This window comes from Hibiscus syriacus, unplaced genomic scaffold (genome assembly GCF_006381635.1).
Source record: "Hibiscus syriacus cultivar Baekdansim isolate YM2019G1 unplaced genomic scaffold, ASM638163v2 tig00117034_pilon, whole genome shotgun sequence".
In the NCBI taxonomy this organism is placed as follows: domain Eukaryota; kingdom Viridiplantae; phylum Streptophyta; class Magnoliopsida; order Malvales; family Malvaceae; genus Hibiscus; species Hibiscus syriacus.
The window spans coordinates 5,013,508-5,085,596 of NW_024063533.1; the positions used below are offsets into that span (position 1 = coordinate 5,013,508).

At 34.9% G+C, this 72,089-nt stretch overlaps 2 protein-coding genes and 1 pseudogene across 3 annotated transcripts in view; all 3 read right to left on the reverse strand.

Annotated features, from left to right (window-relative positions):
- Positions 1-9,544: 9,544 nt before the first annotated feature.
- LOC120196584 (mannan endo-1,4-beta-mannosidase 7-like) lies at positions 9,545-11,304 on the reverse strand. 2 transcript variants are annotated; one of them, XM_039198358.1, is made up of 5 exons: positions 10,884-11,304; positions 10,592-10,786; positions 10,389-10,511; positions 10,102-10,304; positions 9,545-10,004 (listed from the first exon to the last, which is right to left on the reverse strand). In XM_039198358.1, the coding sequence occupies exons 1-5, from the start codon at positions 11,205-11,207 to the stop codon at positions 9,548-9,550; spliced, it is 1,302 nt and encodes a 433-aa protein (XP_039054289.1). In that variant the 5' UTR covers positions 11,208-11,304; the 3' UTR covers positions 9,545-9,547. The 2 variants fall into 2 exon arrangements, with proteins under 2 accessions (XP_039054289.1, XP_039054288.1); XM_039198357.1 differs by having other exon boundaries at positions 9,545-10,010.
- A 2,693-nt stretch (positions 11,305-13,997) lies between these two features.
- Positions 13,998-46,411, reverse strand: LOC120196504 (annotated as a pseudogene).
- Positions 46,412-69,156: 22,745 nt separating this feature from the next.
- LOC120196505 (gamma carbonic anhydrase 1, mitochondrial-like) overlaps positions 69,157-72,089 on the reverse strand; it is a gene marked incomplete at its 5' end in the record, with an annotated part of 23,130 nt that continues 20,197 nt past the window's right edge. The window contains one exon of the mRNA XM_039198307.1: positions 69,157-69,176. The remainder of the gene's footprint in view (positions 69,177-72,089) is intronic.

Below are 72,089 nucleotides of genomic sequence, written 5' to 3' on the forward strand. Positions count from 1 at the left end.
CCAAGGTTTGCTTGATCTTTATCTTGGTACATTCTCAGAGTATGGGTTTGGAAATCTTACCTCCTTCAGCCAAAAATATGGTATTGACAAACTACACTTGTCATTATGTCTTCTTCAATATAAGAGTCATCAATGAGCAAAACGAACACTCTAGATCTTTCTCGTCTACATCAATATAAGGGTCATCAATGGTTACACTTGCCATTATGTCTTCTTCGGCATTGATGATTATAAGAGTCCTGTCAATAATAAACTTGACTTTCTGGTGGAGTGTCAATAGTACTGCCCCAACTTGATGAATCCATGACCTTCCTAAAAGGCAATTATACGAAGGAATAATGTTCATAACTAGGAACTTGATGTTGTCAGTGGCAGGCTCAATGGTTAATGATACTTCAATTTTTCCAAGCACCTCCCTTTTTGTCCATCAAACACTCAAACCACACTTTGGCATGTTCTCATATGGAAAGTATCCATTGGTAGCCTTTTAGGAGTGACCAAAGGCATCACATTAAGGGCAGAACCATTATCGATTAGTACACTCAGTAAAGCATACCCCTTGTAATGGGTAGTGATGTGTAATACTTTGGCCCGACCCCTTCCCCCGGACAGAATCTCATCATTAGAAAATGATATAAGGTTATTAGCTTGGATGTTATTAACCATTTGGTCCAGTTTATTGATTGGTATATCCTTTGGCACAAATGTTTGATTCAAAACCTTCAGTAGTGTCTTCCTATATACCCCTGAACTCAGCAGTAATCCCATCATTTAGATATGAGCTGGCACGCTATGTAGTTGTTACACAATGTTGTATTCACTGTGTTTTAAAAAACTTCAAGAACTTCACAGCTTCTTCCTCTTTTATTGGTTTGTTAACTGTCGGTTCATCTCCTTAAAATGGCTCAAGCATTCTCTGGGGTAAGATAGACTTTTGGGAGTAGCACCTCCTACTTTTAGTATAATGCCCTACTTTATTGGCATCTTCTTTTATAGAACTCAATCAGCATTCATATTTCTAGGGTACTTGCTTACTGTCTTTGTAAGGGAAAGGTCTTGGTGCTACTATTACCACTTTTTTCGGTACCACATCCACCGTATTTACCTTGGGGTGATTATCAAAGGACAGCTCGTGCCATATCCATTTTTCAATAAATCTCTTATTGCAAAAACATCCACTTCTGGAGTATCTTTGCTTTCTTTATAAAATTTCAGTTTTTTCTTGTCCACCATTGGCTGGATCAAGGCTCTAAACTTGAAACATTCTTGCACATTATGTCATTCCTTGTTGTGACATCAATTACTACCACCTTTTATTCTGATATGCTAGGATGCGTTGTAAGAAACCCCACATTTATACGCAAACCAGAGGTGACTTTACTCCAGAAATATTGGTATTGACCTTCTTACCTTTATCCTCAGTAATTGTTTTAATCACAGTCTCTTGGTGATTGGGCAAAGGATTATGTGAAATATTGGATGATTCTGAATTATTGAAATTAATCCAGTTCTTGTTGCGCATTATTTGAACAATCCTCTTAAAGGCGAGGTATTTTTCAATAGCGTGTCTTGGGACACTACCATGATATTCACAATGTGCATTTTCATCATACCACTTGGTGTATGGGGTTTTCAAAGGTTCTACTGGGTATGGTGACACCACGTGTGCGTCAAAAAGTTGCTGGTAAAGTTCATTATATGTCATGGAAATATGATCGAAATGCTCATTTTCTATTTCTTTCATTGGTTCCCTCAGATCTTGTCTAGAAGTACCTAACGGTACAATTGCAGTTGGTTTTGATTTAGAAATCGTAACAATTTTCCATTGTTTCAAGTGTTGATGTTGTTGATATATCCTTCTCTTTTCTTAATGGGAGGTCTTTTACTTGACTCGCCCCCATCTATCTTCCCTTACTTAATGGTTGTCTCCACCTTTTCTCCGACCATATCCAAATCATAAAAATTCCCATACGTAATTGCAACCAGATGCCCGAAGAAATGAGCCTTCAGTGTATGTACGAAGAGCTTCTTTGTTTCTTTTTCATCCAAAGATGGATGAACCTGCACAGCTAAATCCCTCCATCGCTCTACTTTTTCTCCATACTTTACAGCATAACACGATTTGGTCTCATGTCATTCACATGTTTATATTGTTTCAAGAATGATTTGGCAAGATCTTTCCATGTCTCTTGGAAATAGTGAATCAGAAGCTGGTCATTCCCAACATATCATGTCATCTTTCGACAGAACATGGTAATGTGAGCTGAGGGGTAACTGTTCCAATCAAACTTCTCGAAATCTGAAATTTTGAACTTGGGGGGAAGAATCAAATCAGGGACCAGACTTAACTCTAGAGCATCGACTCCATAATAGTTGTTTTCTCCTTTAATTGTTTTCATTTGGTCTTCCAAATGCTTGATCTTTTTCTCCATCTTTTTGCTTGGACTTCTTCATCAAAATCTGGAATATGATAATCATCTGGATTATTCTGACGGTTGGTTATAGAAGCCTACGTTTTTGCAGCAGATGAGTCCCTTTGAAGTCCTGGTAAGATTCCAGGTGAGATAACCAGCTGCAAAGTGGGTGGTACAGCTACCCCTTTGGATGCCCCTACCCAAGGAGCATTCATCTGATTTAATCCAAATAACCATGCAACAATCTGATCGACCAATGAATATTAGCTCCTAGTTATGGAATCCAGGGTATTTTGATGATTCTAACTTATTTTATCCTTAAGTTCTCTTTGAATTTCAGCAAGTTTTCCTCTAGTTGAGCAATCTTAGCATCCATTTTTTTCTTCTTTGAGTGGGTATTGTGAGGACGAGGTGTGTCCAATGCTTGTTCCGTTTTGTTATGAGACATTTTCTGTTAGTTGATTTTGAATGTCAAGAAATGAAAATGCAAGAAAATGTAAAAATGAAATATGCATGAAACTTTTGAGGTATTAATCCAAAACGTGTTTGTTATTATAAATAGTGTTTGTTTTTATAAATAGTATTTATTGAGATAAAAGTTTTATTACTAAGAGACCAAAAACATTTAGAGGTATATTCTAGCTAGATCTTTTAAACCCCGAACAACTTCTAGTAGGTTGATAAGTCTTCATGTTTCATCTGTCGCTGGCTGAATACCTTGTTGAACCAACCAAGCTTCTCTTGCCAAACCATACAAGTAACGGGTTGCTTTCTATACATGCTCTAAGAAATCCTGAATGACTGCATCCCTATCCTTTACACTTTGTTGAGCTTGTTCCCAACAAAAATGCCACTGGTGCCCTCCATGAGAGGGAACTATATGGAGTTCGTTTGCCTATTTTTTATACTTGTCCACAATACTCTCCAGCTCGGAAATACGTTTTTTTCATAGCTTTATTTTCATGTTCCTGCTGCCTTGGAAGGGACCTCTCCAGATCAGTTACCTTGGCCTTTAGTAGCTTGTTCTAGTGTTGACTTTCTGATAATTGTCTTTAGGAAGTCCTTAATTGATTTTTTAACATTTCTCTATCATCTTGTCCTTCAAATTTCCTCTTCAAGTTTCTAGCTTCATCTTTTCAATACTCTGAAGTTCTTTTCAAACTGGTATTTTTTCTGGACCTGTTCTTGATACCCTTTTCTTATATCTTCCAACTCATAGCAAACTTTCTTCTTTTATTTTTTAATATGTCTGCTCAGTCATTCTAAGTATCAGTGTCCAGCTTCCACTGAAACTTTTCAACCTCCAACTCTCTCAATCTTTGTCTCAGTTACTCTTTTTCATCTTTAAATTTTATTTTTTTCTATCTCTAGCTTAGATGGAACTGGTTTAAGATGCTCCTCAATGGTCCGGGTATCTTCATGCTCTTGTATGGGAATGGTATCATTTTTCCTTAACTTCCTCTATTCCATATAGTCTTGAGTAAGCATGTCCTTGGCAACCACAACATCGGCATGAAATATTCTTTTCCATGACTCAGCGACATCTTTGACCTTCTTCTTGTAATTGTCCTCAAGATATGCGAACTCAGATCCAAATATCTCATATGTGACTAGGACAAACTAACGTGCCCCATACTACCGGAGCACTAAGAGCGAAGTATATCTGATTCCTCCTCATAGCTTGAGCAACATTACTACTAATGAATCCCCTTATCGGTAAAGAATATCACTATGAGTCAACCAAGGAGCTCTCCACACGATGTCTTTATCTTGTAGGTGCGTAAATACCTTTACCCACTTTTCCTTTGAAATGCCTTCTCGCTATTTTGTGTAAGGAATTCCTCCAAATGTGAATATGTCGTACTAAACCAGCGATAAGAAATCCCGTCAATTTTCCAAAAATAACTATGAATCCAAACTTGAAGTAGTTGTGTGCATCCTATAAAATGTCCTCCACCGGTCCTTCTACAGTGATTTAATGAGCGGAAGGTCTCGGTTAGGATTGTTGGGGCAGGGTTCACTCTTTTAGGCAATTGTTCGAATAGTTTCATCATACATTCCTCAATGTATAACCAATCCATAGATACCCAGTGCAAAAAGATCGATCACCTTCCATTCATCAGGATGATTCTTCATTAACTACTTGATGTGAACCCAAACAATTCTTTATCCCTTCCCTTTGTGTTGGATTCGATCTGTTATCAACTTGTCATCAACCTCTGCGACCATTTCCAATCCATTTTTGAAGGGTTGACTTTTAATGTATTTGATGAAGACTCGGTCCATTATGATTCCCTCGCAATGCAGTAGGGTAATGTATTCTTCAATGTGGGCATCATGTCTTCTTGGTTGAAGGTAAAACAGTTGTACCCCGGATTCTATAATTACATTAGGGCTCGAATTAGATGTTCGTCTATCTTGACACAGAGCATGTGTGCAATATCGTCATATCGCTAGAAGAACCTCTACTTTCTGTCATTTTTCCAACTATCCCAAATGTTTCGTAGCTTTTGAATATCATTCTGTTTGAGGATGATGGAAGCGTAGCCATCCAATTCTGACACATAGCTACCTTGCAGACTGTCTCTCTTTTTCTTCTGAGTCTTTTCTGACCACAGTCGTACTTCTACATTTTTTACCTCTTGCATTACAACATCTTTTCCATTAATGCAAACTATTCGAGTTTAACGAACACTTTGCAGATCAAAACCTTTTAAATGATGAAAATAAAAAAAAAGGAAATAAAACAAAAACGAAAGAAAACAAGTTAGTAAAATAGAAACAATAATTAAAATAAAAAAATCATACCCCTCATGATGTTTACCCCACATGCTTTTGTTCCTACCCAGACATGATTTCTATCTCATATGTTATTTTCTCAAAAAAATCCTATCCACTTATATTTCTAATTCACATGCTTTGAACATTAAAATAAATCAGGAAATAAATCAAGCATCATATGTTTTGAATGAAGTTTTGGGATGGGCTCTAATTTCTTGTAGCATCCCGGTTTGGTTCTAAAAGAGGTACTCAAGTTCTCCTTGATGGTGTCCCTTTAGGCCTGCCAGACCCTCAGTCTTAAGCTCATCACAGGCTTATGTGGACAAAGTTAAACTCGAGAGGATACATTCCCTTATGTCTGTACGGAGAATAAATTAACACGAAGGTATAAGGTATATGAATCCCGAAGGTTACTTGCTAGGCCTATATGGAGAATAAATTCCCACGAAGGCATCGCTTTCGCCCCCATAAAAAAATGGTTTTGAGCTCGGGAATAGTGCCTTAGATGAATGATTTTTTTAAAAAAAATCTAAAATCATTAGAAAAAAGTCAGTCCAACTATTTATTTGAAAAATAATAATCAAAAGTAAATATCAAGGATCGAAAAGATAAATTATAATCCAAACTTACAACTTTCATTTAGGAAGACAACCAGGAATCATTTTTGGTTTGACTCTCTTACCTATCCCCAACAGAGTCGCCAAGTTGTCGTAACCATCCTTCGGGTGGTCCCGGAATCGGGTCTTGACTTAAATTGATGTGATGGAGCCGCCACCGATCATTTCAAATTAGGTTGATCGGACACCTTAACCTATCGTTTGTCTGATCTACAACTTACCAGAAATTAGTCGAATTCGGGAGTCGATTACAGTCAAGGAAGGATTAGCACCCTTGTACTGCCCTTTCAGTACCAATTTGATTTCCCGGTTGTCTTAATTGCGAAAATTAAAATTGAAATTTAAAAATTCGATCTGAATCACTTACCTTTGACCAATTTAAAATTGCCTAAAAAATTAAACTTAATGTTAAACAATAAAATAAAATAAAATAAAAGATCAGGGTATTAAATTAAAAAATAAATATTAAAAATGATTAAATTGAAAATAATTAAAAAATTTATGGGTCAAATTGATGCTAAATGAATGATGCAAGGAAAAATAAAAGGGTTAAGGGGCTAATTTGCAAAATAAAAGAAATATAAACAGGGATTAAATTAAATTAACTCAAAATTCAAGGGCAAAATTACAACAGGTAACCAAAATGAACTACACATCAAAACTTCAGGGACTGTAGAAATAATTTAAACTTTTGCTAATTACACAGAGGTCCCCTATAAATAGCCCAAAACTCACACATTTCACTCATTTTTAACCATTTCTCAAAATCAAACCCCCAAACTCTCTTAACTCTCTATCAACCTCCCCCAACAGGTCATAAGCAGCCAAAAGAACGTCCACGTCCCCGCCGCCCGAACAACCGTTGACCGCCGCTCCAACCACTACCACGGGTGGTCGAAAAACCCAAACTTAACCAAAATGTTCCTTTCAACCTCGTGAACCTAATATCGGGGCCCAAACACCCCATCGGCGTAGATCTAAACGCAAAGTTTCAAAATTTTACCTTTTCCCGATGTGTCTCTTTAACTTTCGGCGGTCGCTCATATCCTAAGCCACGACTGAAACTGCTCATTTGTGTTTTGTGATTTTTTTTGTGTTTTTGTGAAATGTTTTTGGTCAGTTTTGTTTCATGTTTTCGATGCTCTTTCTTATTTAGTTGCATTGTTTTTTGTTGTGTTCTTCAATGGTTTTCTTTGTGTCTTTCTTAGCTTCACCGGAAGCTAGTTATAGCCTTCAAAAAAAGAATATTTCCTTTGAATCGGGTTGTTGTAATCCCGATTTCGTTGGGATTCCCTTGCACGTTCGGTTGTGGCCGATTTTTCGGCACTTGTTACTGAAAAATAGGGACTTTTTTCTCCGATTTGCTCCTTGGTTTTCAGCTTGAGCGTTGGCTTGGTGACCTTGCTGGCGCGTGACCTCCACGCGCGCCACTACCGGCCGTTTGATATCCCTTGTGTGGCGCCCCTACTAAGCTCAAAACCCTAATTCCTTTTTGGGCTTTCTTGCTTGGTCAAACCTGCTTGCTCGGTTGGGCCTTCGAGTTTGCATGCTGGGTCAGGCTGGTATTACCCGGTTGAGCTTCATTTTGGACCCGAATGGACCTTTGGACTTAGATTGGATTTCAGACCTAAAATCAAAATAAATAAATAAATAATATAAATATAAATATAATAATATAATATAATATATAATAAATAACATATAATACTATAATATAATATATAATGTACAATACTATAATAATAATAATATATCATATAATAATATATAATATATAATATATAAGAATATACTATATACTATATAATATAATATATACTATATACTGTATAATATATAATATTATACTATAATATATAATAATATTCTATATAATATATACTATATACAACATATACTATAATAATACACCATATATTATATAATATACCATATACTACTATAATATATATTATACTATAACATAAACGGGTTTCGGACAAAAATAGGTGTCTACACTTATCACACTAACAATATATATATATATATATATATATATATATATATATATATATATATATATATTATATATATATATATATATATATATATATATATATATATATATATTTAATATTATTAATTTCATACAAATTTTTTTATTGAAATTGTAAATATAAATGATTTAATATTTGTTGCAGTTACAAATTTACTTGGAAGTTAGCACAAGTTTTTCATCAAGGGCAGAGGTGGTCGTATCCTCCGGCCACTTTCATGTCATTTTTTTTTCTTTACTCGATTTTTGTTTGATTTTATTCATTTTCAATTATATTTTAACGTATTCAAAATAATATTTTTTTTTGATCTTTCTTCTAGTAAAAGGTATTATGGCTACCAATGCTTTTGGACTCTCGATGCAGGTTTTTTTCATTGGTCTTTTTTTAGTGGTTCTTCGAGATTTCATGGTTGTTTGCTTTTCCAATGCATGTCTCCTTTGTTCATCTGTATATGACATTCTGTTGGTTCTAGGATATATGTGTCAAACAAGACTGTGGTTAAATGATGATTCGTTTTTCATTCACTCACTTAGGATTATTCTTCAGGTAGGTTTTCCTCCTATATGTCTAATGCTTTGGGACGTCGGAGTGATCCATCTTTGTATGTCGTTGCCTCAATTATTCACGCTCTTGCTCTTGCTCATCAGACTGTCACTGGTCGATCTGTATATGACATTCTGTTGGTTCTAGGATATATGTGTCAAACAAGACTGTGGTTAAAGGATGATTTGGTTTTCATTCACTCACTTAGGATTATTCTTCAAGTAGGTTTTCCTCCTATATGTCTAATGCTTTGGGACGTCGGAGTGATTCATCTTTGTATGTCGTTGCCTCAATTATTCACGCTCTTGCTCTTGCTCATCAGACTGTCACTGGTCGATCACTGTTATATTTATGATACACATTAATGTATTTATCTTGTATGCAAGTGACAAGACGTTGTTGATAATGTTTTATTTAACCGAATATATTAAAGTTTTACTTATAATATATATTATATAACATATATAAATAAGAAAAAAAACTTTTTATAAAATTTTAAAATATATAAACGAAACGTAAGCTTTAAATGTTGAAATTTAAATTTCACTCATATTTTAAATGGACTAAAATTTTTAATATGAAAACTTAATATTCTCGTTTAAACATACCCAAATAATATAAACAAGCCTCAAATTTAAGAGGGTAATCAACTCTTGAATAAGCCTATCTACTATTAAATGTTTTCTTAAATAAAAAATAGATATGTCTGAACTATTCTATATAAAACATTTTATTAATTGTTTTGTTAGTTATGAGGGCTTAAAGAGTTAATGATGTTTAAAAAAAATTGAACCCATCTAGTAGCTTGATTTGGGGAGTATTGCTTTTTCTAAAGGTCCTGGATTCGAACAATTATGTGTACAAGATGTATGAATTGTTAATAATTAAAAAAATCTTAAACAGATAATACCTTATAATCCCATCATATTATTAAAAAAATATTATTATTATTTTGAACGATGAGCACTTAACAAGAACTTAGTTTATAAAGTGAAAAAATATTACAATGCCCAAAGCTTAGCTCTACCCTCCTGGAGGAACAAAACATTCATCACTAAGAGAGCAAACCATTTTCCAAAATCACAAACTTGAACCAAACAATTGCAGTTTTCAACAGTCAAAATGCAGAGCATATAATCGTATTTTCTTTTCATTTTCAGTTGCCAATGCGTTTGCCCCTGTTTCTACGATGCCATCGACCCTTTCTCATGGCTCTTGCCCTCTTCCACCGCTGCACATTTCTCATCCTAGTGAATATCTTACGGATTTGGTCCAGTTTGTGGGATTGTTGAGCAATCACATTAGCTGTGGAGGACCTCTCACTCAAAACTACCTCGTATCCATCCCCGAAAGACTCCATTCCTTGAGCTAGAAGTTGCCAAAACAGCCCACCAGATGCTGGACCTCCTGTTTTAGCCGACGAGTATATTTTGTTGTAGACTGTGTTGAACACTTGGTCCCTCTGATAAGTGCTGAAACTGGGGTCTTTCCACGATTTCCCGAATTCCGCCACGAGTATCGGCTTTCGGAGTATGACTTTCGCGTCCCGGATGTGAGTGTCAAGCCAGTTGTTCAAGAAAGAGAGCTGGTATTGTTCATTTGAGGTGGATAACCTGCTCGTTCATGCAACAATGAGGAACTAAGATCAAGGCTTTGTTACAGTATTTTTTTTTATTGACAATTGAATTCAAGTTTCATAAATATTAGTACCATTGGTCAGGATATGAGTGGACTGTGGCGAAATCAATCCCAGGAATCTGATTATTTGCGATGAAATCTGTTCCAACATCCAAACTGGGATTGAGTCTCTTCCTCTGTGGAGTTGATTGTCCATAAAATCCTTCCAAACCAGCTTCAAGCAAGTGATTTCTGTCTATGGACTTCACATGGGAAGCCATTTCCATTATCCAAGCCTATCAAACAAAGCATCAATAACCAATTGCAAATGAAGAACATTTAAGATGAAGTCAGATTTAGCTATGGAAGATTGTTAAAACCTGAATGGTTCTGCCAGAAGGATCAGATGTGCATCTAGGCTCATTCATAAGCTCCCAGGCCATTATTGTTGGGTCATCTTTGTAGTGAATTCCAGTAAAGCTATTATATCTGTTGAGAACAGTCTGCAAAAGGAACTAGTATGTAAAACATATATTCATTATCCATAAAAAGGAGGAAAATATAAATCATTTTGAGAGTTTACCTTGACATGATTCTTATAGTAGCCCTTAACAACAGGATTTCTGAAGAAATCATCATCAGATGTAAGGTATTGGCCTTGGCTTCTTGCCCAGTTTACATATTGTTTCTTCCCACCAAAGCTTTCATAGTTATTAGCTAAGCCGAGGATGAGCTTGATTCTATACTTTCTTGCCTCGGCTATCACAAAATCTAATCCCTTTAAAACCATTCCAAAATGAAAAAAAAAAAATGACCCAAATAATCAGCTTTTGAAAAACTATTATATTTAAGGAAATCAGCAGAAAAAAAGATACCTTAAACATTTGTTCGTTGTAGGAACCTGGGGCATACTGTAAAGGTCTGTAACCACCATCGCTGAAAGCCCAAGTTCTAGCCACTGTGAGACCATGAGTGGCTGCGTCACGAAATGCGGCGGAGACTTTAAGCCTCTGAGATGGGTCAGAGGCCATATACATCAACCAGTAGGCATTGAAACCATTTGCAAAGTAAGGGTTGCCGTTTAAGTAGAAATTGACACCTCGGGTCCGTATGAAATCATCCCCTGCTTCAACATGGACGGTAAGAAGATGATGGCCGAAGAGAAGAGCTAGAAGAAAAGGCAACGCCAAATGTTTCATTGTGTGTTAGTTTCTCAGTGGAGAAGGGGATCTTTGTGGTAGAAATAGATGAAAAGGCGGCGTTTAAATGCCTGCAGAAAAACAGATGATGGTGTTAAAACCTTGTCTTCATATAACCGCAAGACTAAAAGAGGAAAGAAATCCACAGAACGGTCAGTGTCCCTGTCTAAGGTTGGTTGTCCCTTAAGGCTTGCTTAATCACATGATCATTAATTAAGTTGTTCATTGTCAACATGTAAACACATGGGAAACAAGTGGGGTTGAAAGGAAAAAGGAAAGAGAAAGGATTACAGGATATGAACAATGCCTACCAAATTCGGATGTGAGTTTATTTTTATGTGTTTTTTCTTCTCATTTTACCTGCTAACCTAATCCCATGAACCAGGACCACACACATGGGGGAACAGATCCTGTCAAAAAGACAATCAAGCCGTTTGGAGTACAAATCCAAATGAGAGAGAGCAGCGGTGGCAGTGGTTTCTCTTCTCTTCTTGAGCTTTTAGCAGAGAAAAGGAAGGGTTCCCCACTAGATTTAAACGTACAAATCTTGATAATGTCTGCATTTAACCACCATTTGATGAGAGCATGTGAAGGATGTCACCTTTTGCATGGTCCACCCATCACCACTCAATTACTTTTAAGTTCAAGGTCATTCTCAAGTTGGATATAGGTTAAATTCAGATCTAAAATTATTAAATTTAATTCGAGTTTATATTAATATTAATTTAGACTCGAATCAAATCCGAAGTATCATCACCTCAAGTCATAAACAATAATTTTAACATAAACCAATTTTAGTCAATTTTATAAATCGAACTAATTTTATACATTCCTATCGCCCATCCACCACCACCCATTTCCTTTTAGGTTAAGGTCCCTCCATATTTTATCATTTAATTCTTTGTAGATTGCATGTGTCAATGCTCCATCAATCACTCCAGCAATTTAGGCCTGCCCTTGCACTTATCAACATTTTTGTTTCTAACTTTTGCCTAAACCAGTCTTAGCTTAAGTACAATTTTTTTTTTTTTGGGGGGGGGGGGATTCAATATTTCTGCAACCATCGATGTCCATTGGATTAAATGAAAAAAAAGTTTGATGTTATTTAAAGAAATCTTTTGTTATAAATAAATATGAATATGAATATTTTATCTTCTTTTCTCTTTTTTTTAACGTTTATCACTTTGTGTATTCTTTTCTTTATCTTTTAGTTAGTCTTATAAATAATAATTTGTGAAGCTCGTAATACATTTATATGATTAATCTTTTTAACATTTAATGAAAATAGCACGACTACGAGTCACACCCGAACAAGCAAAAGAAATGTATGTATATATAATTTAATTTTGTGTGTCGGTAGTCGTAACTTGGATGAACCCACAGATTAATTGTGTTACCTTACAGAAGTAAATGAAGTTCCCATAAACCTACGGATCTATCACATTTTGCCGACATTTGGCACCAGATCTTCCTGCCACACTAGACGAATCCAACACTGCGGACGTAGATCCCAACTACATCTTTTACCAATTCTTCTTCCCCATAATATCAAAATTAAGCTCAACATTTATTAAAATAAGCATTTTAACTTTTATTTTTTTTAAATAATTTAACCTTACTATTTTATTTTAAGATTAATTTTTTATATAAATAAAAATCATTATTTAATAAATATTTAACATTTCAAAATAAAAACTTTTTAATCTAAAAATAAAACATTATAAACAAAATACTTCAGAATAAACGAATAAGAATAAAAGTGATTATTAAATTAAACGTTAAAAATAATTTTACTTTAAAATGAGATGTTATAAATCAAAATACTCTAAAAAAAATCAAGATCAATCTAATAAACGACTAATTTTAATATATTTAAATGGTCCATTTCCCCCATAAAATATATTATTTATACAGAATTATCCCTAAAATATTTTTCGAGATATTTTACATCTTAAAATTTAAATCGTTATATCATTTGTCTCAAAATGATAATTATATTAAAAAAATAATTAATAATCAATTAAAACATGACACATCACCTCTTAATTTTTATTTTCTTTATCTTAATAAATAAAAAAAGTTAAAAAGAATAAAATAATAATATACCAAAACTACCCCTCTTTCCCTTCCCCTTCCTCATCCCTTTCCTTAACCTAATACCTCTGTTTTCCCCTCTCCATTTTCCAGCATCACTCTTCAGCTTCCTTTACCATCTTCGTCACTCCTTCTAACTCCATTAATGTCGTATACCTCATTCGTCTCTACGTTTTGTTAATTTCAAAGCTAAGTTTTTGGGATGGGATCTATGAACGCAAAAAAATAATGGCGAATTCAAATAGGGTGTTGGTGATGGAACAGAGAAGATGGGGAGCGGACAAGATCGGGAGATTGATAAGGGAACGAGCTTGATTTTGGGTTCGAAAAACAACAATGGAAGCCAGTTTTTGACAAGAAGATTCGTAGCCCTCAATGACGTCGAGAACCTGTTTGATAATTTGCTTCAATGGGAGACCAATCATCTTCTCTAACGCTTTCTTTACTGTCTCCTCCTTTGACATCTTCGAGACTGGTTTTCCCTTTCCCTTTCCCACATTTTTGTAGACGACATCAAATCCATCCAATCAAAGAAATCAAAGAAAATGCATAGTATTTCTTATCTAAAAACATATCTTTTGTCTACATCAATGCTGCTTCAATTTCTAATTTTCCATTTCTTTAGATTACATGGAAACTCCATTTGTAAACCAAAACCTCCGCTTTCTAATTTTTTCACTCCCCCACGCCAACAACTCACTCAAAGCCCAACAAGAATTTTGCTTCTTTGCTGTCCAAACCAAGAAACAGGGAACACGTTTGAATCAAACATCGACGATGAATCCTAGGTGAAGCATCGACATCGGATCCTGAAGTGGAAGATGAAAGGGGCTTAACACCAATAGCTTTAGCTAAAGAGGTTTTGAAGGTGACCCCAAAAAGGAACCTGGTGCACTTTGGGAGAAGGTTAGGGCTTGAAAGTATAATAAAGGTGTTAAACGATTTGATATATGAGTATGCAGAGGTGGAGGAGATATTGGGGAAGAGAGTGAAATGTGAAATTTTGAGTTATTGGTGAAATGGAAAGACCGATAACCAGTGGTCAGTGGAGATAGGGAAGATGGGTGTATTTTTGATATATTGATTATTTTATCTTTTGCTTGATTTTTATTTATTTAAATATAAAAATTTATAAAATAAAAATCTCAAAAAATACTTTAAAAGATAAATTGATATAAATAATATATTTTAGGAGACTATTTAATCCATTTTAATATTTTGCTTTCTTCTACAAAGGACATTTTGGACCATACCCACACCCACACCCACAACGCAAACCCAAATTTCTTAATTTTACTCTACAATTACTTTCAATTCATTCAAACAATAAAGCGTTCACCCAAAAAAAGGACTATTCATTAATTTTTCATCCACTTATTTAATATAATTTTAATTTATTTTTATTGATATTTATAAATACAATTTATACAATTATAATATATATATATATATACACGCTATAATGACTTATATATTAAAAGATAATGAAAATGGTAATAATATATTACTTCTCAACTCGTTTCTTTGGGGTCACATAAAATACAATCCTAGCATACATATGAAAGAAAAGATAAAGTTGAAATCCAAGAAATAAAGGTAAGATGATATTTTTTAATTTCAAAATTTTTAAAAAGATTATTATTATCATTATTTTTTCCTATCAAAATTTTAATTTTTGTCTAATTAAATTAGTTGACAGAAAAAAAATGTATATAAAGTTGACCTATTTTTCTAATGTTGACATATTTTTTGGTCATTCAACATACAATTCAAAAACAATATATAAAATAATAAAATATTTAAAATAAAAAAAATATTTAAATTATTAAAAATTGTAGAATTTAGAAAAATTATTAAAATATAATAAAGATAAAATACTTGATGTGATGTTAACAAGTATATTATTTTTTCTATTAATTGGTTCAAAATCATAAAAGATAAAATTTTAAGGATCAAAATAGATTAAAAAAATTAAGAGATAAAATGACTTTTTCTAGAAAAAAGTTCGAGAGAAAAATATTATTATACCAAAATAAAGAGTAGATTATTTATATGATCATTCAATATTTAAGAAATTATTTTGATAAATATATATCATCTGAATTTAATCACTGCTGTTAGAAAATTTATTTATTTCAATTTCTAGGAAGAAAATAAAAAGCAATTGATTATACATATTATATCAATTATTAAAGGGAGTGTCGTTCTCCTTAAATGTCTTAGATTTAAACAGTTGCGTTATAAGTGTATGTTGATAATAACTAAAAATAATTTTAAACAGTGTTTATCATAATCACAGTATACTATTTAAAAATAAAATAAACATGGAAAGAGCACATACCAAGTTCTTTAGCAGGTAAGAATTGAAAAATTAGCTTCCGGTCCTTATTAAAAAAAACCATATACATGGGTTTACATGTATTAAATTCAAATCTTAGAGAAAATAATAAACCAAAATATTTATAATTTTTGTAATATATAAATATGCTTTAAAATCCACTTTGTTTGTCATCCTCATTAAAGCCAAGTAAATATACAAATCTAATTAAAATAGGATGAGTTCATTGTCTCACATGTCCTTAAATCATAACTCTTATTCTAAATTAGTCCCTAAACTTTTAAACATTCCAATTTCATCCATAAACTATGACTATCATTCTAAATTACTCCTCAAACTTTTGAACATTTCATTTTCATCCTCAAACTATTACCTTCATTAGACTTGGTTCCCAAACTTTTTAAACATTTCAATTTTATCCCAAACTATACATATATACTTATCACATTCTTTGTTAATAAAATGTTAGGACAAATTATATTATTATATGTTTGGAAAGAATAAAATTTATGTTAAACTATGCTTGAAACTAATTACATATTTGAATGACTTTGAATATGAAATTGAAAGATTCAAACATTTGGGGACCAATTTTAGAATGAGGGCCATAGTTTGGGGATGAAATTAGAATGTTCAAAAGTTTAAGGACTAATTTAGAATGAAAGTTATAGTTTGAGAATGAAAGTGAAATATTCAAAAGTTTAAGGACTAATTTAAATTGAGAATCATAGTTTTGGGACATATGATGCAATTAACTCAAATAACATTGATAGGTTCATGATTTTTATTTTTTATTTATAATGAAATGATTATAACAATTATATATGCGTCTCAATAAAATAATAAAAATGAGTTTTTCAGTCAACGTGAATGGTTTGATCATGAATAGAGCTGGGTATATGGGTTAAGGCCTGCGGGCTACCCATATAACCCGCAGCCCGTGCGGGCTTCGGGCCTCAAAAAATACAACTCGTTTAAATTGCGGGCTTTTTAGCCCAGACCGTTAAACTCCTGGATTTAATGGGTATACCTGTGGGTAGCCCGCTTAATTGAATTATTTTTTTTCAATTTATTTTATATTTTACGGAAGACAATTCACGTTTATCGCAATTCACGTTTTATGTGCATTTTAGCCATAGCCCAATTCACGTTTTATGTGCACTGAAATTTGAAGCCCAATTCACGTTTTAATTTGATGATATCCAATTTTGAAGTTCGAACGTATTAATAATACCTATGGTAACGTAATATGACAACATAAGCAAAAAGGTTTCCATCTTTTTATATACGTATTTACCATTTATTATTAATATATATATATATATATATATATATATATATATATATATATATATATATATATAAGCCATAAAACGTTTATTATACTCCAATAATTAATCATAAGAAAAACTATATACATATACGTTAAAAAAAGCAAACAAACAAAAAACAAATCAAAGTATTAACCATGTATAAATATAATAATTAAATTAAAAAGATAAAGTAACATAATATGCAAATATGCAAATAATATATAAAACTTGAGGCAGTGATAAAAAATACATAAAAATGAAGTGCAAAATTAAAAATAATAAACTATATTTGAAGATTATATTGCATTAATTCAAAAGTGGGTGGAGCCCTTACACGATTAGCACATTAAAACTTGTCATGATTGACCTAAATCCCTAAAATACTTTATTTTGTGCGACTTATATTATATATACGTTGTTATAAAATTTTAAAAATCATAGCCTCATTTTTTTTGTTTCCATTCTCCGCCGTTTCTCTCTATCTCCTCAACTTCTCTCTTTTTTCACATAAACAGTAAACAATAAACGGGTAAGCCCGTTTAACTCACAGGTTAAATGGACGAGCCGCGGGCCTTAGAATTCAAGACCGTTTATTATTGCGGGCTTTTTAAACCGCTCTGCTTAAGCACGCACCGTCAAAACCCGCGGGCTAAACGGGCAAGTAGCCCATATACCTAGCTCTAATCATGAAGTAATGGACTAATAAATTGTCTTTGGGCATACATGGTATACATGTACATGGTAGTAGAAATAACCAGTATGTTTCTTTAGATGATCTTATAAACCAGTATGTTAGAAGGATACAGATAATAATTCAAAAAATAACCTTTCAGTATACGCAGAGGCATGTGGGTAGTGTAAACCACCAAAAGTACTGGTCCTCTGAAAATATTGATCCTGAAGATCCTGTCAATTTAGTTCCCACTTAAATGCTGCCTCGGACCATGAATTTCATAAGAACAGAAATTAAGGACAATCTTACCGAGGACGAAGAGCTTGTTCTCAGTCCACTATTCCTAGAATAAGATGAAAATTTATTTGACATAGATCGTTGTACTCGTTCTCTTGCCTCGAAAGCAGCCATTTCAGCCATTGCTTTTTCCACAGTATGCTCTCGAGCCTATGCAGTTGCCCTCTCCACAGCAGCACATTCTGACGTGAGTCTGGACTCCATGGAAGACTTCTCCCTAGCTTCTGCACATGCTGTTGGGAAATAAACGAGTAAACTAGTAATTTCCCTATAACCAGATTAGTAAGAATGCGAAATAAAAGCGAAAAAATAATACCCGAAAATTGATAACGGAGTTAAGCCAATTATGCTTACGTCTCCAGACTGCTGCAGATCTTTTACTAAGAGAGAAAATTTACAGGTGTTTACAAAACACTTACTACTCACAAGAAACTCTCTAGTATTGGGAGAGAAATGATTTGTGATTTGGGATGATTTTGAAGCTAAATGAGCTAGAGTATTTATAGTTAAAACTTAAGGACTAATCTTTGAAAATACCCTAAAGTGCAATGACTAAAGTGAATTTACCCATTCCTATTTTCAACAAACATCTACCAAACTTTTGAAAAATATTTTTCAAAGAAACATTGAACTAACTTTTAACAATCTCTCACTTGAAGGCTGATTTTAATCTGTCTTCACACCTCGATCAATGCATCAGTATTTCTGGTCTTGTTATTCTAGCATGCCAACTGAAGCTGAACACAACTTCAATTTATCCGTAGTCACCGTCTTTGTCAACATGTCTGCGGGATTTTGAGCTGCACTAATATGATATCTCAATTGTATGTTCTTCGTCCTGGAATGAAAAGACGAATTCTTTGCTAGATGGATAGCACTTTGACTGTCGCAATACAATACATTGTTTTCTTGTTTCTTGCCTAACTCTTCCAAGAAACTTTGGAGCCAAACCATCTCCTTGCTAGCTTCCGTAACAACGATATATTCTGCTTCAGTTGTAGAGAGAGCAACTATCTTCTGTAGTTGAGAAACCCAACCCACTACAATTCCTCCTACAGTATAGACATACCCTGTAGTGCTCCTTCTGATGTCAATATTTCCGGCTTAGTCAGCATCTACATAGCCTGTCAGTATCGTATCTCCACCTTTGAAACAAAGTGTTTTGTTTGTAGTACCCCGTAGATATCTGAGGATACATTTGACTGCTTCCCAATGTACCTTGCCCGGATTATTCATGTACCTGCTAACAGCTCTCACTGCTTGAACAATATCTGGTCTGGTACAAACCATGACATACATTAGACTTCCAATTGCTGAGGCATACGACACCTTTACCATGTGTGCACGTTCTTCCTCCGTCTTTGGTGACTGTTCTTTGGAGAGTCTAAAATGAACATCTAAAGGTGTACTTACTGGTTTAGCATCTTGCATGTTGAACCTGGAGAGTACTTTGTTGATGTACTCAGCCTGTGATAACATCAAAGTCCCCGACTTTGTGTCTCTCTTGATCCTCATCCCAAGAATCTGCTTTGCAGCGCCCAGATCTTTCATAGCAAACTGTTTCGACAATTTTTGCTTCAAGTGTATAATCTGTTGCATGTTTGAGCCTGCAACGAGCATGTCATCAATGTACAACAATAAAATAATGAAGCTATTGTCGAACCTCTTGATGTAGCAACAATGATCTGCTTGGCATATGGTAAAACCATTGTTACCCATGAAGCTATCGAACTTCTTGTACCATTGTCTAGGAGCTTGTTTTAAACCATACAAGCTCTTCTTCAACCTGTATACCAGGTTTTTCTTGCCTGCCTCTATGAAGCCTTCTGGCTGCCTCATATAAATTTCTTCCTCCAAATCATCATGAAGGAAAACTGTCTTTACATCTAACTGCTCAAGATGTAAATTCTCTGCAGCTACAATTTTCAATACCAGTCTGATTATAGACAGCTTCACGACTGGAGAGAAAATTTCATTGTAGTCAATACATTCTTTTTGTTGAAAACCTTTGACAACCAATCTCGCTTTGTAACGTTTGCTCCCATCGTGCTTTTCCTTGATCCTGTAAATCAACTTGTTGTGGAGCGCTTTCTTGCCTGGTGGTAATTCAGCTAATTCCCACGTCTGATTTGACATAAGCGAGTCTGAAGATATTCATTTTTTTCATTTAAATGTTATTTATATTATTATTATTATTATTATTATTATAATTATAATTATAATTATAATAATTATAATAATTATTATTATTATTATATATTATTTATTAATATTACAAAACCCAAATGGAAGCCCAATTACAAACTTGGTGGCCCAGATCAATGAGCCCATAATAAACCCTAACAGATTAGGGTTTTCTTATTCCCCCAGCCGCCATCTTCAATTTCAGCCGTTGGATCTGGTTTGATCCAACGGTCCAAAGTTTGCCAGAGAAAACCCTAGGGTATCAATACCCTAGGGACACGTCCCAGCGCCGCCGTAGATTCCAGAAGACCACGCGGCGCTGCTTCAGCCTCGCCGCCACTCCAGCCGTACACATGTCATCCCAACGGTGAGTCACCACTGGGAGTCCGATGACTCACCAGACTCCATTCTTTTACCCGGTCCGATGGCCACACCGGTGATGGCTATAAAGCCATCACCCCATCTGCGAACAAAAAAAAGAACAACAGAGCCGGAGAGACAGAAACAGAGAGCAAAGATACAAAAACGAAGAACAACAACCCACAACCAGCAAAAACCAAAACAGAAACGAAAAGAAAAGAAAGAAGCTTACCGAGGAAGCTACCGGACCTCTTCAAACGTCACCAAAACCTTCGAAAACCGAAGGTACTTCTTTAGATTCGCTCCGATCAGGAGCTATTTAGGAGAAAAGAGCAGCGGAACTGTCCTTAGGACGGTCCGATCTACATAGTGATGTAAAAATAAAATTTTCCGGCCACCGGATGCGGTGGCCGGCGGTGAGGGTCACGGCGGCAGACGGCTGCCGTCCGGTGACCGGCTTCCCTCCGATGAGGGAAGCTAGAGAGAAGGGAGAGCGTTTATTTCTCTCAGTTAGAGAGAGAAAATAAAAAAAAGAAATGAGATATGGCCCGAAGGGCCAGCGTGTTTCGGCTTTAAATAGCCCTTCCCGAACGACGTCGTTTCGGGGAGGGCTATTCGTGTAATTAAATAATAGTTAAATCCTTTCCGCAGTCAGCCTAATTTGTAAACTCTACATTTTAGTCACTAAATCGAGTTTATAATCCTTTTAATTTAGATCTTTAATTTTAAATTTATTTATTTTAGTCCTTTATATTAAAATAATATATTTAGGGTAAATAACAGATTTAGTCCGTTAATTTTTAATAATTAATATTTTAATCTAAATAGTATGCTTTAATTTATTTTAATCTAATATCCAAATTTTATATAATTTTATTTTAGTCACTAAATTAATAAATAAAAAAATAGCATGTTTAATCCCTATAATTTTTGATTAATTATGATTTAGGTTTTTAATTTTAATTTTACTACAATTTAGTCAATAATTTTAAATGTTTTCATTTATTTTACTGCTTTTAAATATATCGTTCTAATTACTTGTTTATATATTTAAATATTTTTATGTAGTCATAAATATATATATAATAAATAATAATTTATTTTTTTCAATAAATTATTTTAATATTTATTTTTCAATATCGAAGAAAAGGACAGTCTTAATACAACTGGATGTCCTATTCTGGTATTTTAAAATTAAATATTATAAAAAATATTATTTAATTTTATGTAAATTAATATTTATTAATATCAAAGAAAAGAACTGTCTTAAGGCACCTAGAAGTCCTTTTCTGATATTTTTAAATAAATAAATATTTTTTATATAATTTTGAAATAATAGGATTATAAATTAAATATATTTTGAATTTTTAAATTTTAATAATAGAGACAATTTATAATTAAAAAGTACCAATTTTGGGCGTTGTAGGGGTGTTAATCCTTCCCTAAACGTAACCGACCACGAATCCCTTTTTATTATTAAAAAAGAACGAATTTTTGGTTATAAACGCAGATCAGTTCATTTTTAATTAATGTTTTCTTAAAACTCTTTTAAAAAATAATTTTTAGGTATTCGACCTACCTGACCCAAAAGGCCGATGGCGACTCCCAAATTATTTTCAAAACCATTTATTCACATCACTTTTCCCGCCAAGTATTTAAAATTTGTGCCCGGACAAAAACCGGTTACGACAGCTTGGCAACTCCGCTGGGGACTTGTCAAACTTTAAAACCAATTATTAATTGTCTCTATCAATTAGAAAATTAAAAATTCATATATTTAATTTTTAATTCTTTCTTTCTAAATTTTTATATATATACTTATTTATTTTCATAATATTTATATGTTATTTAATGCTTTATTTTCAAATATTAAATTTTAGAGGTTTGAACATTTCTCCTCACACACAACACTTGCATTGCATAACATAAAGCTCTATAATTGAGTTTGTCCCTTTTAAGTGGGAGTGAAAGCGACGTCTTCGTGAGAATTTATTCTCCGTGTCAGACCTAACAAGTAACTTTCGGGGTTCATATGCTCTATATTTTCGTGAGAATTTATTCTCCGTGTCAGGCATAGAGAAATGTATCCCCTCGAATTGAACTCGATCCACTTTAGTCCGTAATGGATTAGGATTGAGGGTTAACAGCCCAATGGGGCACTAACAAAGACAATTCGGGTACCTTTATTCTTAGATCTAAAACCCTGCATATAATAAACCATAGAAACCCTTCCGATCTGAAGACATGCCGAAATTTTGTCCAAAATAGGTATACACACAGGAGAAATGAATTCTAAACTTTCCTGTGTTTATTTTCTTACTTATTAAGTTACATGTGATTTTAAATTATGTAAATAATTATGAAAAAGCATGTTTAAATAAAGATATTTAGGTAGATATTATTATTAAATTTCTTTATTATGTAAACTAATTTATTTCTTTTTGTGTGTTCTTTATTTTTTCTGTTTGCATAGCATCATACAGGATAAAAGGAATTGATCCTCGTGTTAATTGTCTCATTGGAAAGCCTTCATCCATGGATAAAAAGTGTTCAAATCAAATAATTCGAAACTCAGAAGTAAGACAGTGGGCTGAGGACTTACAAAGACAAGGAGGAGACAGTCTGCAAGATGATTATGTATCGGACTTGGCCAGTTATGCTCCAGTTTCGCTAAAAAGAAATGACATGCAAGATTTGCGAAGCATTTGGGAAAGTTGGGACTCAAACAAAAAATTGCAGTTTTATCAGACTTACGGAGACATCCCATATTTTCTCTATGTCGAAGTTGACGATGAATTACTCAGAGCCCTAATTCAATTCTGGAATCCAGGGTACAATTGCTTCACTCTTAATAAGGAGGACTTGGTCCCTACTATTGAAGAGTACACAACTTTGCTACATATCGAAGGGGCTTTGGAGAATCGAATCTATTCAAAGTCAATTAAAACTCAACCTTTTCGAGTAAAATTAGCAAAGATTACCGAGGTACGAGAAGAATGGGTGGCATCCCATATAAAACAAAAAGGCGAAAGCGAAGGCATTGCTTGGACCAACATTAAAGAACTTATTCAGAGTCATCCAGACACTAAAGTACGATTCGATCTATTTGCTCTGGGTATGTATGGTATGGTCATCTTCCCAAAAGTATTGGGATATATTGAAGTTGCAGTGGTAGATTTGTTTGAACAGCTACCGAAAAAGATTAATCCTGCTTCTGCAATTCTAGCAGAGACTTTCAGATCATTAAATGTTTGTAGAAAGCTAGGAGGTGGACGATTCTCAGGGTGTGCCCAGTTGTTATATGTTTGGATCCGTAGCCATTTCTGGAAGACAGAAAAGGTTTCATACCGACGTTTTAATATGGATTACTCACCATTAAAAGAATTTCTGGAGCAAGAATGGCCGAAAGAAATTAAGAAAGATATGTGGATTAATGCCTTTCGAAATCTGCAAAGCAATGACATTGTTTGGCGAGCCCCGTGGCAAATCCAAAGGGAATTCTTTTACAAATGTGGGGATTACAATTGGATAATGCTGCTCGGATTATGGGGAGGAATTGGATATGCACCACTTCTGGTCATAAGACAGTATGAAGGTCGTCAATTTGTACCTGTCACCGCTGGATTACATTCATCTGAGTTCGTATTCCACAGCAAAAATTATAAAAGAAATATCATGGAAGCTGTTACAGCTTGGAAAACAACTTTTTGTATCCGAGCTAAAGCAGCAAAAGAAATGCTAACTCCTGATTATGAGGAATGGAGATCTGTCAGGAAAAATGAAAATATTCCTCTACCAGATCAAAAAGAGGATATCTCTATGGAAGATCGCATTAAGGTGGTTCCATCAGAGATTGAAATCCTGAGAGCTGAGTTTGAAGCAGAAAGAGAAGGCTGGTCGAAAGAATTAGAGCAAATGAGACAAGATAAAGCTATGTTGGGTGTTGACATTGACTTTCATTCATCACAATGTGCAATGTTGAGAGAAAACAAAGAAAAAGTTGATGGTGAATTTAGAGCATTAAAGAAAAATTACCAAGAGTTATATAAATCCCGGAAAGCATCAGGACCAAGCCAATCAACCGTACAGATGACCAGAGAATTGAACATCGAGAAAAGTCGAGTTGGAGATCTGAAAGGAAAGAATAGCCGTTTACTCAAAAGCCTTGAGAAAGGAAAGCAAAAAATGGAAGATTTTGAGGTTGACAGAAGAGAGCGAATTATAAAACACAAGGCTGAACACCGCGAGATCATGAATGAAATGCAAAGAGAAAGGGATCGAGCCAAAGATTTAGAAGAGATGAAGAATGACAAATTTGAATGTGAGAAAAATATCATGTTCAAGGGATTTGAATCTGAAATGAACCAGCTGATTGCTGAACTTGAAGTCAGGGGCCAAAAGATTGAAGAGTTCGATATTGAAAAAGAAAAATGGGAGCTGGAAAGAAAGAATTTCAACACCAAACTTGAGGTAGAGCAAGAAGTGGCTAGCAATTGGATGCAAAGATGCAGAAACAAGAATGTTCAAATCCAGAAGCTTAATCAAAGAACGCAAGAAGCACGAACAAAACTTGAAGAAGATCTGGATCAGTCTAGAAACAAAAACTCAGAGTTTAACACTTACATTTTGCAACTTGAAGAATCATTATTTCAAGAAAAGGTTTGTCTAGGACCTAATGATCTCAAAGAAAGTAATGAGGAAAGTGCTTCACTGCGAAGACGCATTAGAGATCTTGAAAAAATTCTGCACAATTGTCAAGTCAGAATCACTGAATTAGAGCAAACTCTTGAAGGAACTAATGAACAATGGCAAAAGTCAACTGATTTCTATGTTGAAAGAAGTGAAGAAAGAAGTAATATGGTGTTTGAGGCCATGGTACAAATGAGCGAAGTTGCTAGATATGTTGGGGAACTAGCTGTTGAAGCTAAAATAATTGAGCATCACGTTGATCCAGTTTCTAAGTTTGGAAAGAAGGTGTCATGGTTAATGAAAGAAATTATAGAACTTAATAGGAAAGCTACGCCTTATCTGTAGTTATGAACTATTATAAAGAAACTTTTGTATGCCGATGAAAGTTGTTCTATGATAGTTAACTTTTTGGGATCAATACCTTTTTGCATACATGCATTTTGCATACATTCATTATTCATTTCATGATTTTCTTTATGGATATTTTTTTTATTAAGATAAAATTCGTTAATTAAAATTTGAAAAAATAATATCAAAAGATTTTTCAATCGCAGTTATTCTGGCCAAAAGAGAAATACAACATCACTACGGTACTAGACAAGCTACTAAAAGAATTATGGAGGATAAAGTACAACGTATTGAGGAACACCATAATAAAGAACAAGCAGAAATGAGGATGAAGCTAGAGAAAATTGAAGCCAGTATTGCGAATTCGCAAGACAGCATGATGCAGAAAATATAAGACATGTTTAAAAGGCAGGCTATCATTGGAAAAATGCATGAAAATCCTGTATCTTTCGACCAAGAACCTATGTATCCTCTAGGTTTTCCACCAGGACCAATTTATCACTCTGGTACTACACCTATACAAATCAATGCTCGCACATCAGCATTTCAAGAAGCCAAACCACATGAAAATCAACAAGTGGATCCTACATCTTCAACCAAAAATCCACTTATATCAGATATGAAAATAGGGGATTTTAATGCTGAGCATCTAATCCCAGATTTGAATTAGTTGAATGAGAAAGAGAAAATAAATGAAGAATTGACTAGGAAGATCAAGAGCTTAGAAGAACGAATGAAATCCGTGGAAATAACTGAATCATTCTATGGGTTTGACGCTAGTGAGTTGAGTTTGGTTCCAGACTTAATCCTCCCCATCAAGTTCAAAGTTCTCGAATTTGATAGATATGATGGTACTACATGCCCTTCATCCCACATTACTATGTTTTGTCGCAGAATGGCAAGATATGTGAAAGACGAAAAGTTGTTAATTCACTGCTTTCAAGATAGTTTGACAGGACCAGACTTAAAATGGTATACTCAATTGACCAAAGCCAACATTAGATCCTGGAAAGATCTGGATAAAGCATTCTTAGAGCAGTACCGCCATGTAACAGACATGGTCCCTGATAGATGGACTATCCAAAATTTGGAGAAAAAGAATAACGAAACGTTCAGACAGTATGCCCAGAGATGGCGTGACACAGCAGCCCAAGTTCAACCACCTTTGTCAGAAAAAGAGGCCACAGTAATATTTGTCCATACATTGAAAGCTCCTTATTTAAATCATCTAATGGGGAATGCAACCAGAAATTTTACAGATTTGGTCATTTCTGGGGAACTCATTGAAAATGTCTTGAAAAGTGGCAAAATTGAATCAAATGAGGGGTCTAGTTCCAAAAGACCTATGTACCGGAAAAAAGAGAATGAAGTCAACAATGTAAACTCTTACAACAAGGATTCATCGAAAAGTGTTACAATAACCCAGCCAAGGGTTAAGAAAGAGGAAACAAACACTAATCGAGCAGAGTCCATAGGATCTCGAAAGGAAAATGAAAGGTTGTCTTTTACACCTTTACCAGTACCATATGCTGAGATCTATGATTCATTGTTAAAAGCTGATGTCATACGGCCCTATCCCTTGGTTCCTATGCAACCATCATTCCCTCCATGGTATGATGTAAAGGCACACTGTGTTTACCATGAAGGAATTACGGGTCATTCTATTGAAAACTGTTTGGCATTCAAAAGGGTGGTTCAAAATTTGATCAACACTGGAAAGTTGGAATTCAATTCACCATCTACATCAAATCATCCATTGCCAAATCATGGAGATAAAAACGTGAATGCAATTCAGGAAGAGAACAGAAAGAAAGCAAAAACTGACATTTCTGAAATTAAATCTCCTTTTGTTTGGGTATTTCAACAACTCTCTTTTAGCTGGTATAATTCCACAACAATTCAGGCCAAAGCATAATAAAGGCAAGAATTATTGTGAATATCATCAAGAGAAGGGGCATGAAATTCAACTATGTCTTGAGTTTAGGGATTTGGTGCAAAAATTGATGAACAACAGAGAAATAGAATTCTTTGAAGAAGAACCAGGGAAAAAAGAAGATGATGTTTGCTCATCAGAGGATTCTAAACCTAGTCAAAGAATAAACGATCCTGTGATCATTAATGTGAAATCATCTACGGTGATTCCTACACCAATAAAACCGAAAGTAGTTATCACCACTCCTCTACCATTTCCATACAAAGATACCCGCAGGGTAACTTGGAATTATACTACCAATGTTTCAATGGTAGGAGGATCTGTTTCTCTAGAAAAAAAGGAAGAGAAAATACAGAGTTTGGGTTCGACGTCTGATTCATTACAAGAAGTGGGAGATGTTACTCTCCCGAAACATCCAATGCTTCAGAACAAGTGAAAGCAAAAGGAAAAGCCATGGTAATACCCCAGAAGGTATTTGATGATGAATCTCCTCCAGCATTCAATGAGCCTGTGACAGAAAAATAAGCTCAAGAATTTTTTGAAATTCCTGAAACATAGTGAGTATAGTGTGGTTGAACAACTACACAAACAATAAGCGAGAATTTCTATTCTTGATCTATTGATGAATTCAGAAGCACATAGAAATGCTTTGATGAAAATGCTCAATCAAACATTTATCCCTGAGGACATATCCCTCAATAAACTTGACAGAATTGTGGGACATATAGCCGCTGACAATTACATAACGTTCACGGATGATGAAATACCTGAAGGCGGAATGGGGTCAGTAAAAGCTTTGAATATCACGACACATTGTCATGGTCATGTGTTGCCAGGAGTATTGATTGACAATTGATATGCTCTCAACTTGATGCCTCTAGTCACAGTTCAAAGAATGCATGTGGATAAATCACACATGAAGAGTTATCAGAATGTAGTACGAGCCTTTGATGGTACTCAAAAAGAGGTGCTTGGGAAAATGGAAATACCGTTGTTAATTGGTCCAGTCGTGTACAATATTGACTTTGTGGTGATGGACATCCACCCTACATATAATTGTTTATTAGGGAGGCCATAGATTCATTCAGCAGGAGCCGTTCCTTCTTCATTACATCAGAAATTGAAATTTGTTGTTGATGGACAACTAATATGCGTAGGAGCTGAAGAAGAAATCATTGCGTCTATAACAAGTGATGTTCCATATATTGAAACCAATGATGATGCACTTGAATGCTCTTTCCGAGCTCTTGAATTTGTCAATGCAACTTTTATTGCGGAAGGAAGCAAAATTCCATATCCCAGATTATCTGATTGTACCAAGATGACGGTACGATAAACTTTAGGCATCGGAGCTAAAGCTGGGAAAGGTTTAGGAAAGAATCTTCAAGGGATTTCAGTTCCTGTAAGTATAAAGATGAAGAAAGATCGTTTTGGGCTTGGATTTAAGCCCAATTTTCAGCAAAAGAACAAAGAGATGAAAAGAAGATGTGAAGACAGAAAGGCAAGGTTGAAAGGGAAAGAAATCCTTTGGGAACACATGTTTTTCCCACAGTTGAAGACCACATTCAGATCAGGGGGAACAATTAATGTAGAACAACAACTTGTTGAGGCCTTTAAAGAAGAAAAGTTGATGAGAGATCAAAGCATATTTGAAGAAGCTATGAATGGATTATTTATCAACATGATCATGAATGACAACAAGACTGGCAAATACTTGGATAGGATTCGCCCATGTTTTCCTGGAGAAACACTCAACAATTGGACCACTGAAGATCTTCCTATAGTTTTTAATATTAACGCAGAGTAATATTCAGAACTAATCTTTATGTTTAGCTCAAAAGTATGAAAACTTTTTGTTATCTTGTAAAAGGAAATTAGGTTAAATATAAGAAATTTTCTTTAAAATTTTCAGATGGCAATCATTCTTTACATTTTCTTACATTTTTACATTTATTTATTTCATAAATTTACTATATTCTTTCGGAAATGTGTCCGACTTAAATTTGCAGGTGTCACCATGTTAATAGCATGTTTATTCCTAAATTTAATCAAGAGAGATAAATTTAGAGCAGCCTACATGTCTGGAAGAAATCAATGGGTGTGAGGATGAACTAGAATGTGATGTTCCTACTGAATTATTAAGATTGGTAGAAAAAGAAGACAAACAAATTCTCCCCACAAAGAAGAGATTGAAACTGTGAATCTGGGTATAGATGAAGAAAGTAAAGAGGTGAAAATTGGTACTACTCTGACAATCCAGATAAAACAAGAATTGATAAATCTCCTTCAAGAGTTCAAGGATATCTTCGCCTGGTCTTATCAAGATATGCCTGGTTTGAGCACAGATATAATAATGCACAAACTTCCAATCAATCCAGAATATAAACCAGTCCAACAAAAGCTCAGACGAATGAGGCCAGAAATGTTGTTGCAGATCAAAGAGGAAGTGATGAAACAGATCAATGCAGGCTTCTTACAGGCAGCTAAATACCCAGAATGGGTAGCCAACATTGTTCCCGTACCAAAGAAAAATGGGAAAGTTCGAATGTGTGTGGATTACAGAGATCTTAACAAAGCTAGTCCGAAAGATAGCTTTCCATTACCCCACATAGACACATTGGTAGACAATACTGCAGGACACGCATGGTTTTCATTCATGGATGGCTTTTCAGGATATAATCAGATAAAAATGAATCCTGAAGACATGGAAAAAACAATATTTGTAACCATGTGGGGCACATTCTGCTATAAAGTAATGCCATTTGGATTGAAAAATGCAGGGGCAACGTATCAAAGAGCCATGGTAACCTTGTTTCATGACATGATGCACAAAGAGATTGAAGTATACGTAGATGACATGATTGCCAAGTCCCGAACGGAAGAAGAACATATTCAAAATCTGAGAAAGCTTTTCCAGAGATTGAGGAAGTATCAATTAAAGCTCAACCCCGCTAAATGCACTTTTGGGGTAACTTCCGGGAAACTTTTGGGATTTGTGGTCAGCAAAAAAGGAATCGAGATTGATCCAGATAAAGTAAAAGCAATTCAAGATCTTCCACCACCCAATACAAAAAAAGAAGTTCGAGGCTTTTTGGGAAGATTAAATTATATATCTCGGTTCATTTCTCAATTAACTGACAAATGTGATCTAGTGTTCAAATTACTTCGAAAGAACAATCCTGAAGTCTGGAATGAAGAACGTCAAGAAACTTTGGATATTATTAAGAAATATTTATCCAATGCCCCAATTTTAGTATCACCAATGCCTGATAAACCATTAATTCTATACTTGACGGTCTTTGAAAATTCAATGGGATGTGTACTGGGACAGCATGATGAATCTGGAAGAAAAGAAAAAGCTATTTATTATCTGAGCAAGAAATTTACTGATTATGAAATTCGATATCCACCAATACAAAAATTATGTTGTGCCTTGGTGTGGACTACTCGAAGACTCAGACAATATATGTTATACCATACTACTTGGTTGATATCCAAACTTGATCCTTTGAAATTCTTAATGGAATCACCAGCTTTGACAGGCAGAATGGCTAGATGGCAGATGTTATTATCTGAGTTTGATATTGTATATGTCAACCAAAAAGCGATAAAAGGAAGTGTCATAGCTGATTTTCTGGCCAGTCGTGTATCAAATGATTATCAGCCTTTGAGTTTCAATTTTCCCGATGAAGATTTGTTGTGCATATCCATGAATGAAGAAGTCAGGACAAATAATGCATCTGCATCTTGGAAGCTTTACTTTGACGGAGCATCTAACGCCTTGGGACGAGGAATCGGGGCAGTGTTAATTTCTCCAGAAAATATTTATTATCCCTTTACAAGTAGACTTGAGTTCTTTTGCACCAATAACATGGCGGAATACGAAGCTTGTGTCATGGGATTGAAAGCAGCTATAGAAAGAAAAATCAAATGTCTCAAAATATATGGAGATTCATCTTTAGTGGTGTATTAATTACGAGGAGAATGGGAAACAAAAGATCCCAAATTGTTGGAATACCGAAATTTTACCCTCGAATTAGTGAAAGAATTTGAAAGAGTGACCTTCAATTATCTCCCTCGAGAAGAAAATCAAATGGCAGATGCTTTGGCTACATTAGCTGCTATGTTTCAAGCAACTAAGAAAGTTGATATGATGCCAATCAAAATGCAAGTATATGAAATTCCTGCACATTGTTATAGTGTGGAAGAAGAGGTAGATGGTAAACCATGGTATCATGATATCCTGCAATATATCAAAAATCAAAGTTATCCACAAAATGCATCTGAAATTGATAAAAGAACCTTGAGAAGAATGGCTGCTGGATATTTTCTTGATGGCGAGATTATGTATAGAAGAAGCAATGATCAAATGCTATTGAGATGTTTAAATACCAGCGAAGCTAGAAGCATCATTAAAGAAGTACATAGTGGAATATGTGGAACACATGCAAATGGTCTTTCCATGGCCAGAAAAATAATGAGATATGGATACTATTGGGCTACCATGCACACAGATTGCATTGATTATGCAAGGAAATATCATAAATGCCAGATATATGTAGATAATATTCATGTACCCCCATCTCCTTTACATGTAATGACAGCACCCTGGCCATTTTCTATGTGGGGAATAGATGTCATTGGAGCAATCACACCAAAAGCATCAAATGGACATTGTTTCATCCTTGTGGCAATTGATTATTTTACCAAATGGGTTGAAGCTGCTTCATATGCCAATATTAAGAGGTCAACAGTCTGCAAATTCATAAAGAAGGAAATAATTTGTCGGTATAGCCTACCAGAAAGGATCATTACAGATAATGCTCTGAACCTGAACAACAAAATGATGACCGAACTTTGTGCACAGTTTAAGATCAAACATGCAAACTCAGTGTCATATCATCCAAAGATGAATGGGGCAGTTGAAGCAGCAAATAAGAACATCAAGAGAATCATTACAAAGACCACTGAAACCTATAAAGATTGGCACGAGAAGTTACCTTTTGCTCTATACGCATACCGAACTACTGTTCGAACATCTACTGGGGCAACACCTTTTTCTTTAGTCTATGGGATGGAAGCAGTCTTACCAATTGAAGTTGAGATTCCATCACTTCGAATTTTGAGAGAAACAAAATTGGATGAATCTGAATGGACCCAAGCTAGATTTGATCAATTGAACCTTATTGAGGAGAAAAGATTGAAAGCTATTTGCCATGGACAGATGTATCAGAAACGGATGATGAAGTCTCATGACAAAAAAGTACATCCAAGAGAATTCCAAGAGGGTGATCTAATACTAAAAAAGATCTTGCCTATACATAAATATTTCCGTGGGAAATGGATGCCTAATTGGGAAGGACCATACGTTGTAAAAAAGGCCTTTTCCGGAGGAGCGTTGATCTTGGCAGAAATGGATGGAAAAATTCTGAGAAATCCAATAAACTCGGATTCTGTCAAGAAATATTATGCTTAAAGAGAAAAAGAAAAGAAAGAAAAGAAAAGAAAAAAGAAGAAAAAAAAAGAAAAAAGAAAAAAAGGGGTCAAGGTGAAAACCCGCAAAGGGCATCTTGTAATCAAATGAAGGATTTGAGTTGAAAACCTGAAAAGGCGGCTCAAATGCAGGTTGATATTAGGCATCTGGCAATTAAACTCTCTTAAGATTTTGACAGTTTGGGAGAAACTTCTTATCTACAAGCATTTTGACAACGTTTGAGATCTTCCAGACAAAAGCTTACATCATTACTCTAAATTGTGTCAATTTGATTAATTTAGAAATACTTATGCTAATAATTTGTTAAGACATTTGAATTTTTATCAATATTATGCTTGTCATAACTTTAAATACAATTCTATCTATTTCAAGTTCAATTTATTTGAAATTCAATTTATTTTCGAAAATTCAATTTATTCTTCTATGAATTAACATAATTTTGAAATAAGTTAAAGATTTCTGAATATCACTTCATGTTAATACTTCTAAAAGCATGGAATACAAAGTAAGCAAATCATCACCATCTTAAATCCATGAACAATAATGTTGTTATACTGGATACAACCGACAACCAGGTCGAGACCGTTAAAACTACTCATCAATTTCTCCAACCGATCATCATTCAGTTCTTGCACATCTGTTTTCAAAAGTATGCCGAGACAATAAAAGGTAACTTCTGCATCATGGATCCCAGAGAAAAAAGACAGGACATTGATACCACCATGGAACATGTCTCTATACAGATCCTCATGAATGGTTTTTAGGGAAACCTAGAAGCATTTCCACCTCATCAGGTTCAAGTGGAGCAACTTTATTCCTTCCAACTCATATCAGATTCCATTTTCAGCACTCATCAAGAACATACTTCTAAACACTCGAATGTGGCTCTTTGTTAATGGAAAAGCATCAGCACATGGAGGAAGCAGAATAAGAGAAAATCTATTCTTAATTGACAGAATTATGAATATAGCCCTTTTTAGTGTAGTAGCATGAAAATGCTTCGAATCTACAAATTCTGGCTCTACATCGAATAAGTACTGTGATATCCCAGTCCAAACATTAACTGGAACAAATGCAATGTGCTCATAGCATCTTCTGGAAGTGTTCTTTGAGTTATCTGATCTGGTTTGGTAAAACCAATCATTGAATTTGAAAGATGAATGTGCTCATAACATCTTCTGGAAGTGTTCTTTGAGTTATCTGATCTGGTTTGGTAAAACCAATCATTGAATTTGAAAGATGAATGTGCTCATAGCAACTTCTGGAAGTGTTCTTTGAGTTATCTGATCTGGTTTGGTAAAACCAATCATTGAATTTGAAAGATGAATGTGCTCATAGCATCTTCTGGAAGTGTTCTTTGAGTTATCTGATCTGGTTTGGTATGAACCCTAAAAACCAATCATTAAATTTGAAAGATGAATGTGCTAATAGCATCTTCTGGAAGTGTTCTTTGAGTTATCTGATCTGGTTTGGTATGAAACCATAGAACCAATCATTGGATATTGAAAAATGAATTTGCTCATAGTAGAAATAAGGAGACCCAATAGCATCTTCTGAAAGTGTTCTTTGAGTTATCTGATCTGGTTTGGTATGAACCACAGAACCAGTTATTGAATTTGGAAGAGGAATGTGCTCATAGCATCTTCTGGAAGTGTTCTTTGAGTTATCTGATTTGGTTTGATATAAAACCCAGAACCAATCATTGGAATTAAAAGATGAATTGCATGATCGTCTTCATTAAGAAGTTTCTTTTCGAGCTTCTTTTGCTTATTTCTTTCCCAAAAATCATAGCCCAAGTTTCGCCTTTTCTTGTAATTGGGATCATCGCATAATTGCTTCCCATCTTTTACCGGAAGAAATGTGTCAGTAACCTTAGCCATTTGAGCAGCACATATAAAATTTGTCAATTCTGCAATTGATGAATCTGGACCACATTTCTCCAGGGCTATTGAAGCTTCAACCTCTGAGAATCCCATTTTTTTCAAGTATAACAGTTTATTCTCCTCATCAGAATCAGAATTCAAGATTTCTCGGTATTAAAAGAACTATCGATATCTGTGAAATCATCTGAAAAGGTCACTTCATAATCAGATGAGTTGTTATCAGAATCAACATGTTGCATGAATGCAAGCTTTTCAAGAGCCTATACTATTGAGTTTTATTCTCAAGAGGTTTTGTGACATTATATCTACATCTACATTTGTCAAAGATGATAGATTCTCTGATTTGAAGAAGAAAGATCTATTGGGTTTTTACAATTGAAGAAATACTCAATTCACCAATCTGAAATCAAATAACTTAACATTCATGCATCATATTTAGGTGTTTGCAAAAATAGGTGCATTTTCATTCATTTTCATCCATGTTTAATTTTTAACAGGAATTTCAAAGATTTTAGCAAAGATTTAAATCCATCATTCAATGGATCAACAGTGTCAGTTAGTGTTCATAATGAGAAGAACTCATCTGAAGAAGGAAGAAGAAATTCATAATGAGAAGAATTTGTTCAACCTTTTGCTCAAATCCATCACTTGATGGATTAGCTTTGCCAGAGAAAGTTCATAATGAGAAGAACTCATCTGAAGAAGGAAGAAGAAATTCATAATGAGAAGAATTTGTTCAACCTTTTGCTCAAATCCATCACTTGATGGATTAGCTTTGCCAGAGAAAGTTCATAATGAGAAGAACTCATCTGAAGAAGGAAGAAGAAATTCAAAATGAGAAGAATTTGTTCAACCTTTTGCTCAAATCCATCATTTGATGGATCAGCTTCTCCAGAAAAAGTTCATAATGAGAAGAACTCATCTGAAGAAGGAAGAAGAAGTTCATAATGAGAAGAACTTGTTCAACTTTTCGCTCGAATTCATCCCTCGATAGATCAACTTTTCAGAGAGAGTTCATAATGAGAAGAACTCATCTGAAGAAAGAAGAAGAAGTTCATAATGAGAAGAGCTTGTTCGACCTTTTGCATGACTCTATCATAAAAGGAGATATATCATCATCAGCATTTCCAGAAAGAGTTCACAATGAGAAGAACTCATCTGAAGAAGAAGTTCATAATAAGAAGAGCTTATTCAACCTTTTGAATGACTCTATCACAGAAGGAAAGAGGTCAACATCATCCCCAACGGAAAGTTCATAATGACAAGAACTCATCTGAAAGAAAAAGAAGAATTTATTCAACATCTCCATCTAATCAAGTGAAGTCAAATGAAAAAAAACTTATTATCTTTTCGTCTTTGCTCTATTCTTATTAAGAATAAGCAAAGAGGGGCATCTGAAGATATTCATTTTTTTCATTTAAATGTTATTTATATTATTATAATAATAATAATAATAATAATTATTATTATTATTATTATTATTAATATATATTATTTATTAATATTACAAAACCCAAATGGAAGCCCAATTACAAACTTGGTGGCCCAGATCAATGAGCCCATAATAAACCCTAACAGATTAGGGTTTTCTTATTCCCCCAGCCACCATCTTCAATTTCAGCCGTTGGATCTGGTTTGATCCAACGGTCCACAGTTTGCCAGAGGAAACCCTAGGGTATCAATACCCTAGGGACACGTCCCAGCGCCGCCGTAGATTCCAGAAGACCACGCGGCGCTACTTCAGCTTCGCCGCAACTCCAGCCGCACACATGTCATCCCAACGGTGAGTCACCACTGGGAGTCCGGTGACTCACCAGACTCCATTCTTTTACCCGGTACGATGGCCACACCGGTGATGGCTACCCATCTGCGAACAAAAAAAAGAACAACAGAGCCGGAGAGACAGAAACAGAGAGCAAAGATACAAAAACGAAGAACAACAACCCACAACCAGCAAAAACCAAAACAGAAACGAAAAGAAAAGAAAGAAGCTTACCGAGGAAGCTACCGGACCTCTTCAAACGTCACCAAAACCTTCGAAAACCGAAGGTACTTCTTTAGATTCGCTCCGATCAGGAGCTATTTAGGAGAAAAGAGCACCGGAACCGTCCTTAGGACGGTCCGATCTACATAGTGATGTAAAAATAAAATTTTCCGGCCACCGGAAGCGGTGGCCAGCGGTGAGGGTCACGGCGGCAGACGGCTGCCGTCCGGTGACCGGCTTCCCTCCGATGAGGGAAGCTAGAGAGAAGGGAGAGCGTTTATTTCTCTCAGTTAGAGAAAGAAAATAAAAAAAAAGAAATGAGATATGGCCCGAAGGGCCAGCGTGTTTCGGCTTTAAATAGCCCTTCCCGAACGACGTCGTTTCGGGGAGGGCTATTCGTGTAATTAAATAATAGTTAAATCCATTCCGCAGTCAGCCTAATTTGTAAACTTTACATTTTAGTCACTAAATCGAGTTTATAATCCTTTTAATTTAGATCTTTAATTTTAAATTTATTTATTTTAGTCCTTTATATTAAAATAATATATTTAGGGTAAATAATAGATTTAGTCCGTTAATTTTTAATAATTAATATTTTAATCTAAATAGTATGTTTTAATTTATTTTAATCTAATATCCGAATTTTATATAATTTTATTTTAGTCACTAAATTAATAAATAAAAAAATAGCATGTTTAATCCCTATAATTTTTGATTAATTATGAATTAGGTTTTTAATTTTAATTTTACTACAATTTAGTCAATAATTTTAAATGTTTTCATTTATTTTACTGCTTTTAAATATATCGTTCTAATTACTTGTTTATATATTTAAATATTTTAATGTAGTCATAAATATATATATATAATAAATAATAATTTATTTTTTTCAATAAATTATTTTAATATTTATTTTTCAATATCGAAGAAAAGGACAGTCTTAATACAACTGGATGTCCTATTCTGGTATTTTAAAATTAAATATTATAAAAAAATATTATTTAATTTTATGTAAATTAATATTTATTAATATCAAAGAAAAGAACTGTCTTAAGGCACCTAGAAGTCATTTTCTGATATTTTTAAATAAATTAATACTTTTTATATAATTTTGAAATAATATGATTATAAATTAAATATATTTTGAATTTTTAAATTTTAATAATAGAGACAATTTATAATTAAAAAGTGCCAATTTTGGGCGTTGTAGGGGTATTAATCCTTCCCTAAACGTAACCGACCACGAATCCCTTTTTATTATTAAAAAAGAACAAATTTTTGGTTATAAACGCAGATCAGTTCATTTTTTAATTAATGTTTTCTTAAAACTCTTTTAAAAAAAATAATTTTTAGGTATTCGACCTACCTGACCCAAAAGGCTGATGGCGACTCCCAAATTATTTTCAAAACCATTTATTCACATCACTTTTCCCGCCAAGTATTTAAAATTTGTGCCCGGACAAAAACCGGTTACGACAGAGTCCATCTCATCTTTCATGGAAGACTCCCACTTGACTGAATCCTCCACTTGCATTGCTTTATCAGAGTATTCTGGTTCCCCATTGTTAGTAAACAATAAGTAGTGCAAAGAAGGAGAATACCGTTGGGTTGGTTTAGGAATTATAGAGGAGCGTCTCAGTTCTGGTGTGCCTGGTTCTTCTTGAACTGCTTCAGGATTGATCTGAACATCATTTCTAGAAATCTCCTCGAACTCAGCAAATTCCTTTGTTTCAACTTCGGTATTGGAGCTACTTGATTCTACAGTTGACCTATCTTTGTACATCACATTCTCATTGAAAATGACATCTCTGCTTCTGATGATCTTTCGATTTTCGTAGTCCCAAAACCGGTAACCGAACTCATCACCGCCATAACCAACAAAGGCACATTTGTTGAACTTAGCATCAAGTTTACTTCTTTCAGCAAAGTCTATGTATACAAAAGAAATACAACTAAACACTCTTAAGTGTGAAAGGTTTATTTCTTTCTTGCTCCAAACTTCCTCTGGTATTCTGCCATCCAAAGGAACTGAGGGCCCACGGTTGATCAGGTAAACTACAATGTTGAGAGCTTCAGCCCATAGAAATTTGGGCAACCCGTCATGTACCCTCATGCTTCTGTTCATGCGCTCTGCTACGCCATTCTGTTGCGGTGTCATGGGAACTGTTGTCTCCATCTTGATCCCATTGTTTGCGCAAAATTCTTTGAATCTACGATTTTTGTACTATCCTCCATTATCAGACTTCAACCGCTTGACTTTCAGACCAATCTCATTTTCCACCATGGCCTTTCATTTTCTGAAGGTATCAAAGACTTCTGATTTTTTCTTCAGAAAATAAACTCACATTCCTTATAGAATCATCGATGAAGGTGATATAATATAATGAGCCTGCAAGAGATGGAACTAGAGATAGTCCCCATACATCAGTATGAACCAACTCTAACTTTTCAGCCTTGGGTGTCTTACCAATCTTTGCAAAACAAACTTTCTTTTGTTTGCCAAAGATGTAATCCTCGCATAGTCCGACATCTACATTCTTTAGATCCGACAACTTCCCTTTTGACAAAAGTGTCTTCATCCCTTTCTTGCTCATATGGCCAAGCCTTTGGTGCCATAGGTTTGATTTTCCATCAGCATCTGCTACTGCAATGATATTCTCTAAGTTTGAGTTTACATAGAGAGTATCAGTCTTCTTACCACGAGTAATGACGAGTGCTCCTTTTGTAATCTTCCATTCACAGCCTGAAAATGTTGTACTATAACCTTCTCCATCAAGTTGTCCTACGGAAATCAAATTTCTTTTTAGGCCAGAAATGTCTCACACCTTTCAGCGTCCAGGTAGTCTGGTTTGGCAGCTTTAATCGGATGTCTCTACTTCCGGCGATCTTTAAGGTTTCATCATTAGCTAGATGAACCTTCCCAAAATCACTACTGACATAGTTCTCCATGATTTCTCGACATGGGGTGGAGTGGAAAGATGCCCCTGAATCCAATATCCATGATTCAATCGGACTGTTGACGCTTAGAATCATGGCATCACTTGTCTCCTCTGTCATGTTGGTAGATTCCTCTACGCCGATATTTTTCTTCGGTGCTCAGCAATCTCTTTTAAAGTGACCCTTCTTGCCGCAATTATAACAGGTAAAATCTTTCTTCCCCGTTCTTGATTTTTCCCTTCTGGATTTAGATCTGCCACGATTTGAATTTCTTTATGAAGTTCTCCCTCTGGACTCAGTGTGCAAGGCTGAGGAGGTTGATGCTTCATCCGATTCTCTCCGTCGAATTTCTTCGCTCAGTACCAGATCCCGAACATCGTCGAATTTTAATTTGTTGTTTCCCAACGAGCTGTTGACTGCTGTAACAGTAGCATTCCAACTGTCTGGTAGAGATGATAAGAGAATTAAAGCTCGAACTTCATCATCGAATTCAATTTCCACGGAACTCAACTGGGTTGTGATTGTGTTGAGTTCATTTAGATGTTGAGCCACTGATGCCCCTTCCACCATTCGCAAATTGAATAATTTCCTCATCAAGAGAACTTTGTTTGAGGTTGATGACTTCTCATATATACTGGAGAGAGCCGCCATAAGACCCGCCATAGTCTTTTCCTTTGTTATGTTGAAAGCAACATTGCGGGACAACGTCAGTCGGATAACTCCGAGGGCTTGTCTGTCGAGAAGAACACAATCTTCATTCTTCATTCTTCATGCTCTCTGGTTGCTTTCCTGAGAGAAGTTGATATAGATTTTTCTGGTACATAAAATCTTCAATCTGCATCTTCCAAAAGCCATAGTCTGCACCATCGAACTTTTCATTTTTCACATTCCCTTCGTCTGCAGCCATCGCTCTCACTCGAATCTAGATTCGTTTGGATCGTTTCCGATAATTCTTGCGAACCACCGTGTATTAGAACACCTCCGTCGACAAATTCGTATCGCCGACAAAATTTTTACTATTCACGAAATTCACTATTCATGTGAATAGTAATAAATAGTAACCTCGCAAAAATTGACAAAATTTACAACCAAAAACTCTGATTACCAGTTGTTGGGAAATAAACGAATAAACAAGTAATTTACCTATAACCAGATTAGTAAGAATGCGAAATAAAAACAGAAATATAATACACGAAAATTGATAACGGAGTTCAGCCAATTGTGCTTACGTCTCCAAACTACTGCAGATCTTTTACTAAGAGAAAAAATTTACAGGTGTTTACAAAACACTCACTACTCACAAGAAACTCTCTAGTATTGGGAGAGAAATGATTTTGGATTTGAGATGATTTTGAAGCTAAATGAGCTATGGTAGTTATAGTTGAAACTTACGAACTAATCTTTGAAAATACCCTAAAGTGTAATAACTAAAGTGAATTTACCCATTTCTATTTTCAACAAACATTTACCAAACTTTGAAAATATTTTTAAAGAAACATTTACCAAACTTTGAAAAACATTTTTCAAAGTTGGTTGCCAAACTTTGAACTAACTTTTAACACATGCCTTCTCTAATCTTTCATGTGCCTCTGCCATTGCTCTTTGATGAGCTTCAACAGTTGCTCTTCTAGAGCAGCCCTTTCTGCTCTCTCGTGAGCTTCAAGAAGTGTTCTGTTAACAGCCATCCTATCATTTTCCCTTTCCCTCTCTCTTTCTTCTTCTATTGTTCTAAGACGTTCCTTTTCCAGTTCTCCTTCTCTTTTCTGCCTTTCAACTTCCTCTTCAGATGCAATGTTGTCATCAATATTCTTGTCGTTCCTTTCTGTGCTTTGTCTTATTTTAACATGTTGAAAGGTTCTGTTAACGCTTCCTTTCCCTAGCTCAGATGCTTCAACAGCTTCCGGTTGCCTTTCAGTTTCAAAAGACTCTTTCACCGGTTGAGCTGTCACGTAGTTATCCTTATTTTCTTCAAGATGTAAGGGAACATGGGCCTCCTTGACATGCCTTGCTCTCCCTCTCCATTCATAAGCAAATTTCAACCCTTGATCTCTAAGCAATTGATTGTCTTGACATTTTCTGTTACAATCCAGATTACTGACCACATGAGATACCAATCCACATGATTCTCTTTCCTCATACTGATGATTTTCTAGAGCAATTTTCTTTTTCTTCCCACTTTCATCTCTTTCAATTTTTTGATACGCATTATTTTCTCCCTTCAGATCTTCAGTTTCTTCCAGTTCAACTACTTTTTGTTTCACTTCATTTTCTGTATCTTGCACCTCTTTCACTTGTTTGATGTAATCTCTATGCTCAATTACCTCCTCGAGCATTTCCTCAATGTTTTCTTTTTCACAAGCCTCTTTTAGTAAGTATAATAACTGCTTCCTCTCTTTCAATAACCTCCTTTTATTGTCTCACATCCTTTCCTTGCTCAATAACCACCTTTGAGCTTCTTTTACTTTCATCTTTCTCAAAAACCTCTTTTTGTTTCTTCTCTGTATCTTTCTGATAGAGAGCCTTTCGATGTTCTCTCTCATTTACTTCCTGCAGACGTTCTTGTTTTAGTCTTTTCTCGTTCTCTATCTGTTCAAGAGCCATCCTCCATATCCTCTCACTTTATTCTTCTAGTTCACGTGCCGCCTCCTCTTTCTTCTCAGTTTCTTCTCGTTCAGAAACCTCCCTCCAGCTTTTCTTCTCATCTTCCCTTTCTAGATACTCATGGACTTTTTTCGGATTTTCAGTACTTTTACTAGTCTCGTTCTCCTCTTGGCCATTCTTCTTCTCTTCCACAGCCAGCCCAACTCCAAGTTCATTGTCTTTTTCCTGAGCATATACCCACTTCTCACATTCTCCTAATTCATCAGCATCAATTAGTTTCTTACCATTAACAGCCTTACTGTCCTTTTTCTCCTCAACTTTTCCATCAGACTTTGAACCTATTTTTATAGAGCTTTTGGATCCCTCTCTGTTCCTCTCTAGTACTTCTTTGGCATTCTTCAGCTTTACTTGAGCTTTGTACATAGCTTCTTTCAAAGCAGCTGAGCTCGCATCTATCTAGACATCGAAGAAATGGGGTGAACTATGACTCCAGAAGGAGCGTTTTGGCCATTTTGATAGTCACCACTTTTCACATTAACGAGTGGTGGAGGTCTAGAGGGTGGTGGCAAGTGTGACGGCTCTGTTCTTAGGTTGATATATGAAATTGTTACAAACGTCTCACTGAAACAAGCACCATTTCTCCCACGTTCTCTTGCAGTGAATTCGTTAGTAAATGTTTGTTCACCAGCAGTCTGGCTAGAAGAATGGGACACAATTCTTCTAAGTTGTTTTTTCTTTGTCTCTCGAAACCGATATCATCAGTCACATGCAATGGTGGATTCTCGTTGTCTTTGTTTTGTAAGGGAGTTTCAACTATACAAGTGTATTCAAGATCATGCAGCCGAGCAACCGGCGTGACCCATTTGACTTATCCCTGTAGCTTCTAAGAGCAGCCTTGTGATATGATATATCGAACTCCATACTGCTAGCAATTGGCTCGCAACTACCTCCATTGGAGACAATGATATTTTCCGTAATGAACCGATACTTCTGACAGAGACTCTATTTCTGCCTGCATCCTTTGAGAGGAAACAAATGAATTTCTATCATCAAAATCTCCCCAAATTACATTAAAAGGCCAACCATAACATGTCTAGAAGTTTTACACAGTACACAGTGTAAACACCAATTTTTTATTTTACTTAAATTATTATTATTATTATTATTAAATATTATTATTATATTATATATATTATATTATTATTAAATAATTATTATTTACAAACCGGCCCAGTTACAAACAAAACAGAACCGGCCCAGACCAACCAAAAACCCTAAACATTTAGGGTTTCAGCTAGGGTTTCTAAGCCCTAGCTCCAGCCGCCGCCTCAAGCTTCCAGAAGCCACAGCCGCCGCTCATTGCCATCTCCACGTTGACGCTTCAGCTACCGCCACACCTCGCCACCACAGAAGGATCCAGAAGACCCATATGGCCGCCCACGTTGCTGCTCTAAGGGTGAGTCACCGCCATAGCTTGGTGACTCACCGAAGACCGCCTTATTATACAGTCCGACGAGAGCCTCATCGAGGCCTATAAAACCAAACCTGCAAAAACAAAGAAAAAAAGACAGCAAGCAAAGACACAGAGCAAGAACAACGACGGCAACGCACAAAGAAAGAGAACCCACTAGAAGCAGTGAACCAAAATAGAAAACAAAGAAAGAAGAAAGAAACTTACCCTTGGAGCCTTGACCATCGCCGGAAGCACTAAACATCGCCGGAGAATAGAAAATACCGACGGTATTTTCATAGATCTACTCCGATTAGGAGTCTTTTTGGGGAAACAAAAGTCGGACTCGACTTTGGAGAAATTAGGGCTGCATTTTAGTGTAAAAAAAATTTTTCGGCCACCGAAAGCAGTGGCCGGCGGTAGAGTTAGCGGTGGCAGAAGGCTGCCGGCTGATGACCGGCTTCCCTCCGATGAGGGAAGCTAGAGAGAAGCGAGAGAGAGTTATAAAACTCTCTCTGTTTGAGAGAGAAGAGAGAAAGAAGAAATGAGGGGTTGGCCCTTCGGGCCAGCCGTTTGGGACTTAAATAGCCCTCCCCAAACGACGTCGTTTTGGGGAGGGGTCTGCGTGTAATTTGATAAAGGGTAAACCCTTTCCGCAGCCATCCTAATTTATAATCATTACATTTTAGTCACTAAATCAATTTATAATCCTTTTAATTCGGTTCTTTAATTTTAATTTTATTTATTTTAGTCCTTTATATTAAATAATATGTTTAGGATAAATAACATATTTAGTCCTTTAATTTTAATAATTAATATTTTAAACCCCGAACAACATATTTCAATTTTTTTAATCTGGTATTCGTTTTTAATATAATTCTATTTTAGTCACCAAATTAATAAATGGGTAAAATAACATGTTTAATCCCTGTAATTTTAAATAATTAATTATGATTTATGTATTTAATTCTATTAAGTTATAATTTAGTCGCTAATTTCAATTTTTATTCATGTTTTTATAAGTTTTATTTATTTTAAATATATAGTTTTAATTTTGTTCATTGTTTAGTTATATGTTAATTTTATATGTTTACTTTTTATTACTATTATTATTATTATTATTTAACCATAAATATATATATTTATATTAATAAATAATATGTATTTGATTTATTAATAGTTAATTATTTTAATCCTAGTTTAATATTTATTTATTTTCCAATATTAAAAAAAGGCAGTCTTAAAATAACTGGATGTCCATTTTTTGATATAAAAAAAATAAATATCTTATTTTATAAATTATATATTAATTGTTTTAATATCAAAGAAAAGAGCTGTCTTAAGGCACCTAGAAGTCTTTTTCTGATATTTCTAAATAAATAAATATTTTATTTATAAATATATAAATTAATATATATTTTTCATAATTATAATTTTAAAATAATAGAATTATAAATTAAATATATTTTGAATTTTTAATTTCTAATAATAGAGACAGTTTATAATTAAAAAGTACTAATTTTGGGCGTTGTAGGGGTGTTAATCTTTCTCTAAACGTAACGGATCACGAATCCCTTTTTATTTTTAAAAAGAACGAATTTTTGGTTAAACGCGGATCAGTTCATCTTTTAACTGATGTTTTCTTAAAAACTCTTTTAAAAGATATTTTTTAGGTATTCGACCTACCTAACCCAAAAGGCCGATGGCGACTCCCAAATTATTTATTATTAACATCACTTTTTCCGCCAAGTAAAAAATTCGTGCCCGGACGAAAACCGGTTACGACACACAGTATTAATATGCATCAGTTCTCGTTAGAAATAATGTTAATTCAACCACCAAAAGAACAGTTCTACACTTCAATGAAGAATACAAAATCTAGAATCGAAGAAGTACAGATGCATGAACTCCTGCAGAACTATTGGCCCCTATATTAAGTAACCAAACTATACAAGTGGATCAAAAAGATAAGTTGTCGCCATTATCGAAGTTAAATTTTCAAAAAGAGAACTCCACTCTGTTAAATCCCACAGGGGAAAACGTTAAAATCTAAGTGCCAAAAAATATGAATAAAACTCAACACTTTCCAGTGCAGTAGCTATTCCTACATATGGTAGCCCCAAATAATGTGCTCATTTCTTGTTCTGAAAATTAGTATTAATATCAAAACTATTATAACACCAGAGAAGAAGTAATGAGCATACCAAGCTTCATCTGAAGAACCACTATCACAATCATGATCATCATCTCCGTTGGCTGATCTCATCAGTTCCTCATACGAAGCTGCGAAGTCGTGAAATCTGCCGAAAACCTCGCCGTAGTTAAACCTCGGATTCCGTGCATCAAACACAACCTCGTCGTTATCGTCTACCAAGGGAAGATTCAACACCGGAATCGACGCACCACGAGAAGCGCGAAATCCACCGAAAATCTCGGTATAGTCCTCGGGCCTCGGCGAAAAAGCCGTGCCACTGTAGGTACCGAACCTTGGCGGACCACTGAAAACGTCGTCGTACATGGTCTTGCTCGAGAAGTTGGTGGTGTCATTGCAAGAAGTTGTTCGCTTGTTGAGTGTAGCTACACTCGCATCCCTGCTTGGTTTCCGAGAATGCGAGAGATTTTCCATGAAAATGAGAGTTTCGAGGTTTCTCACAGAGAAAGTTGTTTACTTTTGAGCAATATATATATTATTGCAACTTCTAGTGTACGGCGAGTTAAAAAATGTTGTGATTAGTTAAATAAGTGGTTGGTTAAAATTTATATCGATTATGTTATATCATTTAATCGGAAATATTATCAAGTACAATTACATATTAGGTAGCGTTTATATAATATAATAGTTAGCGTTTATATAATAAAATAAGTATTTAACCGGAAATATTATTAAGTAAAATAACATATTAGGTAGATCTTATATAATGTAATAGGGTAGCACTTATAGTAACTTTCGGGGTTCATATGCTTTATGTCTTCGTGAGAATTTATTCTCCGTGTCAGGTATAGAGAAATGTGTCCCCTCGAATTGAACTCGATCCGCTTAAGTCTGTAATGGACTAGGATTGAGGGTTTGACAGCCCAAGGGGGCATCAACAAGAACAGTTCGAGTACCTTTACTTCTAGAACTGAAAACCTGCATATAATAAACCCTAGAAACTCTCCCGATCTGAAAACATGCCGAAATTTTTTCAGTAGGTATACACAAAGGAGAAATAAGCTCTAGCTTTTAATTTATTTCCTTTTCTTTTTCCTGAATAAATGCATGCGAACTAGAAATCATGCGGTTAGGTTAAATTTTCCAAACAAAGCATGGAACTAGAAAGCATGAGGTTAAGATTCATACCTTGATAGATAGATTTTTTCCATTAGTTGGTACTGACTATTCTATTTTTTCTTATTTTTTTCATGCATGTTACATTGCTCTAATCTGTTCATATTGATTCCTTTTGTTTACATTGCATGATCATGGCATAACCAAAAGGTGTTTATTTGAAAGATTGTTCATCATATTGGAAAGAAATCATAAATGGACAAAAAGTTCTATGATCAAACAAAATATGATGCGGCCAAGAAAAGACATCCCGAGGGAACTCCGAGGATAGAAGAAAGCTATGCACCTAGAGATCATGTGTCCATTAAGGAGCAAGAAGAGATACGAGAAATAAGAGAGCAGATGTCCAAAATGATGGATAGAATATCTGTTTTGGCCAAAAGAGAAGAGATTCCTGCACAGAAAGAGAGAAAGCTTAATGAACATAATCCTGTAATCTCAAATATGCAAGGGACTTCTGATCCCAATCAATTGGAGAAGTTACAGACAATCATCATCCGTATTCACAAGTCATCTGGAGATACCAAAGAAATGATGACAATTGTAAAAGCTCTCAGAGATGAGAAGAAATCATGTAATCAGAAATCATCAAAGTTTGGTTTGCTCCCGATGTCTAAAACTCAGGTTCAATCCAAGACAAAAGGTGGTTCTCATCTTGATACTATCCCCATATCATATAAAGAGTTGTATGACAAGCTACTTGAAGCACGAGAAGTGGATCCATATTATATAAAATCGTTCCAACCTCCGTATCCGAATTGGTATGACATCAACGTTCATTGTGAATATCACGCCGGAGCTCAAGGACATACCATCGAGAATTGTCTTGCCTTCAAACGTCGAGTCCAAAGTCTTTTGGATCATGGAACCTTACAATTTATGGTAAATGATCGACCTAGTTTGGTAACCGAGGGTCCTGCTAGATTAATACCAAAAGTCTTCAAATGTAAGAATATCAGTAGGGGTGCCTAGAGAGAAGAAGATTTGTTGAGGTTTGAAGATCAAATACATCATTTGAAGATTGAAAACGATAAATTAAGCACCAAAATGGAAACCATACATGAAGATTTCCAGAAGGTCAGTCAAGCCTTTCAAAATGCTGGCATAGGGAACACCCCAGAAGAGTGGATAACAAGGGTCACCAAACTGAAAAAGAGTTGCAACATACATGAAGATCTTGTCCAAAAACTTTTTGAACACAAATGTTCTCTCACAAAGGAAAATGAGCAAACTCCGAGAATTGACATAGGAGATGAAAGAACACCAGAATGTCATGGAAGAAGCTGTAGTCCAGACAAGCAATATGCCCCATAAGCTGATAAACTAACTTGGTTTTAGAGAAGAAAATGGGAAAGTTATTCCCTATATGTAAAGTTTTGTTGAAGTTAGGATTGAAAGTTGTCCCCTACATGTAAAAGTTTTGTCTGATGTACTGAAGCTTTTGTGTTCAATGAAATCTGTTCTAAGATGATCACTCTTGAGTAACACCTTTTCATACATGCATTTACATTCTTATTCTTACTTTTTACATCTTTGCATTACACAGTTTGCATTCTTACTTTTGCATTTATGCATTTTCGTATTTACATTACATTGTTTTTAGTATTGTTATATACATTAAGTATAAAAACATATTAATAATTAATGAAAGGTTTTGTAACAGTAAAACCAAGGTCATTCATTCATTTTACTTTACCATTATCATGAAAACAATGGAGCAATCTTATGAAGGACTACAAGATCAGTGGCTAGAACAATTGACAGGGTTACCTCAGGATATAAGGAAAGAAACATCAGATTCAGTACCAGATGGATCAAATCAAATTATTCAGTGTGTGGCATCTGATAAAGAAAAGATAACTGCTAAAGAGCAACCATGCTATCAGAATGAAGAGTCAAGAAGGACATACTCTGGGGCATCCCACTTGAACCCAAAGAATAGCCTCGTTCATTATTCACAATATGAGGAAAGATTTAAGAGGATGGATGAAGCAATCAAAAATATGAAATGTGTTGATACTTCCCACAAAGAACTAGAAGCAAGAGAACTCAGTTTGGTTCCAGATTTGATTATTCCCCATGAATTCAAAATGCCTGATTTTGAGAAATATGATGGCACCAGTTGTCCCTTAATCCATTTGAGAATGTTTTGCAGAAAAATGGAAGGATATTTGAGTTCTGATGATCTATTAATTCACTCTTTCCATGATAGTCTTGTTGGCCCAACAGTAGTCTGGTACAATCAGTTGACCCAAGAATAGATCAAGAGATGGGTAGATCTAGCTGATGCATTTTTGGGACAATATCAGTATGTTAAAGGCTTAGCTCCAACACGTATGGATCTTCGAAGAGTAAATAAGAAAACCCAATGAAAGATTTCAAGAATATGCCTTAAGATGGAGAGGAGTGGCAGCACAAGTTCAACCTCCCATGTTAGAAGAAGATATATCACATATGTTTCGGGATTTCATTCCCGCTCCTTTCTGCGAGTTAATGCAGGCAAATCCGACGAAGGAATTCAAGAATCTTATGATAAGTGGAGATTTAATTGAGAATGTAATCAGTGAAGAAAATTCAAAAGTCACATCCAAGAGCCCGATGGATCAAAAAGCAAAAGCTGATCATGTGAATGAATGTTGCATCCAGAGTCCTTGTAATTACAAAAGAAAAAGAGCAAATAGTTATTCAGATCGACCAAAGAAAGTCATGCGATCAAGAAATACTTTGGAGGTGTTACAAACCTCCATTTCAGGCTTGTACCCTCATTTGATTAAAGGTCAATACATTACACCAAGACCGACTAAAGTGACACCAAACCCTTATGCTCATAGCTATGATCACGATAGTGTTTGTAATTTCCACTTGGGGGTATCTGGACACTCTACTGGCAATTGTAGGCCACTGTTGAAAGAAATTGAGATGCTTGTTGACAAAGGGGTTTTGACACAAGAAATGATCAAGAAATGGGGGGAAAATGAGGACAATAACTATGTTTCAATTGCATACCCAACATTAGAGAAGTAATGATGCATAAACAAGTGGAAGTGTTATCTACCACCATAGTACTTTTCTATTTTCAACATCTTGTTTGAACTTGTTTTTTGTTCCTTTTTCCGCCTTTTGTGCAATAAATAAATTTGTGTTGCTTATTAAGGTTATGAGCATTGAATCAATTTTGTAATCTTGCAGTTCTTTGAATATCAACTGGATTAAAAATTCTGCCTGATTAGAGTTGTAATCTTTGACAAAATATCAAGATTGAAAACCATAAAAACAAGGACCCTTGACCTTACCCCAGAAGAAATACACCCAAACAATATCCTATTACAAATATGAGATAGCCTTCTCCAATTGAAAGACGTTACAAAAGGCTTGGTATTTATATATAGGAGCGTATAATATGGGGCATCATTGGTGTATTACATTACAAAACCGACCAGAGTATTTTTCTATTGATGACATTCAATGATGAGCGTAATTTTTACAAATAGGTAAATCTAGTTTAAGTCGGTTGCTTGGGAATTGAACCCTAACGAAGAGATTTTCTGACTTCCACCAAAACACCTAGGCTATAACATGTTCTTCTTAACAAGCTTAAAAAATTGGATTTAGATACGCTTGTGATACAATAAAGCTTGAGTTATCCCCCTAAAGCAATTGGTTAATAGCCCTGGATTTATGGATAATATTCAACTAGTCTGTTATGCTTGAGTTATCCCCCTAAAGCAATTGGTTAATAGCCCCGCCTTTATGGATAATATTCAGCTAACCTATTATATTATATGCAATAAAGTTGTCCCTCTAGAGCAATTGGTTAATAGCCCTGGCTTTTTGGATAAGTTTCAATTAGCCTGATAAAGGTGATTATATTATTATATACAATAAAGCTGAATTCAGCTAGCCAAAATGGCAAATGTGTTAACAAATGGACTAAAGGAGTTACGAAACACCTGTTATAGTCAACTTCACACAAGCACTCAGAAATTTCATTTTTAGACCGATATTTTCGCACTACTTTGATTAGATGAGTTTAAATGAAAGATTCCAGAGAATTGAAATGGAAGGACTCTAGAAGGTCTAGTGATTGGCAATCCTAGTTGCGTCATTTTATACGCATCCGGTTAAAATACCAAGTCCTCAAAGTGAGACACGTGACAAAGTTCACAAAGAGCGAGAGATGAGTGACATCTTAAATAGATATAACCATAGAAAATAGGAAGGCCATCCTGAAACCAAACCAAATCTTGATACTTGTCAAAGAATTATAATTCTCAAACATTACAGAGTTGTTGATTCTTTTGATATTCTTTGAATTCATGCTTATGATTTGATTTTATTGTGAACCTATGATAGGCAACATTCTACAAAATTCTTTCATTCTTCGATAAAGAAAGGAGGAAAAACATTTTCAAACAGGACAATCTCAAATGGAGAAGGTCCTTGAAGCAATTATTGCTTATTTTACCTCTGTTGTAGAAAAAGAATGAACGAGGCCAGAATAATGAAGCACTTCACTTTCTTGAAAGCAAGTGGTCCAAGAAGCCAGAAAGTCTGGATAAGTGAACTTGTGACACTCTCTTATGACATCATTAGCAATCCATCAGGAAAGATTATCGTTTATCTCATGCTGATGTCGATAAGCATCACCAGACAAATTATTTTCCCCAGCCATCAATCCATGTTCTCTAAGAAGAGTACATCATAGAGCCATGAACAAGTCACTACCTGCACTCTGGTTATACTGTGATGCTAACTCAAGTCTTGATACATCATTGCTACTTCTTTCATGCCGATCATTTTCTTTGTCAAGATGATATCCATTATGCCCTTCAGAAGATTGCTGAATTTGAGATTGAGAACTTATGGCACATAATAAGACATTGAAACAGATTCTACATTTGTATGCCTTTCATATTGGGTAACATTGGTTACATGATTCCAAAAGATGAGATAACCAGTTTTACTATCAGCCAAACCTTTCCATGGTTCGGGAAGAGTGGGATATTGCAGTACATATTTGGAGCAATAGAAAGACAATCGTTATAGCAGTTATTGCAAGAAAAGACACCAACGAAAATCTTTTAGTTCATCCTGATGACGTTTATTTCTTCCAGTAAGGTTGTTACATTGGATGCCATCGACAACAAGGTTGAATCCTCCAAATCTACTCATCAATTGCTCCAACTGATCACTATTCAGTTCTTGCACATTTGTTTTCAAAGGTATGCCAAGACAGTAGAAGGCAACCTCTGCATCACTGATTTTAGAGAAAAGAGACAGGACATTGATATCACTGGGGAACATATTTCTAGCAGATCCTCCTCCTCGTGTATAGTTTTTAGGGAAACCTAGAAGCATTTCCACCTCATCAAGTTCAAATGGAGTAACTTTTTTCCTTCCAACCCATACCAGATTCCATTTTCAGCACTCATCAAGAACATACTTCTGGACACTCGAAGGTGGCTCATTGTCACAAGCTTCAAGAACATTACGGATCCTTTCTGTCAATTTGGCACTTCCTGTACATGTTTGTAAACAGTTCAACTTTGTTCTTGGATCCTAGGAAGGTCATCATTTCTTTGTCAATGGAAAAATATCATGTATAGTGCGTGGAGAAAACAAGATAATAGAAAATCTGTTCTCAATTGGCAGATTATGAATATAGCCCCTTTTCAGTGTAGTAGCATGAAAATGCTTCGAATCTACAAATTCTGGCTCTACATCGAATAAGTACTGTGATATTCCAATCCAAACATTAACTGGAGCAAGTGCCATGTTCTCGTAGTAGAAATAAGGAGACCCAATAGCATCTTCTGGAAGTATTCTTTGAGTTATCTAATCTGGTTTGGTATGAACCTCAAAACCAATCATTGGATTTGAAAGATGAATTTGCTCATAGTAGAAATAAGGAGACCCAATAGCATCTTCTGGAAGTATTCTTTGAGTTATCTGATCTGGTTCGGTAGAAACCCCAAAACCAATCATTAGAATTGAAAGATGAACTGCATGATCGTCTTCATTGAGAAGCTTCTTTTCAAGCTTCCTCTGCTTCTTCCTTTTCAAAAATCATAGCCCAAGTTTCGCCTTTGCTTGTAATTGGGATCATTGCATAAAGGCTTCCTATCTTCTACCATAAGAAGTGCGTCAGTAGCCTTAGCCATTTGATCAGCACATATAAAATCTGTCAATTCTGCAATTGATGAATCTGAACCACATCTCTCCATGGTTATTGAAGCCTCAGCCTCTGAGAATCCCATTTTTGTCAAGTGTAACAATTTATTCTCTTCATCAGAATCAGAATTCAGGATTTCCTCGGTATCAGAAGAACTATCAATATCTGTGAAATCAGCTTGAAAGATCGTTTCATAATCAGATGAGTTGTTATCAGAATCAACATGTTACATGGGTGTGGATTTTTTATAAGCCTGTACCACTGTATATGTAGTCTTGCTATTGCATCAGATTACTGTTTGCATAATTAGTTTTTCTCCCACAGAAAAGTATATTTAAGAGATGGCTTTCACTGAAAGATGATAAGCCACTGTATCAGCCTAGAACGGATTACCAAGCTATTTTTTACTGCTCTGTCTGACTAAATTCCTCCAGATACAGAAAATGGTCACCTCATTCAGAAGACACATATCTCAGACGTTTCTGTTAGAATGACTGAGTACTTCTTAAGTTTGTGACAACATGAAGAAAATTTCTCCAGTTACTTGACAATACTACTGTTTAGTGACACCAGAATGAGAGTATTCAAGATAAACAGATTTGGGGCATGAATAAAGCCACAAGTACCTACAACATTTCATTGTCAAAATTGGACCTCGTGGGGATCATGACATTTCAGTCGAGTAGACATTGAGAGTGAATCAGACAAACCTAGAGGGACATCTTGAGGGCCCAATTTCAACCAGAAATAGAATATTGGGGCATTTTGAAGGCTCACAACAATATGAATATTTGGGCGTTCTTGGAGGCTCATCTCAACAAGAAATAATGTGAACACACTTTTAACATCTATAAAAGCAAATGTGGGGGCATTTTTAAAGGTTCCTTCAGACAGATCCATGTGGGGCATTTTGAAGGCTCAGATTAACAAGAAGCAAATGTTGGGGCATGCTGAAAGCCCCTTTCAATCAGAATCAGGATCGTTGATGCATTTTTGAACGTTCGTATCAGCAATGCTGGGACATGCTAAAGGCCCACATCATCCTGTGTCAAGATCATTGACTTGAACAAATATTTCCAATGAGACATAAAGATATGAAGAATGAAAATGGTGAAATAGTAACAGTCGAGCTAACAATACATAATTGCTTCGTTCATCAGACAGTTGCATTAAGGTCTTGTTGTTGAATAAATATCTACTCAGCAAGTATGATTTCAAATACCTAATCTTCTTAACTATGTGTCACATGATAGCGCGATCTTTGTTCAGCTACATCACAGTTGCATGAATAAAAATAATCCCCAGGAGACTACTCGATCCAGGGTTCAGTTCCTCAAGATCTCAGCTTTGAATTTTGCATTCTCTATATCAGTGATGATTGAAAATATTTCTTTGAGATTCCTAGTAGTTAGTTTCAACCATACTGTTGGGATTACTAAGTTGTTTTTCACAATAGTTTTCGCTTAATCGATGACATTGGAAAGGGAGACTCAACTCACTTACATTACTGTTATTCCCGCTATTACTGGGGTCATCATTGCCAGATGAACTGAATTTTTATCTATTTGGGTTTTATCATGTGTGTTTCATCCCCAGCAGCAAGAATTTCAAGGATATCATTCTGTACATGGATCCTATAGCTGAAGTGTTTCTACTCTCTACAATGGTCATTACAGAATAAAACGTGATCAGTATTACACTTGCCCTTGCCCTAGAAGATATCAAGATTAATTAGTGTCTCTTATTCAATTCGATACCAGCACATTATGTGAATTTGACCAACTTTTTTTGTCATACCAGTATTTCACTTGTATTCCCATTGATTTTTGTTCTCAAGTGGTTTTGTGACATCATACAAAAACTTTGAACACCATGCAAAGAGCTTTATTGACCAGCAATTCGAGCAGAAGCCTTAGGAGATAAAGAATGTGTTGTCAAATGTTTTATGAAACCAGTGATTATGGTGTTTGAACCAATGTTGTTATCATATAGTTTTCCTTTATTGACAAGATGAAGATTTCTTTCCACAGAAGGAGAACTGAAATTTTAAACAAGAAACTAGTGGTACCAACTAAGGTTGAACTACAGGTTGTTGTTAAGCATCTCGACATAATATGGTCCAAGTTGCCTTATTCGAGATCTGATTTAAATGTGGGGACATGAAAGGAATTGAGATAAATTCTCCTTATGATGTGTTTCAAGAGTCAAATCAGAACATACTCTACTCTCCTAATTAATTCCTGCTGAGTCAGGCATATCTACATCTACACTCTTCAAAGATGATAGATTCTCTTTTTAAAGATGATAGATTCTCTTTTTAAAGATGATAGATTCTCTTTTCAAAGATGAAAGCTTTATGGGATTTCTCCACGAGTCCAAGCAAATAAAGTTGGTTTTATCCAAGACAAAATGGGGCATCAGGGTCATAATTTTGACTACGACAAGAGTTCCACAAATGAAACATTTCTTCTGAGACTTAAATGAAGCAAAGAAGATGCAAAGATACAAGTTGATCAGATGATTCTGTAGAAATGCAAGCTTGATAGCATAAGTTTCTACACTGATATTCAGAGGTAACACTGGCAATAAATGATGAAGTGAAGGAAGACCAAGTTCACCACTTCGAAGTCAAATGAAGATTGCATCAACATTCATGCATTCATAAGAATATCATTTACACAATAGACAATGCATTACATTGATACATCTGAGTGCATTCAAACATGAAGTTTTACAGATCTTCGAAAGAACAAGAAGATTCATGGTAAAAAATACCTTATACAAAGAAAGTATTCAAAACCACAAATACAGGAATCGTGCAAACATCTGAAGAAGAGATAGACGCAAACCACAAAAATGAGCATTATCTTCATATTGGGTCATGTTACCCAATCAACATGTTATTTCAAAAAAATAGAATGAGAAAACGATTTTCATAGTTTCTCATTTTATCTTTTCTAAAATGAAATTGTTGAAAAGTAAGAAAACGATTTTCTTAGTTTTTTTACTTAGTAAACTATTTCCAACAGCCTTATCTTGAGATTGGGGCATGTTACCCAATCAATATGTTATTTTAAAAAATAATGAGAAAGTGATTTCCATAGTTTCTCATTCAATCTTTTCTAAAAATGAAATTGTTGAAAAGTAAGAAAACGATTTCCTTAGTTTTTTTACTTAATAAACTATTTCCCACATCTGTAAGTCCTGCAGTGCATGATGTTTCCAAAAAGCCTTTGGGAGCTTTTTGATGTTTTCAAAGCCTTAGGGTCATCTGTAAGTCCTGCAGTGCATGATGTTTCCAAAAAGCCTTCGGGAGCTTTTTGATGTTTTCAAAGCCTTAGGGTCATCTGTAAGTCCTGCAGTGCATGATGTTTCAAAAAGCCTTCGGGAGCTTTTTGATGTTTTCAAAGCCTTAGGGTCATCTGTAAGTCTTGCAGTGCATGATGTTTCCAAAAAGCCTTCGGGAGCTTTTTGATGTTTTCAAAGCCTTAGGGTCATCTGTAAGTCCTGCAGTGCATGATGTTTCCAAAAAGCCTTCGGGAGCTTTTTGATATTTTCAAAGCCTTAGGGTCTCTGTAAGTCTTGCAGTGCATGATGTTTCCAAAAAGCCTTCGGGAGCTTTTTGATGTTTCAAAGCCTTAGGGTCATCTGTAAGTCTGCAGTGCATGATGTTTCCAAAAAGCCTTCGGGAGCTTTTTGATGTTTTCAAAGCCCTTAGGGTCATCTGTAAGTCTTGCAGTGCATGATGTTTCCAAAAAGCCTTCGGGAGCTTTTTGATGTTTTCAAAGCCTTAGGGTCATCTGTAAGTCCTGCAGTGCATGATTTTTCCAAAAAGCCTTCGGGAGCTTTTTGATGTTTTCAAAGCCTTAGGGTCATCTGTAAGTCCTGTAGTGCATGATGTTTCCAAAAAGCCTTCGGGAACTTTTTGATGTTTTCAAAGCCTTAGGGTCATATGTAAGTCCTGCAGTGCATGATGTTTCAAAAAAGCCTTCGGGAGCTTTTTGATGTTGTCAAAACCTTAGGGTCATCTGTAAGTCCTGCAGTGCATGATGTTTTTACGACCTCTGGAATGATGTTTTTAACTTTCAGTTTACTCAAAAGAAGTCAAATGAAAATTATTGTTTTTTCGTCTTTGGTCTATCTTGTTAAAATAAGAATGAGCAAAGAGGGGCAGCTGTAAACACCAATTTTTCATTTTACTTAAATTATTATTAAAATTATTATTATTATTATTAAATATTATTATTATATTATATATATTATATTATTATTAAATAATTATTATTTACAAACCGACCCAGTTACAAACAAAACAGAACCGGCCCAGACCAACCAAAAACCCTAAATATTTAAGGTTTCAGCTAGGGTTTCTAAACCCTAGCTCTAGCCGCCGCCTCAAGCTTCCAGAAGCCACAGCCGCCGCTCATTGCCATCTCCACGTTGACGTTTCAGCTACCGCCACGCCTCGCCACCACAGAAGGATCCAGAAGACCCAGATGGCCGCCCACGTTGCTGCTCTAAGGGTGAGTCACCGCCATAGCTTGGTGACTCACCGAAGACCGCCTTATTATACGGTCCGACAAGAGCCTCATCGAGGCCTATAAAACCGAACCTGCAAAAACAAAGAAAAAGGACAGCAAGCAAAGACATAGAGCAAGAACAACGACGGCAACGCACAAAGAAAGAGAACCCACTACAAGCAGTGAACCAAAACAGAAAACAAAGAAAGAAGAAAGAAACTTACCCTTGGAGCCTTGACCATCGCCGAAAGCACTAAACATCGCCGCAGAACAGAAAATACCGACGGTATTTTCATAGATCTACTCCGATTAGGAGTCTTTTTGGGGAAACAAAAGTCGGACTCGACTTTGGGGAAATTAGGGTTGTATTTTAGTGTAAAAAAAATTTCCGGCCATCGAAGGCGGTGGCCGGCGGTAGAGTTAGCGGCGACAGAAGGCTGCCGGCCGGTGACCGGCATCCCTCCGATGAGGGAAGCTAGAGAGAAGCGAGAGAGAGTTATAAAACTCTCTCTGTTTGAGAGAGAAGAGAGAAAGAAGAAATGAGGGGTTGGCCCTTCGGGCCAGCCGTTTGGGACTTAAATAGCCCTCCCCAAACGATGCCATTTTAGGGAGGGGTTTGCGTTTAATTTGGTAAAAGATAAACCCTTTCCGCAGCCATCCTAATTTGTAATCCTTACATTTTAGTCACTAAATCAATTTATAATCCTTTTAATTCGGTTCTTTAATTTTAATTTTATTTATTTTAGTCATTTATAGTAAATAATATGTTTAGGATAAATAACATATTTAGTCCTTTAATTTTAATAATTAATATTTTAAACCCCGAACAGCATATTTCAATTTTTTTTAATCTGATATTCGTTTTTAATATAATTCTATTTTAGTCACCAAATTAATAAATGGGTAAAATAACATGTTTAATCCATGTAATTTTAAATAATTAATTATAATTTATGTATTTAATTCTATTAAGTTATAATTTAGTCACTAATTTCAATTTTTATTCATGTTTTTATAAGTTTTATTTATTTTAAATATATAGTTTTAATTTTGTTCATTGTTTAGTTATATGTTAATTTTATATGTTTACTTATTATTATTATTATTATTATTATTATTATTATTTAACCATAAATATATATATTTATATAATAAATAATATGTATTTGATTTATTAAAATTTTAGTTAATTATTTTAATCCTAGTTTAATATTTATTTATTTTCCAATATTAAGAAAGGACAGTCTTAAAATAACTGGATGTCCATTTTCTGATATAAAAATAAATAAATAAATATCTTATTTTATAAATTATATATTAATTGTTTTAATTATTTATTTATTTTTTAATATCAAAGAAAATAGCTGTCTTAAGGCACCTAGAAGTTCTTTTCTGATATTTCTAAATAAATAAATATTTTATTTATAAATATATAAATTAATATATATTTTTCATAATTATAATTTTAAAATAATAATATTATAAATTAAATATATTTTGAATTTTTAATTTCTATTAATAGAGACAATTTATAATTAAAAAGTACCAATTTTGGGCGTTGTAGGGGTGCTAATCCTTCTCTAAACTTAACCGATCACGAATCCCTTTTTATTTCTAAAAAGAACGAATTTTTGGTTAAACACGGATCAATTCATCTTTTAACTGATGTTTTCTTAAAAACTCTTTTAAAAGATAATTTTTAGGTATTCGACCTATCTAACCCAAAAGGCCGATGACGACACACAAATTATTTATTATTAACATCACTTTTCCCGTCAAATAAAAAATTCGTGTCCGGACGAAAACCGATTACGACACACAGTATTATTATGCATCAGTTCTTGTTAGAAATAATGTTAATTCAACCACCAAAAGAACAGTTCTACACTTCAATGAAGAATACAAAATCTAGAATCGAAGAAGTACAGATGCATGAAACTCCTGCAGAACTATTGGCCCCAATATTAAGTAACCAAACTATACAAGTGGATCAAAAAGATAAGTTGTCGCCATTATCGAAGTTAAATTTTCAAAAAGAGAACTCCACTCTGTTAAATCCCACAGGGGAAAACGTTAAAATCTAAGTGCCAAAAAATATGAATAAAACTCAACACTTTCAGTGCAGTAGCTATTCCTACATATGGTAGCCCCAAATAATGTGCTCATTTCTTGTTCTGAAAATTAGTATTAATGTCAAAACTATTATAACACCAGAGAAGAAGTAATGAGCATACCAAGCTTCATCTGAAGAACCACTATCACAATCATGATCATCATCTCCGTTGGCTGATCTCATCAGCTCCTCATACGAAGCTGCGAAGTCGTGAAATCTGCCGAAAACCTCGCCGTAGTTAAACCTCGGATTCCGTGCATAAAACACAACCTCGTCGTTATCGTCTACCAAGGGAAGATTCAACACCGGAATCGACGCACCACGAGAAGCGCGAAATCCACCGAAAATCTCGGTATAGTCCTCGGGCCTCGGCGAAAAAGCCGTGCCACTGTAGGTACCGAACTTTGGCGGACCACTGAAAACGTCGTCGTACATGGTCTTGCTCGAGAAGTTGGTGGTGTCATTGCAAGAAGTTCTTTGCTTGTTGAGTGTAGCTACACTCACATCCCTGCTTGGTTTCCGAGAATGCGAGAGATTTTCCATGAAAATGAGAGTTTCGAGGTTTCTCACAGAGAAAGTTGTTTACTTTTGAGCAATATATATTATTGCAACTTCTAGTTTACGGCGAGTTAAAAAATGTTGTGATTAGTTAAATAAGTGGTTGGTTAAAATTTATATTGATTATGTTATATCATTTAATCGGAAATATTATCAAGTACAATTACATATTAGGTAGCGCTTATATAATATAATAGTTAGCGCTTATATAATAAAATAAGTATTTAATCAGAAATATTATCAAGTAAAATAACATATTAGGTAGCACTTATATAATGTAATAGGTAGCACTTATATTAACATATTTTCTAACTAAATCGGTATATTTATACATGTAATATTGCAAAATTACCTATTATATTATAATTATTAGTTTCGAAGTTTTCGGGATCGATACAATTTTAAATGTATCGACACTTTATGCGTGCACCTCGTTGGGCATTCATTCTGAAAAAAAGTATTAACATAATCTTAAAAGTGTCGATACATTATGTAGACCTATTTTCTCATAAAACCGATATATTTCTACCGGGTACATTGTAAATTTACCTATTACATTGTAATTATCGGTTTCAATGTTTTTGGGATCGATACTTTTAATAAATGTATCGACACTTTATGCGTGCACCCTGTTTGGCATTCATTCTTGACAAAATGTATCGACACAAATTTAAAAAGTGTTGATACATTATATTGACATATTCTCTCATAAAAGCGGTATATTTATACCGGTTATATAGTAAATTTACCAATTACATTATAATTATTGTTTTCGATGTTTTTTGGATCGATAATTTTAATAAGAGAAAATAACCTCAGTGACCAAAAATGCCTTATAATATACGATTTTAACCAACGTTTTTTGGATATGCCAAAATGACCAACTAAATCGCAATGCGATCGATAATTCGCAACGCGATCTCCGGTATCGCAAATCAGTTTCCAGATTCGCAACGCGAACATCGACTTTCGCAACGCGAACTTCGATTATCGCAATGCGATTTTCCAAATTCGTTGCGATAGTCCAAGTTCGCGTTACGATTTATTCCAAATTCGTTGCGATAGTCCAAGTTCGCGTTGCGATAGTCGAAGTTCGCGTTGCGATTTATTCCAAATTCGTTGAGGTAGTCCAAGTTCGCGTTGCGATAGTCGAAGTTCGCGTTGTGATTTATTCCAAGTTCGTTACGATAGTCGAAGTTCGCATTGCGATTTATTCCAAGTTCTTTGCGATAGTCGAAGTTCGCGTTGCGATAGTCCAAAATCGCAACGACCGGTGGTATTGCATTTGTTTCTTAAGAATTTTCTCTAAAAAAATAGTATTCGCGCGGACGTGTCGAAGACACGTATTACCACGACCACGACCCGAGACGAGACGAGACGGTGGCGGCGGCGGCGCGCGAGAATCTCCCTTGTTCTCTATCACTCAACAAGGAAGTGGGAAAGCCAAGCCTTAAATACTATTCCTAATAGTATTTCCAATACTATGTGGGATTGAGCATTACCAACACTTATTCCCAATACTATGTGGGATTGAGCCTTAAATAGTGATATTATTTGTGAATTATAGTTAATGACTTTAGTATTTGTATGAAAAGTATTTGTGGTTCGTTTAGTTTTCATGCAATTCTAATTTATTTTCAATTGATTGTAATTGCACGATAACAATTTTTTTATTCTCGCAAGTGATGCAATTTTTTTTGAATGTTTTGCTTAAAATTGCAATAATCGCGATTGATTGTAGATTGACTTTTAATTATGACATATTTAATCGTATAATATTAATGCAAATGGTTGTTGATTCAGTTGTTTTAAGGTGCATGATTGTTAATTGTTTCCTGAATAATCACAAAGTATTGGAAACAAGTGTTGGTAATGTTCAATCCCACATAGTATTGGAAACACTATTGGGAATGATATTTAAGGTTTGGCTTTCCCACTTCCTTGTTGAGTGATAGAGAACAAGGGGGACTCTCGCGCGTCGCCGCCGCCGCCGTCCGTCTCGTGGTCGTGGTAATACGTGTCTTCGACACGTCCGCGTGAATACTATCTTTTTAGAGAAAATTCTTAAGAAACAAATGCAATACCACTAGTCGTTGCGATTTTGGACTATCGCAACGCGAACTTCGACTATCGCAATGAATTTGTAATAAATCACAACGCGAATTTGGACTATCACAACGAATTTGGAATAAATCGCAACGCGAACTTGAACTATCGCAACGAATTTGGAAAATCGCAACGCGAACTTTGACTATCGCAACGCGAACTTGGACTATCGCAATGCGAATATGTAAATCGCAATGCGATAGTCGAAGTTCGCATTGCGATAGTCGAAGTTCGCGTTGCGAATCTGGAAACTGATTTGCGATACCAGAGATCGCGTTGCGAATTATCGATCGCATTGCGATTTAGTTTGTCATTTTGGCAAATCCAAAAAAAGTTGGTTAAAATCGTATATTATAAGGCATTTTTGGTCACTGAGGTTATTTTCTCTTTTAATAAATGTATCGACACTTTACGCGTGCAACCCGTTTGGGCATTCATTCTGGACATAAGTATCGACACAAATTCCACAAGTTTCGATACGTTATGTTGACATGTTTTCTAATTAACCAGTATATTTATACTGGTTACATTGTTAATTTACCTATTACATTATAATTATCGATTTCGATGTTTTTGAGGTCGATACTTTTAGAAAATGTATCGACACGTATGTTTACATATTCTCTCATTAAACCGATATATTTTACCTATTACTTTATAATAATTGGCTTTGAAGTTTTGAGGATTGATACTTACAATAAATGTATCGACACTATTTTGGAAACTTTATGTTTGAGAACCACGTTGGAAATAAATCTTTGTGTTTACGAATTTTGTCATTAAAAAAATATATTGTAAATGTTAACATTTATATTGTAAATTTACCTATTATTTTAAAGTTATTGAATTTTGTAGTTATTGTAAATACCTAAATATCTCCTGCGAATTTAATGTTGTACCCACCCTTCAACTATCGCTACCAATACTACATCCAATTGAAAGCACGACTGAAACATGTTGTTCAATGAACTTTTACTTACATCTCCATCAACTCCTGTTGGGACCACTGAACTTGCACAACAAAATTTTTGCCATGGATCATACTGATGCAGACAATTTTAAGCCAACCGAGGAATGCCATGAAGTACATTATGTTGATGAATCTGACAGATTGTTTGATCAGCTCTTCTCTTCATGTGATCAAGCTTGGTACTTTTACAAGGGATTCGCATGGAAACATGGGTTTAGTGCACATCGGGGAACAACACAGCTTGACGTGGCAGGGAATGTGAAGACACAAGAATTTTGTTGTTCCAAAGAAGGGTTTCGAGTATCAAAAGTCAATACTATTGATCGTCAACGTGCTCATATGTCAGACACAAGAACATGATGCAAGGCTAGAGTCGTAGTTACAACAACAAATACAAATGATCACTAGGTTATAAGTAAGTCTTATCAGAAACATAATCATGCATTGTGCACACCTGCTATGACATCATTTATGCATTCTAATATTGATTTAAGTAAGGCTGATATTGATGAGGCAACAACATTGAAAGAGGTCGATGTTGGCACGTCACAAGTAATGAACTATTTAACGCAGCAGGTAGGGGGCTATCATAATGTTGGATTTTCACATAAAGACCTCTATAATGCACTTCAAAGAGGTAAAGCAAAGGAAATCGTCGATGTGGATTATGACATACTTGGTAGATGAATCAAGGGCATTGCATAATCTTATTTGGTCAGATTCTACATCGATATCAGATTACACATGCTTCGGTGATGTAATTACGTTCGACGCAGCATACAAAGATAATTTGTATGGTCGACCAATTATGTCTATTGTCGGTGTCAATCATCACTATAACACAATTTTGTTTGCCACTACCATAATCGCTAACGAGACGTCTCAATCTTTCGAGTGGGTGCTACAGAATTTTTTAGAAGCCATGATGAATAAATCGCCTATTTCAATTGTCACCGATGGAGATAGGGCAATGCAGAGGGCTATCAAATCTATTATCCCTTATGCTAAGCACAAATTATATTCTTGGCATCTTTCTCGCAATGCACAAGCTAATATTGGTGACCCAAAATTTACAGCAACATTCTCAAAATGCATGGCTTCCTGGTGGACAACCGAAGAATTTGATATTCAATGGCTTTCGGTTGTTTCAGAATTCAACGTCGAAAAGCATCCATTGGTGATTGAGAAGGAAAATACTTTGCACTTATGGGAACAAGCATATCTAACCGATCATTTCTTTGCAAATATTCGCTCAACACAAAGGTGTGAGTCTATGAATGCTTCACTCGCGATTGCACCGAAACACAATAAGACATATTTAGATGTTGTTCGTTCAATTGAAGATGGAATTAGTAGAATACGTATGAACGAGTTGAAAGCTGATTACTTAAGTTCCCAGACGAAGCCCTTCCAGATCACAAAACTGGTCGACCTTGAAAGCCATCCTGCTGAGATTTATACACGTGAATCTTTTCGTGCGTTCCAAGATGAACTTAAAAGGGAGACATTGTACCGGATTCAGGAAGAGAATCAGTCATTATCAGATGAATTTCAAAATTATATTTTGACAAAGTACAAAGAAAAAAATAGGACATTTGAAATTAGTTTTGATTCTCGTACGGAAACCCTAAATTACTCCTACAAAAAATTCGAGATCGTCGGACTTCTGTGTCGCCATCAACTTCACATTTTGAAGCACTTGGATTACACATATTTGCCTGGGACTTTGATTCAAAGTAGGTGAACTAAGGATGCGAAGCCTTCTGCGCCCAGTTTTGTTGACCTGAATGTGCCTCCAGAAGTAATGCAAATGGCAAGGTTCGCTGCTCTACGTGCAATATCAAGTAGCTTATGCTATATTGCATCAAAGACAGATGTATCTTTCAAAACCGCAAGAGATGAGATGAAAATACTAACAGAAGAATTTGAAAACTCGTTTGGTTTGAATGATTCAGTCAACCAAAGCAGTGTAGTAAAAAATGTTCGCGACCCTCAATGAAAACAACACAAGCGAAAAGAAGTACCAAAGAACAAGGTCAAGAAGAAAATTAGGTGATGTGGGTACTGCAATGGTGAGGGGCATAACAAACTAACATATCCTCAAGTCAAACTCAGTTTGAATACAATCACACGGCCTACATCAACTGATTTTTTCGAAGAAACATGATAACAACAATCTCCATATATCGTAAGTATCAACATGACTCCTATTGTGTATAAGAAACATGTACAACAACCTATTGCTAACTTTTCTCATCTCATACATAATTACATTCACATACAAAATTATAAATCATATACAAAATTATGAATCGTATACAAAATTTCCCCTACATTAACAAAATTTCATTTCTTAGTCTATTTTTATTATGGCTTACGATATCGTTTAATATTTCATCCGCATCATCACATAAATGCCAAATAATCTGTACACTAGAGTCTCCCACAAATCATGGTCGGAATCAGTTCTGTAACTGGGATTATCCAGGTTAATCATGTTGACTGCATATCCAATAAAACCTAGGGGTCCAAATGGTAAGCTAAGAATTGGTAAGGTAAGCTTCCTTTGAGGGTTTATGGTTTAGAGTCCTCTAAATAAAGAGTGCATGATTGAACATTACATATAATAGTTTTATTCAGTTGTTAAAGAATTGTTCTTAATTTTATATAAGGATAGTTGTAATGATATACGTTCACGTTTCGAGACCAATTAGTTAGATGCATGCAGTACCCTATATTCTCGAGGCAGAGCACAAGAAATCTGGCACTTAAAGATTTACCAAGGCCGGTTGCTTTTGCTCTGCATGAAGATCGAACCTAGAATCAACTTTGCGATTATGTCTATCATGTTGAAGAGAACCTGTTGAATGATAGGATTTGCACATAATTGTAAGCATTTTAAACCTTAAACCTAACTAATCTGCTAAAATTATGCAACAGATATCTCAGGATTTCCCATAAAATACTTGCAGTTCTGTGCAAATCCTATCATTCAGCAGGTTCTCTTCAGCGGTATAGGCATAATTGCAAAGTTGATTCTAGGTTCGGTCTCATACAAAGCAAAAGTTATCGCTCTTGGTAAATCTTTAAGTGCCAGATTTCTTGTGCTCTGCCTCAAGGATATAGGGTACTACATGCATCTAACTAATTGGTCCCGAAACGTGAACGTATATCATTACAACTATCCTTATGTAAAATTAAGAACAATTCTTTAACAACTAAATACAACTATTATATTTAATGTTCAATCATGTACTCCTTATGTTGGAGGACTCTAAACCCTAAACCCTCAAAGAAAGCTTACCTTACCAATTCTTAGTTTACCATTTGGACCCTACAAGGGGGTTTTATTGGCTATGCAGTCAACATGATTATGAGCTTCCTTTATCCTTTGGCATTCCGTCAGACTGTAGAAATTTGAATCAATTAAAAGTTATTAAATACTTTAATCCAATTACCATTTCAAGAACAATTACATGAATACAATGATACTTACTGGTCGCTTTCGATTTTCTTCAATGTTGATACGCTGGGGCTCCATTTGAAGGTCATCATCTTCGCGAACAAAGATTGAACTTTCAACCTATAACCATTTAAAAACAACACACTTTAAAACCTAACCCCTCTTTTTGAAGACTAACCTTCTAAAAAATTAGGGTTTTGACATCATACCTATCGAACACATGAAGGGAAAAAAGTGTTCAATCTGGAAATCAATCAAAACCTAATTTGAATACCATAATATCGATAAATTTACATGAAGAACTGATCATAACTGTTATGAACGCTAGTATTTGTAGTGGAAGAGTTCTCTCGATTTAGGGTTTGTATAACGTTGATAACATATACATAATGAAGGAAAAAACACGCGTTATTTTAAAAAAATATCGATACAAATTTAAAAAGTGTCGATACATTATATAGACATATTTTCTCATAAAACCGGTAAATTTGTACCGGTTACATTATTATTTTTATAACGTAGGACCTCCCAAGGCCAGACTAAAGAACCCGACCCTACAAGACAACCTCCGGAGGGGCTCAAAGAACCCAACACTCTGTCCCCCCGCTTTTTTCAGGATTCCCAGCCAGCGCGGTTCGAACCTAGGATATGAGACCAACTCATAATCCCAAGAGCCCTTGCTTTGCCAACTGGGCCACGTCTGCGGTGGTATCCTAGTTACATTGTTAATTTACCTATTACATTGTAATTATCGGTTTTGATGTTTTTGGGATCGATACATTTTAAAATGTATCGACACTTTATGCATACACCCCCTTTGGCATTCATTCTGGAAAAAAAGTATCGACAAAAATTTAAAAGTGTCGATACATTATGTAGACCTATTTTCTAATTAACCGGTATATTTCTACCAGTTACATTGGAAATTTACCTATTACATTATAATTATCTATTTCGATGTTTTTGGGATCGCTACTTTTAATAAATGTATCGACACTTTATGCGTGCACCTCGGTTGGGCATTCATTCTGGACAAAAAGTATCGACACAATTTAAAAAGTGTCGATACATTATGTTTACCTGTTTTCTAATTAAACCGGTATATATCTACCGGTTACATTGGGGATTTACGTATTACATTATAATTATCTGTTTCGATGTTTTTGGGATCGATACTTTTAATAAATGTATCGACACTTTATGAGTGCACCCCGTTTGGCATTCATTCTGGACAAAAAAGTATCGACACAAATTTAAGAAGTGTCGATACATTATGTAGACCTGTTTTCTAATTAATTGGTATATTTCTACCGGTTACATTAGAAAATTACCTATTACATTATAATTATATGTTTCGATATTTTTGGGATCGATACTTTTAATAAATGTATCGACACTTTATGCGTGCACCCCGTTTGACATTCATTCTGGACAAAACGTATCGACACAAATTTAAAAAGTATTGATACATTATGTAGACATATTTTCTAATTAACTGTTATATTTCTACCGGTTACATTGGAAATTTACCTAGTACATTATAATTATTTGTTTCGATGTTTTTGGATCGATACTTTTAATAAATGTATCGACACTTTTGTTTACCTATTCTCTCATTAAACCGGTATATTTTACCTATTACTTTATAATAATATGTTTCGATGTTTTTAGGATCGATACGGTTAATAAATGTATCGACACTTTGTTGGAAACTTTATGTTTTGAAACTTTATGTATCGATACATGTTTATAAGTTACTGACACTTTATAGACGAAATTAGAGAAACTGGTTGTGTCCATTTTAAATATGTTATATTTAATCGATTGTTTAATTTTTTTACCGTTTTCTCAAAATTTAATCGATTTAGAAATTCTAAGATTGGAAACTTTGTTGTGGAGATTATAGACAACGATTCTTTAATAATGTGTTTAGATACATTTGCACGCAGATAGAAAATACATTAATAACTAGTATTGATATTTCAACAACACTCTAATGTCTTGGTATACAGAGAAGCAAATATGGATATAAAAGTCTGACCAATCAACCAACAATGATTCAAAGATCAAATGTCGTTATATATTCAGAGCAATCAACCTAAATGAAATGCGAGGGAAATCCCGACCATCATAATTTTGAGTAACAAGAAGGAATGATTTAATATGCGAAGAATGTCTTCCGAATACTATCCATTTCATCCAGCTCATGAAGATAGGATAACCGTAAACCAAAACCGTCTGAGAGAAACATAACTGATGTAGAAGTATATGCATATTTAAAATCTCAAAGGCGATCCATTTGGTTCTCAAACATTTAAAGCATCAGAAGCATTTCGGACTTATGATTTGGGTGGTACACGGGTAATGTAACAAAATGCATCTAAAAATTCTCGAGAATTAAACGCTAGAGCTTTTAATAATAATATTAAATAATGGAAGATACACACGTAAAGAATAAACCCCGGTATATTTAACAATGTAAACGGATAAAAATTCTCCGGTATAATGAAAATAATTGTAAATGACAAGTTGAGACGCTTGTCATGTACGCCTATTATCATTGCACCGGTAGAATTTTACCGTTTACATTATTAATTTAGCAAAGTATCGATAGTTTATACATGTGTACCCTTCAATTATTTTTGTTATTATTACAAGTTACAGCCCTCAATTATCGGGATTTTTAGTTGCCATTTGTTGCATTTCCCATATACCACCCATATCATATGTCCAAAACGTTTCTGACGCTTTAACTGTTTGAGAACCAAATGCATCACTGTTGACATTTTAAATCTGCAGCTGCTTCTACATCAAGTATGTTTGGCTAAGATAGTTTTGGTTTAGGGTTAACCTATCTGAATGAGATGCCTGAAATGGATAGCATCCGAAATTTATTCTTCGGATATTCAATCTTCCTGCTTGTTAACCAAAAATTACGATGGTCGGGATTTCCCTCGCGTTTAAAGGTGAAAAAAACAATGGAAATTAGGAATAATCAATGATAACATGCATATTGTCTAAGTTAATAAGTTTTGAAAAAGGTAAGTTGTTACCTTAGAAATGGAATTTGATATTACCTCCCATGCTTCTATTGAGTAAATTGTTGTTTGGATGGAACAAAGGCTCGGGCTAATATTTATAGTGGAGCCGAAATTTATATTGAAATTCAAACTCAAATTGAAATTTAAATATAGCCTTTGGTTAAATATGAAATGTAGTGTTAAATTGAACATGGAAATTGCATAATTGTCTGATATTGTTTAAGTAACATGCATTATGAACCATTAAGTGAGTAAAAGAAAATATTGATTCAGTTCAAAGCTGAGTTGTGAGTTGATGGGGTTGTCCCTCTTATCACATGGGAATAAAGTACTCACATGGAAGAGATAGATTGTTTTGTTATGCACAACCCATCCGAATTGAATATTTACTATATAAGTCACATGTTATACTGTGCAATATTAAAAGACACAGTTACTGTGTTATATGTTTCAGTATTTTTGAATCGAATGAAGGTATACTAACAATATAATCAAACCAAAACATACATACACAACAAATTTATACATAACAATGTTCAAATAATGTACCCACAACGAAATTAATCCAATGAAAAAGGGTTATTGCTAATGAAGTCCGAAATATTAGGCGCCTTCAACAAATTTTCCAAATACTCTCGTATGTTACCACCTTTTTCTGAGGACATATATAAATAATTTCAATTATCAAACTAATCAGGTACAATTTTACTAACAAGAAACTAAATTAGCATAATCAGGAATAAATTTGTGTCATACCTAGAGCATCGTCGTCCGAATGGGAAGCATCGTCGAAGGGATGTGGACATATTTAATTGTTTATCTATATAAAAACATAAATTGTTAATCAATCAATTTATGAACACCTGTTTAACTGGAAAAATATGGCATAAATATAATTTACCGGATTATAAATCATTTTTCACATTGAATCATCGACGAACAGTGTATTTAGGGCGTTAAAATCAGGATACTCATTCCAAACATCATTGAGATCTTTATAGTAGGTCACATTATCTTCTGTTTTGCACTTTCGTTGATCCTGTTTACAAACAGTTGAACATAAATATATAGGAATCATAGACAAATTAAACTCAGTAAAGTATAATGACATTCATCTTACCCAAACGAATAGAAACTGGTCAGAGAACAAAGGTAGTTTCTCAAGTACACGATCGATGTTATGCCTGAGATTATAATCAAGTTTGAATGTTAACATTTAATTGTATATTAACGATTTTGGCTATAGTAATTCAATTGCTCAACAGTTCTAACCTCATCTTGGATGACCAAATGGCAACAACAAAAATGCATATATGTTATAATCATGTTCTGAGGATAACATCTACAACATGAAGAAAATGAGATTAAAGTTGTACGCTTATATGTTAAAATAATGGATACAAATGAATAGAATTAAAACCTTTTAGATGTCTTGGGATGTAGGCAAGGACACCATTGACATAAAAAAATTACAAGTTTTCTTGCAGGCGGTGTTGCAGACACGATATACTTGTTTGGGTCTTCATCATCATCATCTTCATTGTCATCTTCATTGACCGCTTGGTTGTCCACATCTGTTAAAAGAAAATAAAATACATTTCACAGCGTGTAAATGTTTATAAACATAAATAATTAATTACCTAACTCATTTGATGTCATTGACGTAATTCGTCACGCAAGATGGAGACTTCATCGCGCAATGATGAAATATCGGCTCTCATTCCTTCACAAGGGAATCAATATGCTCCCGAAAATTGACCATGTATTCCATCACTGTTTTAATTGTGACATCATCTCCACCTGGAGCTTGTGGAGCTTCTTCCATCATTGCGTCTCCCATTGGTTGGTCGTCTTCATGGCCAATGGTGTAACACCCTCAACCCGTATCCGACCCGGATACAAGTCTGAGGTGTCGCATTGACTTTTCAAACTTTAATCTTTTAACGAAAACCAATGAAATTTAAAACTTTGATTAAAATAACATTGTCACTGCACACGAGTTAACCAAAATAAGACAAAACTAATCAGAGCAT

Coding starts and splice junctions, on each gene's coding strand:
- LOC120196584 (XM_039198357.1), bottom strand. CDS start 11,207: ATGAAACATTTGGCGTTGCCTTTTCTTCTAGCTCTTCTCTTCGGCCAT. Junction 10,787..10,883: donor ACAACGAACAAATGTTTAAG/GTATCTTTTTTT, acceptor ATGGTTTTAAAG/GGATTAGATTTTGTGATAGC. Junction 10,512..10,591: donor ACTATAAGAATCATGTCAAG/GTAAACTCTCAA, acceptor TTCCTTTTGCAG/ACTGTTCTCAACAGATATAA.